At 48.6% G+C, this 72,089-nt stretch overlaps 1 long non-coding RNA gene and 1 pseudogene across 2 annotated transcripts in view; both read left to right on the top strand.

The window, feature by feature from the left end:
* LOC126526608 (uncharacterized) overlaps positions 1-1,648 on the top strand; it is an 11,032-nt gene extending 9,384 nt beyond the window's left edge. Inside the window, exon 4 of one of the 2 annotated variants that reach the window (XR_008611468.2) lies at positions 1,360-1,648. This is a non-coding gene — a long non-coding RNA (uncharacterized lncRNA). The remainder of the gene's footprint in view (positions 1-1,359) is intronic. The other variant, XR_011896238.1, reaches the window with a different exon arrangement.
* Positions 1,649-20,619: 18,971 nt separating this feature from the next.
* On the top strand, positions 20,620-41,133 carry LOC140212942 (uncharacterized; annotated as a pseudogene).
* The last annotated feature ends 30,956 nt before the right edge of the window (positions 41,134-72,089 follow it).

A 72,089-nucleotide genomic window follows, 5' to 3' on the forward strand; every position in this document is an offset into this window, starting at 1 on the left:
CTCCTTTGTTAGTTGGAATGTAGCATTTATGTAAAGCACATTTGATGTTCTAACAAAAAGCATTGTGCCCTCTTATCTTCTAATTCTCCTACTTGATGCCTAGTGCTATAATAGCATGGTTGACACCATGAGAGTCAGTGTGGTGTATAATTGTGTCTGGTGGGGTGGGGGGTGTACATTAACTTAAGCAACTTTTCCAGACGACTTGAATCAATATTGTGGAATGCTGGTTTTTTTTAATCACTGTTACCAAGTTTCACTTTGGTTGTGGCAACAAGTTTAATGTAGTTCGCTAGCACTCCTGCCAACACATATAATGTGCAGGCATCTGTGTTGAAAAAAAAGACCAGCTAATGGTTTGCGAGGAGCTAAGGTCCATTTAGACCATTAAATTTTGAGCTTACACCGGTGGAAATAACTGGTGAATGAAAGCACACCCAGGAGAACTGACCATAATATTTTCTTTCAATATAATAATGCTGAAGCTTTGAACTGCATATGAACTGACTCGTTTAAAAAAATGACCCATTTCCTTGTTCAAGTAAGACAGAGGTTCCACAGGAAGACAGAAACTTGAAGCTGCAACAGCAGCATGAATATAAACAGCGCTCGACGTTTTGCAATCTTGCACCTGGTTATCATATTGTCCATCCCATTTTTTTTACACAGGCTGTTCTTTACTGTTTTATGGTCATACCCAATTTAATTTTAATGTCCCTATTTTTTAATATTTCGTTAATATATCTTTTGTTCATCGGCTTTTAACAAAATATATATTCGTAATGTGCCTTCATTTACCATTTACAGTGATCTTAACCAGATGCATCTTGATACAAAATTTATTTTCCTTAATTCTTCATTTTCCTTTTCCAAAAGTGGAAACTGTTTATCTTGATACCTATTTTGTCTTCTCGGAAGATTAGGTCTACTGGATTAATGACTGCTTACATGTGTACATCATTTTCTGTTTTGGTCACCCCTACTCTTTGCAAGAACTGACAGTAGTGTTCATACCTGCTCCATCACAATCACCACTGCTAAGCACACCCTTCCTTCCTTTATTTTAACACTTTGGCTTCTCTTGTCCTATTATATGCACCAGTTTCTTCTCCCCCAATGAGGCTAGGGGCCTCTGAGCTATGCACAATCCAAAACAACACAGCCAAGAAAAACATTTGCTACCCTAATGACAAGCACCTATGCCGAAATGTTGGCTATAGCAACATCCCTTGTTCCAACAATGTTGGTCTACTTACATGTTTTTCTAACACAGAAGTTACTGCTTTGTCGTGTTCTGTGATTATACTTTTTTGCCGCTTTCTTTAGGATGGATATTCACGAATACTATTCTCCTAACAGCAGCAAGTTTATCCTTGCAAGCATTTTGGGTCAAGAACAACTTTCACCAGGAAGAAGTGCAAGACGAGTGATTGAAGAAATTGAAGTTGCTTCTGTGATCTAAGAACTTGAGGACTGAAATGTTGCACCTTTGTGTATATATGCTATGCAGTGCATTCATATCACAAAGTGCAAAGTGTTTTATCTCTGCAGCCATGTCAGTGTGTTGGCAAGACAATTTTCTCAATGGTGACCTGCTGCTTTGTCTATGAGCTGCCTTCATGACATTTGCATTAAAGGCGATGTACTATCGTGGGCAAAAGTACCCTGGAAGTGCGAGCGTTGACCAAATTGCATTTCTGTTCAAGACCGCTGAAAACAGTGGGTCACGCATGCACATTCCGAACGCAGATGGTAGCACGGCGGATCCCAGCAAATAGTGCACCATAAAATTCGGTCGACTCTCGCACGTCCTGGGCAATTTTGTCCCCGATGGCACATTCTTCGAACAATGGATATGCTCTGCAAGATGAAATACGGGAAGCACCTGTACTTTAATGAATATAGTACAGATTTAGCATACGGAGTCTTTCGTTTTCTGAATACGGCAAGCACCTGTATTTTAACGGTTATAGTACAAATTCAGCATACAGTGTGTTCCGTTTTCTGAATACGAGAAGCACCGTGCTTTAACGGTTATAGTACAGATTCAGAATACAGAGTCTTCCGTTTTCTAGATACAGAAGCACTTGTATCTTGTATTACGGTCTCTCTTTTACAGTTGTCCGTTCTACGGAAATGACCGTTCTTAATTTACGGAAGAGTGTTCGGTAACAAATTACCAGCAAATTTTCTGTAAAGTAAGGAAAATTTTTTTTTACAGTGTAGAGCGGCTGACTCTCACGGAAACGAGCCGCAGCATTCTAAACAAGCTTAATATCGCCTACCACCGTCAACATGGAGACAAACACCCAATACCACGCGACATTCAGCAATGGATACACGCCGGCCCTATTCCGAAAAACATGCACCCAGACTACAACAAAGAACGCAGGAAGGCACGAGCTACTTCCCTCATCAAAGCTTACGCCAACACCGCGGGCGTCACCTTCGTCGACGCAGCTGAGTACCAAGATGGACGGCGCTTTGCGGCGGTTACCAGAGCAGGCGGCTTGCTCCGACATGCTGCCAGCATCATTACCCAAAATGCCGAGAAGGCCGAGGAAGTGGCCATCGCCCTGGCCACTCTTGACCCAGCCTGTCACACCATACTGAGCGATTCTCGTTCAGCAGTTAACAACTACATCAAAGGTCGTATTTCTCATCAATCACTCCGTATCTTACGACAAGCCCCGCATTCGTCTGAAAATCAAATCGCCTTCGTCTGGATCCCAGCACACGCCGGATTGTCCACCCGCACCTCACGAACCTCTACGAGGTTACACACTCCGTAGCACGAGGACTAGTCAACCGTGCCGGAGACGGTGCAGGTGCACCCGCAGGACGCGACCGCCTTACAAGATACAACGACCTTGTAAAGTCATTTTACCTCGCAAGAAGAACCTTCCCCACCCCTCACCGCAAGTTAAACAGGGCACAGGCAACCACCCTTCGCCTGTTACAGACGAATACATACCCCTCCCTCACACGCTATCACACTATATACCCCGACATCTACCCGAGCCAGACGTGCAAGGTCTAGAAAACTGAATCGGCAACACCCCCCCACATGCTATGGGAGTGCAAACAACAATACCAAGACCTTAATCCCGTGACCCTCTCGTCGAGATGGCATGCCGCCCTGCGCAGCTCCTATCTCGACGACCAACTCTGGGCGACCCAGCAGGCCTACGAAGCGGCGAAGAGGCAAGACCTCGACGTCCCATCGTGGGAGGCCTAGGCCCAGCCGACTGAACTGCTGGTGCTCATTAAAGTTCACTTTCTCTCTCTCTCTCTGTATGGCTGCTGTTTATGTTGAGCATTGTGTTTCATTGGCCACTGTGCATCATTGGAGCAACCTGTTTAAAGAAGCACGTGAAAGTTGCAAAGACGATGCAAGACCCGGCAAAAGCCATCGTGCAATCACCACCGACACAATTGCAAGGGTTGATGAGCTGATTAGACAAGAACGGAGGATAAGCATTGGTGAATCGGCAGAGCTTGTGAACATCAGTTAGGATTCGGTTCACACCATATTTCATAAACATCTTGGTTACCGGCTCTTGTGTGGGCAATTAATTTCCAAAATGTTGAACCAGCGCCAGAAGACGGAGAGTTTCGGCCCTGCCTTGACTCATCTGATCCCGCATCCCAATTACAGTGACTACTTGTCTGTGTTTGTGACCGGGGAGGAATCATGGTGCCACTACTACGAGCCTAACACACTGCGACAAATCTTAAAGTGGAAACGTTGGAATTCATCACCCCAAAAGAAAGCAAACGCCGTCAGTTCGGCCGGAAAGGTGTTGTTGGCTTTTTTTGCGACCGTGATGGGCCATTACTGATCGAATTTGAAAAGCCTGGAGAGGCTGTCAATCGGTTCTAATTTTGTGAAAAGCCGAATCGGCTGTGTATAGCAATCAAGAACAAACGACGGCGAAAATTGACGAATGGGATCATCTTACTCCACGACAATGCCCGTCCCTACGTCGCTGGTGTGGCTAAGACAGAACTGACGAAGTTGTAGTTCAAAACGCTTAAATATCATCATACAGCCCAGATCTGTTACCTTGCGTCTTCCACATTTTGGTGCAATCGAAAAGACAACTCAACAGAAGCAGATCCGTGTCAGACGATGACGTGAAAGAGTCAGTTACACATTGTTTAAAGCAGCAACCCAATGAGTTTTACGAGACGGTAATCGAATGACTCGTTAGTCAGAGGGACGAATGTCTAATTGCTCATGGAGACTATTTCTCAGTAAAGTACCCCGGTTTTCATATATTTGCATTGGCTCACTTTCATTTGACTCGCCCTCGTATATCTTGCAGAACTCCTGGTTTTTATGTGTGCTCTCTGTTGCGAATATAATTTCAGTGGCATTACAATACAGGACCGATGACAGATGCTCTTTCGCAATAGATTGGAACAAAGGACAGTGTCATTGAGATTTTCCCCTGGCGGTTGCATATGTACAAAAATGCAAACAATGTTCGTGAATGACAGTTTCATTAAAATCTTTCTGCTCAACTTGTTCATTTCATGACCTTTTCATTTTTCATATCTGCGGCATCCACTGCTTTGCTGGTTTCAAACTAATATAATTATAAAACTCGTGTGATACTTTCTTTATTTTTTAAATAAGCAAAAACATGCAAGAATTGATATCAGTTATTTCGGGCACAATATTTGGGAACTACGGGCATATTATTTTATCCAATGATACATACTTTAGTTGGCTTGACAGTACGTAGCGTTCAAAAATTCGTGTGCAGCATCTTTTGCAATAGCAATGCAGACATTACTCATGTATTTCATTCCTCAACGAATTTTATAAGGAGGAGGCCGAGCGGCAACGTGAGCCTCCCCCCCCCCCCCCTTACAACCCGAACGAAATTTCTGGCAACGCCACCAGTCAGATGATATCAAGAGAAGTATTTGAAGCACAATATCTTAAGAAGGGCGACTTATGCATCAACCTGTCTCTCGTTTTGCTTCACAAGGGCGATCTTTAGTTGCTCGATATGACTGTACAATAGCGTCTCCGGCTGCGTACATGTATTGAATTTTTTTTCTGCTGTTTAATTGAAGTATGGTTTGTGTGGGTGCGTTTCCTCGGTATTGAAATAAGTTGGGAGACTGAAGCTTTCTTTCCGTTCCTTTTATTTCCTTTCCTAAACTTAAGGGCCACAAACTTAAACGACCGTTATTTGTTTCACTCGCCTTCCAATGTGCAACGAATTTCAGATTTTTTAAATAAAGTATGTCCAGTTGGCGGTTTTTGCTGGCCGGTTTATTTGAACTGACTGCCACGCAGCTGCACGTAGGGGCTAGATCACGGTAGACAAATTGTAAAGTCGCCTGTGTCATTCCCAATTACTTTTACATCAAGCAGTGGGGTATCGGGAACTCTCTTTTTCTCGCTTAAGCCTGAACTGCATACCATGTTGAATAGAGTTAGGTTGACTGAGAATAATTCCGAGTGCTGACGTTTTTGTGCAATGCAGAAGCACTAGACCTCATACCTGAGGAATACTTTTGCTTTAGGGTGAAACGTTGTGAGTCTTCTTCCTGCGATATTCAGCATAGTAGTTTTGGCCAGGGTGACTGTATTCGAGGACCCCAGGGCTGTTTCTTTTAGCTGCATATAGTACTGGTTTCTAAATGAGACGTATTTAACAAACAGAGATTCAGGAAGAAGCATATTTCACCTTCAGGGGGCTTCTTTTACGGATTATGTCACTGCTTGCTAGAGCGGTCTAAGCAGTTGTCCCGGCCAGCTGTGTAAGTGGCATAAGACTGATATCGCATAGGACCTAGGTGACTGTGGCATAGGACAGATATGAAGAATTGCTATAGGCCCATATACCACACGAGCCAAACAGTGGAAAAAAATTACTCTGCCGCCTGCGATAGCAGTAAGCCCGAACGAAAGGTTCCTAAGAATTATTTTTTTCAGTCAGATTTAAAATATGCCAGGCATTGCGCCCTAGATGGTTTTCTTTTCGGAGCAGCCGCACCTTGGGCTGCAGAGAATGCCGAAAACCGAAACAACGCGGGGGGGAACGCAGCTCTTCGGAGTACACAGGCGCTCACGCGCGGTCTGGAAGCGACCAAGCGGCAGCCATTACCAGCAAGTGCGCATTCTTCTACCGTCCTTGGCGTCTTTCGCAGATTTGAACTTCCGAGACTGAGTCTGAGTGACCTTTATGTGCTACGTATGTATACGTGTTCTACGTGAGCACAGGTGCTCATATGAGTTTTTGAAGATCTCGGTGCAACCGTTTGCGTCCAGAACCATTTTGCACGATCACCGTGTTGGTGCGAACTTTTTCTTATTCGAGATGAGTTGACTGCCTAGATAGATACTTAGAAATCATGATTTTAGATGATGAGAAATTTTGCCATGCTTGTGATGTCTGTTAATAGGATCGCTGTGAGACTTCAACATCTTCCTCAATGCGCAAGCCACGACCCGAGAAGTTACGTGCCTTGCAGAGCGAGCTAAGCTTCGCCACCTTTAATTTAAGCCAAACGTTAAAGCTAAACTTCGCCGCGGGTGTGTGTGTGTGTTTTTACAACAATCAGTTGATCGAGAACTGATGGAGTGTCTTTTTGCGCTTTCATCTACGTGGCAGGTACATGACGCCAATCGCGAATCCGTGCGATTGTGTGCAGTAGGTCGCTCACTAAGCGCACACTCTGTCGCTTGACTGGTACGGCTCTTCGCTAGTGTCTGTGTCTCCGCGCCCACGCCGCTCCTGCTTATGCAGGCAGAGCGCGATTGCGGCGCGTAGGCGCCTAAGCTTGCCGAGTCGGCGGGCGACAAATATTGGTGGCGCGTTTGGGTTGTTGAAGCGTGTTGTGTGTTTCCAACGACACTGCGCCACACTAGCTGCAGATCAGATTAATGGAGCTGTTTATGTTATGTCTTTAAGAAACTCTAATTGCGTACCTCTTGGCAGCAGCAGGTGTTTTGCTTGAGTTTAGACACGGCTAGGTCAGTTGGTATAAACATCGCATTTTCAGCGCTTTATTTCAGATCACGAAGTCTCGGATACAAAGGCAAAAGGCAAATGTGCTCTGCTGGACGGGACCCAAGCCCCGGAATGGGTACACTCAGAGCATGCAGCAAAGGAAACATGAACATATCGCACTTTCGTTACATAAATAACACAGTTGTATGCAAAATAAACAACGGAATAAGGTGCATACTTTTGCTATCATAAAAGAAATTACGTTAAAATAAGGAAACCTCAGGATCATAAGACATCTTATGTACACAACGCAGTAATCATTGGGGCAGGAAAAGATTTAAGCTTCAACATTCTTTTTCAAAGAGTTCAGGGACACCCATTTCCGAATATTTTCTATAGCCTGTGATATGACTGTTGAGAAGTCTGGGAATTAAGGAATTGAATATGAAAGCAATTTGGGTTCCGTAGTTGGTCTGCACAAGTGGAATTCTTCATTGGTCGTGCCTCAGTTTATACGGTACATTACTGCTAGAGTGCAATTCACGATAATTTAAAAGGAAAAGAGCTTGGTTTCGCTAAAACGTAAGACAGCAATTTCAGCTAATATGATCGATTCACTTTTAAAACCGAGTGTTCTATATAGTGCAAAACTGTACGATGATTGTACGGGAACTTTGGACATAACGTATCGGTTTTTTCTATAATTTTATAAACCCCATAAGATTCGTTTAGGTTGTAGACCTCCAAATAAATATACAATAGTTAAGATGCGAATGAAATATAGTGTAATATAACTGTCACTTAAGCCATTCGTTAACAAGGTTCCTAATCTTGTAGAGCGCACAGAGTGACCTTGATACGTTGGCGTGAATTTTATTATTATACGGCGACCAACTCAAGTGGTATTCGAAAAGGACATCTGAAGACTTGTAGAAACACCTTCACTTACACTGTCTTCAAATGCAAGTTGAAGTTCAGAATCATCAGGTTTGTTGCGTGCTTTTAGTACAATAAACTTTCTTTTATTATCACTCAATTTGCGTTTATTGATATTAATTGATAATGGGAATTATTTTAACCATGTACTATCCTCAACATGCATATTATGGAGATGCATACCAGCAAAATAATACACTGGTATAATTTTCATACAGAACTACTGCAGGACTTCTTGGAACGGCTAATTTATCGTCAATATAGAGAATAAAGAATATTGGACTTGGCATAGACCCTTGTGAAATACTATATATTGTTTCATTTGTGACTGAGGGCCCATAAAACATGTATACTGCTCACGAGGGGAAAGATAGATTTAAGGTAACTCCTAAGATGCCACAAAATGGTAGCTTGTAAAATAAAATGTCATGTTAAGTAAAATCAGATTCCTTTTTGAAATCTAACAAAAGTCCTACTGTTAATCGTTTCTAATCTATGATAAGAAAGTATATTTTCTTTTATACTAAGCAGCGCCATTTCAGTTGGCTTCCTCTTACGAAACACGAATGCTTCTTTCATAAAAAATTGTCTGGTGTTAAGAAACTTGCAAGACAATTTTTTTATCACATATTCCAGTATTTCGTAAAACATCAGAAAGACATATAAAGGGTTATATTTATTTATGTTGTCATACGGGCCACCTTTGAGCAAAACTCTTGCAATTTGCAAAACGTCTGGAAAAATACCTTGGTCTAAAAGATCATTATACGTTGTAGTGGCGAGCTGATTAGATCAGTAAAAGAAATAATTGATTCGGCACTAACTTCATCTGCTCCTGCCGGAGTGAATTTATCTAAGGTTTGGAGAAACGTGAAAACTTCATGTTCACTGCACGGCTTTAAGGATATAGAACACACAACTGGATAGGAAGTATATGAACTAACTTCATGCTTTCTATCTTCTTTCTCCACAATTCACTAGAGGATAAGAAATGTACAATAAATTTGTCTGCCAAAGCAGCGCCCCTCTAGCCGACATTATTGAATAATGATGTGCTAGGCAGATGACAAGTTCTTTCCCATAAAGTCACAAAGACAATTCCAGATGTTCTTAAAGCAGTTTGATACTGCGGCAGATTTATTCTTGTAATATATTTCCAGTGGGTTTTTATGTCGTAACCAACCTAACTTATTTCGTAATTTTTATATTCCTTAAGCATGACTGGATGGTTTATTCGGATGAATTTCTCAAAAAGTTTGTCACGTGCTAGAATTCGTTTGTACGACTTACCCGTTACCCATTGCTATGGAGACATATTGTAGTTTTTTTTTTTTACTAACAGAGAAAATGTGCTATCATATTTGCTTTTTACCAACTCAAGGAAGATATTGTACGCTATACAAGGACTTTTCTCTTTGTGTTGCTCCATCCACTGCTTTCTATCTTAGATCTAAACTAAGCCAAAATATCCTGATTGAAACTTCGGTATACTGTTTGTTGAGCTGATATTTTGTTTCCGTATTCGTAATAAGCGAGGAAAAAAGAAATAAAAAATCGCTAGGTGGTCGCCTAAATCAAGTCTGAGCACACCACATAGAACACCGAACAAGTCATTATTTGTGACGCACAGATATATTAAAGTGGCACTCTCTAATGTTGTTCTCGTTGGAGATTTGGTAACATTGGCGAAGTGAAATGTATCAATGGCCTCATAAAAAATGTCGTGGAGAGCTCTTTGTCAAAAGACCCATAATAAAAACTCCCACTAAAACAACAGAAACATTTAGGATACATGCGTGTTCAAGGACATCCCGTAGAAACTCAGCAAATTTGGCAATTTCTGTAGAGAGGGGTCGACAAGTGCAAGCAACGAGGGTTCCAAAACATTTCACAGCAAATTATTCGTAGTGCCTACAAAGAAGAGAAAAGTCTTACCAAACTTTGTAGTGAAGATTTTCTTTAACGTAAAATTATACGCCACTGACTGTACACTTTTCTGTGAACACCCCTTAAATTAGTACCTAGCAAAGGATACATCATGTTGACTCTCAAATCATCTTTCTCTCTATTCTAGTATACCATATCTATGATTCAAAGAACCCAAAGCCGTGTATACTTGAAACTGCTGAATCGCTTCGGCTCCCGTTTCTACAAACCTTTTGGACCAGATTTCTTGCCTCAACCCACAGGAACTGTGCATCAATCGACGCAGTTTACTCCAAGGAACAGGCGGCTACCGAAATCTTACCGGTGGGTGGATTTTTCGGACTTTTCCGCGAGTTTTCCACCGCATGCCACGTTGGCGCGCAGCCATGCCTAACGAGCCAAACCATACGGGGCGGTCGGGCAGGCGTCGAGCCTAGGCCCAACGCGTCGTCGAGCTAGAAAATGGCCTCCAACCCCAATACCTCGGTTGTAGAAGGCATGGAAATCAATCCGGATGAAGCGGACTGCTTAGACTGGATCGAAGTCGTGAGCAAGAAGAAACTTGCAGAGCGGTGTGATCCTAACGCCTCCACGTCAGCGAAAGGAAGCGGTAATGGTGGCGCCCGCACTGCCGCACCACAGAAGGTATTGAGACGAGTTGTGGAAGCTTCCAGAATCGCGAACCTTCCTAGGAATCACTTTAAGACCATTATAAGGCCTCGTGGAGGGCTGGATGTTAAGAAGACGGACCTTATTGTTTTCAAGCGCTCGCTCGCCAAGGCGGCTTCCCTAACAGCGGAGCAGGTGTTCGACGACACGTTGTGCACGAACCCCTTCCAGAACATTCTCGTGGTTGCCACGCCGTTCGAGACGAACGCGCGCGCCTACGCCAAGGTTCAGCAGATTTGTGTGGCAAGTGTCGTCATAGAAGTGGCGGCCTACGTGGCTGCGTCGGACGACACATGTAAAGGAGTGATCCGCGGAATCAACGTGGACATCAGTGACGCAGAACTGACGGAGATGATCGTCAACCGGAGAAACCCCAGCGCTCTGGGGGTTAGAAGAATCAAGAAGACAACAACAGTGATCGTATTGTTCGACTGACACAAGGTCCCCCTAAACGTCGTATGTGATGGCGTTCACTACCCTTGTTCCTTGTATCGCAGGCAAGTAGAAGTTTGTTATGCCTGTGGAGAATTGGGCCACAGGTCCGACGTTTGCCCGAAGGGAGAAGACCAGAAAAAATGCCGCGGATGTGGCATGCTCACACCATCAGAGGATCATCAATGTGATCCCAAGTGCGCCATCTGTGGTGGGGCACAGCAAACGGCAGACCGCAAGTGCAAACAGCGCTTCCAGGTGCCATAAATCGTGCGGCAAAGACGACGGCGCCGCAGGCGCACACAGCACGCGCAGCAGGCGGCAGGACCGCGTGGCTTCGACAGAGCTAGCGGCGGAGAAGCAATGGCGGGAGAGAAACCGTTCTACTCCCCCCACCACAACATATCGGCATCGAGAGGACGCACCCGCTCCCGATCCAGAAGGCGATCCAGCAGATCGCGCTCTCGCTCCAGAGGGCGCGACAATAGCAGCAGATGCTCCCGTTCGAGAGGACGATCGGGTTCCAGGGTCCGAATCCAGGAACCAATGTCCTGGGCAGACAAGGCCAGGATGAACATCTCATGCGGCAAAAAGGTAACACAGGGCATCTCGCCGGAGCATAAAAGAGAGCAATCTGAGATTTTAATGCTTAAGAAGGAAAATGCAGAGCTGAAAGAGACACTACGAACGCTGAGGGCTGAGTTCGAGCTCTTCCGTAACTCGCGTGAACCACGCGAAGTAGCCTTACCCATCCCAGTTCAAGCAGAAGGGTCGAATAAGCGCAAAGCTATTTCCGCCCCTCTCGCGACCACGGAAAGAGAGCCAATGCAAACTGACGAGTCCCCCGCTCAGGACCCTAAGCCAGAGCCAAACATACTCGCGTCTTTGAAGGTAATAGAGGAATCGCTCACGCAGCTGAGAGAGGCTTTAGCTATTCAATCTAGCACTATCGAGCATATGGACAGTAACATCTCCACCTAACACGTAGAGTTGGCATCCTCGAGTCTAAAATGAATATGATAGACTCTAGCAAAATCAAAAGCATCACCACTGGCACCACTGCAAAAGCTAAGAAAGTACAGCAGGATCCCGATACCACGAGTCCCCTGCAGGCTCTGCTATTCAATAGAAATCAAAATGGCGGGACAAACCGGAAACCTAATTATCTGGCAGTGGAATTGCGCCAGCTTCTTAAGGCACAAGGCTGCTCTATTGCAGCTCATCAAAGCACAAGCGATAATGCCGCACGTCCTGCTCTTGCAAGAAACACTTAGTGAGAAGGTAAATTTATCGGGCTACCGTTCGGTTAGCCAAAAAGGAGAAAATGACAGAGGTACCGCCACATTCGTCAGGAAAGACACCTCTTTTCAGGAGCACGAAGTCAAAATTTGTAACTCGGATAAGAAATCTGGTCCCGAGGGACAGTTAATTTAAATCATCCTCCACGGAAAAATCCGACGTAACATTTTCATTCTCAACTTGTACAGCTCTCCTTCCGCTCATAAGCATAATCTCCGCTCACTACTAAATAGGGTCGCAACCGCTGCGAAATCGCAGCCCTTAATAGTCGCACGAGATTTCAACGGTCCCCAGCCGGCTTGGGGTTATGTAACACGAACAAAGAAAGGGGCCAACCTAGTTGCAGCGAGTACAGACGTAAACCTGACGCTGGTCTCGGACCCACGTTTCCCCACGAGGCTGGGAAACTCGGTCGCCAGAGACACGACCCCTGATCTCAACTTCACTAGAAATGCTGTGGCCACGTGGTCCAACTTACAGGAGAACTTGGGGAGCGACCACTACATAATAGAACTCAGGATGGAAATAATAGCGGCTCCCCCCAAAACCTATAGGTACACAGACTGGGACCTCTTTAGGAAAATAAGAGGTGAAGATGAGGCCGTATACGACACGTTCAGTGAACTGCTTGTACAGATACAAATGGATGTCGAGAAGGCCACCAAGGAAATAGTTACAGATTTTGATGCCCCAAGGATGGACGCAAGGTTAGGGCATCTCCTGGAAGCCAAGCGCTCTCACCTCGAGAGATGGAAGACACAAAGACTCAATCGCAGGCTACGGAAAAAGATCGCGGAGCTCAATAAACTCATTGAGGAGCATTGCTCCGTACTTAATAAACAGCAATGGAGAGACGCCTGCTCGGCAGCGGATGGAAAAATGCGCAAAGGAGGCAAAAGGACCCTCTTTAAACATCTCTTAGACGATGGACAATCCAAATGTAATCAGAGACTAGTCATAGACCGATTAATTAATAAGGAAAAAATGGAAGGCATATCAGAGGCCTCCATATTTCGGAAACTAGTGAACAAATACCTTCCAATTGGCCAAAGCCCAGGTTCTCCCCTCCCTCAGTATGAGGGCACGCCTGCCCCAGAGCTGGACGTCCCCATCTCGGAAGCTGAGATCAGGGAAGTGCTGCACAATTTAAACGGAAGGTCTGCCCCAGGCCCCGACGGAGTTACAAACCGACTCTTAAGAAATTTGGACGACAAAGCAATTCAAGCTTTAGTGAAGGAAATAAATGAGGTATGGGAGGAGGGTGTTGTACCGGAGAGTTGGAAGAAGGCCACAGTGGTCTTCATCCCCAAGCTAGGTAAGTCACCCAGCTTGGAGAACCTCCGTCCTATCTCCCTTACTTCTTGCATTAGCAAAGTAGCGGAACATGCAGTGCATAACAGGATATCGAGACATATTGAGCGCAACAAACTATTGCCGTACAATATGGCTGGTTTCAGGCCCTTGCTTTCAACGCAGGATGTCAAGCTCCTGCTCAAAACACAGATAATCGACTCTCAAAGCAAAGATGTAAAAGGGGTTCTCGCACTGGATTTATCCAAGGCATTCGATACAATTGCACATGACTATATCCTTCAGGAGATATCGGCCTTGAACTTAGGAGTTAAATTCTTCTCCTTCGTTGCATCCTTCCTCGAGAGCAGGACGGCGGCCGTAAAGTTGAGCCAATCAGTCTCGGAATATTTCACACTCGGAAACAGGGGTACTCCCCAAGGGGCAGTTATCTCACCCCTTCTCTTTAATATAGCAATGCGCAAGTTGTCGGAAAGCCTTGCAGCAATTCCTTACGTAGGTCATGCATTATACGCTTACGATATTACAATCTGGTGTCCTGGAGGATCGGATGCTACGGTCGAACAAGCTCTACAGGAGGCTCTGGATGTTACAGAGTCTTTCTTGGAGGGTACGGGACTGGCACTCTCGCCTGGAAAGTCGGAACTCCTGCTGTACAGACAGGCTACACGAGGTGCTAGGGGACTCACCCCACTCGATCAGGTGCCCATTAGCGTTCGTACCAGAGATGGGCACACCATCCCGAGAGTAGACTCTATCAAAATACTAGGGCTTTCAATAAACTCAAAGGGATGCAACGCTAAGACTATCGCCCAACTCACCACGAAAACTGAGAACAATATTAGATTAATTATGAGAGTGTCGAACAAGAAAGGTGGCATAGGCGAGGATATACTCCTTAGGGCTCACCAGGCTTTCCTCATCAGCCATGTCATTTACATAGTCTCGGCACTCAATTGGACGAAAACGGAAATGGATAAATTAGACACGCTTATGCGCGAAAGTATCAAAAGGGTGATCGGCGTGCCAATCATGGCTAGCACAAAGAAACTCATGACATTTGGAGTACACAACACAACTTCGGAATTAATAGAAGCACGAAGATCGGCACAAATTATTAGATTATCAAACTCCAAAGCAGGCAGAAGACTTCTGGATGCGGCAGGCCTCCGTCCAAGCTTCAATCAAGGAAATATCCCGCAACTTGATATTCAGACAAGGAACTCCTTCATTGTAGACCCTTTTCCAAGAGATGTCCACCCCCAACACAATAAAGGTCGAAGGTTAGCGAGGGCTAGAACTTTCTTAAAGAACATATCCGGACCGGAGACCTTTGTTGATGCGGCGCGACATGCCAGTGCCAACGAGTTCTCCGTAGCCATAGTCAATGACAGGGGAGAAGTCCTCTCGGTAGCCTCGCTGAAAACCTCTTCGGTCGATGTGGCGGAACAGGCTGCTATAGCTCTCGGATTACTGGACTCAAAACGCACTACGGTGTACACGGACTACCGAGCAGCCGTTAGAGCGTTCGCATCGGGATTGATAGCCAAAGAAGCAGCCAGGATTCTAAACGGCAAACACCCCTTTGACATCGTTCACCAAGTAGCCTGGTTCCCAGCTCACATGGGACCAGACGTATTACCGGGTCACCTGAACCCCAATGAGACCGTGCGCGAGGTTTCGTATGCCGCGACGGGATGGTGTCTCGGGTAAGTTCGGGAGAGCTCGTCCACAGTGATCCACTGGTTACTTTTCATGAAATCACCTCTCATTACAGAGGGAATAGGCAGAGTTTTCCTTCCCCCATCATAAGCTCAACAGGCCACAAGCTAACACGCTTCGCATGCTCCAGAGGGGGCCCTACCCCTCTAGGGGCTTTTTGAACAAGCTCCACCCGGACATCGATCCACTCTGCCCAGATTGTGGCACAGAATTTCGCTCATTAAATCACATGCTCTGGCAGTGCCCTGGGTTACCGGCTTTTATTAAAGAAGAACACTGGATGAAGGCCATCACAGACCCAAGACAGGACGCCCAGCTCCTGGCTGTCCAGAGGGCCCGTGAATGAGCGGAGAGGCATGGCCTCTCTGTTCCGACATGGGACTAGCCAACGGCTGGGTAGGGACCTGCAGGCCCCCGCTTAGGTCCTCACGACCCCAATAAAGTCGCTTGCTGCTGCTGCTGTCATTTTCGTGAACAAGCGAACTGCGTCCATCAGAATTAACAGATAAAGCATCGCAGCAAGAAGGCCTCGTTTGTGATGCCATGTCTAAAAAAAGGAAGTTGATACAGATAAGCAAGGCACATGACAGCGGCTTCCGTTTTGATTATGATTTCCTGGTCGGCCGGTTCACCGATTCACTTGCGCACAAACAGCTTCCCATCACTATGCCATGCATACTGCTTTTCGGTTGCGTTTGCCTTCATCATGCACATGAGCTTTTTGTTCTGCGACGTTAAATTGTGAACAAATTAAACACTGGACATACCTTCCCTCATACTTAGCTCCTTTCCAATCTATTGATCTTTCTTACAAGCGAACAAGAACAAACGAGTACTGCCGTGGGTTTGCCACTCTTAGTTGGCAGTCTAAGAAAGCCTTCTACGTCCTGTTTAGCCAACTGAGCCAGACCTAAGTGCTGAGCAATTGTATTGATCTTTTCGAACCGATTTTCATTTTGAACTTGAGCGAGTCCATGTTTTCAAAATTATTCCTGCTACTATATTGTTAAGCCTGTTCATTTTTTGTTGCCATCCACGAATTCCCGATCAATGTTCACGACTCAATCTTTTCATCTCTTTTCTTTAAAGTAACAATCTCAGTTGAGTGAAACATCATTTGGACTAGTACTTGATGGTACTGATGTGAACGATGCTGCACAGATTTTTCCATTCATTCCACAGTTTCTTTTTCCTGGAAAACGGCACCTAGCTTCTGTTTGACATCTGGCAGTTCACAAACCTCTTTGTTGATTTCTATTAGAATATTTTCACTGGACGACTGGTGATTCTGTACCTGTTCATTGTTTTACTTTTGGGGGCCTTAAGCAGCTGAAATGACACATGTTTGGCATCTCCTGCTTTTCTTAGCAATGTCTGCATTGCCTTGTAGGCAGTCTTGTTAGTACGAGAAGTGGCGCCCAAGTGTTAACCATATCCGCATTCTGTACAGACAAGGCATCAGCCATTTTCTAGAAGTGACTGCTTACAAACCAGACATATATCGTAAGCAGAATTACCCGTTCCACCTGTGAAGAAAACACATGCAGCACTGAAGCAGCGGTACGGACTTAAGCAGAGGCAGACGTGGTGGTGTTTGAGTCAAAGGAAATCAGTGTTAGTATCACTGCATTCACTCAGCAGCAGTGGCATCTATCCTAAATAAAAAATAAAGGAGAAAAGGCGAAAAAACCAGCCTGCATAACAGATTTTCTTAGATGCTTGCAATATTCTGATTCTAGAAAAATGCAAACTCCCGCTATCAGCTTCATTTACTGCGCTTACTCATATTATACCAGTGTCTCTCCCTTAAAATCCCGAGCCTCCTTAGCAAATCTTGACTCATGACATAAAATGTCTCGATTGTGCCTCTTTCATAAATTTTATCATTCCCCTTTAGCAGCATCAGTGATAACACCAGCCCATTACCTCTCCAGTCAAATTTCCAGCATGAAGCTGAGCAGAAGATGAGCAGAAGTTCGAACAAGAACTTCTACTCGTCTTCGATCATCTTTTGTCGACTCATCCGGGACTGAAATAATCTACCACGGCAAGGTGAAAGCCTTATTATCCCCATTCAATTAAAAGAAGCATCAACATCATTATCTTGTAATTATCATACCCATCCTTTATTTAATACCCCATACCCGGGAACGTTGAGGTAATATGAATATATATAAATAAATAAAAAGGTCTCATCGGTGCCGCTGATACTGAGTGTGTGTCAATTCTTCGTTGTTAGAGGAGCCTTTTTGTCTTGTCGGTGACGCAGAGTCCATGCTGACATGAAGGTAATTACAGTCCCTCTTGGAGCTGGAGTGTGATGGCGGCAGTTTACAAAGGTTTTCAAGGTACCTGCGTAATAACTAATTTTCCTAGATGCTTGTACATGGTCTTATTGGAGCCACAGTCTGTAGCCCCCAGGTGAAGGAGAATTGCGCCGCGAACGCTAATTTCTCCCCTGGTTCTTGGTAGGTCAACGTGCGAGAGGAAATAACAAAGAAAAATGACGCCTACTTTAATAGTAACGACTTTGTTAACGTGCGAGGGGGAAACGCCATCCCTTGTCGTCTGCTATGCGCTCGACGAACACACGACTTTCTCTGCAGGCGACAACGGAAACCAACACCGTATACAATAATTTTTTGAGATTGTTTTCCTCTTTTAAAATTCGTTTTATACACCCTTCCGCCTCTCATATTCTTTTTTTCACTCACAGCAAATATGTACTGATCCTTGCGAAACCTTTTCTTTTTCTCTTCAGGATACGCTAGCCAGCATGCCATGCCACGTAGCTATTTTGTTTCGGCAAAACATAAGCAGGCAGAAAAATGTGGTTTCTTCAAAAATTTTCTTAGCAACCTATCCCAAAGCAAGCCATTCAATATACAGTACACTAATATAGAGCTGAGTATCTTATTAGTGACCACAAATGGGTGCACTCTGTACTATAATCTGACATACGTAAGACAGCTTTCTACAATTTCTGAAAAACATAAAATGGCTACAGAGGCAATCTTTGCTTTGAAGAACAAAACTGCACCAAAGCAAACGTTGTCGCAACAGTTATTTGTTAATAAAAAAAAAACACTAAGAGGAGCAGATCCACATGTTTTTCATATCAGTGAAAAAAATTTCATTTTTTTATTCTGTACAACGGGTATACTTGCTATTCCAAACAACATGGTATACCTAGTCAATTTCCTGCATTGTTTTCCTTGCGGTAGTTTGCCGTTAAATATCCCGCAAATTGTATTGAAAGTGTATCCTGTATATTTTCGTATGTGGTTTTGTTTCGCAATACAACACGTAAGATCACTAGAGCATCATTCAGATCTGTAACATTGAGAACACGGTATCAATACGAAATACTCCGTGAGCATATTGAATATATTTCTTAAAACCTGTGATGCGATTCATCTGTTCTCTCTCCATCTAGGCATAATTAAATAGTGCAGTTCAAAGAAATAACCACAAATGGCGCTAAGGTTTTTTTGTTTTTGTTGTCGTTGAGAAACAGTAAATACAGGAGAAGCATGTGTTCATCGGCGGTTGATTGTAAGTAGAGGTTGGACAAGGACAGAGTGATGCACAAAAGCATACTTGAACGCATAGGTAAGCAACATGGATATTTTTTTTCTAAAAGCAACGCAAGTCAGCTGCAATCTATACAGCAGGGCAACCTGCTCAGAACTACTCTCTTTTGAATGGTTTTTCAAGGCGATCCTCCCTATGAACATACATTACCCCCTTTACCAGAGCCTATAGTCTCAGTGCCGTGCTACTTGTCTGAAGCATAGGAGAGGTGTTAGAGCTATGTTAGGAGTTTCATCATTGGCTCGAGGTCATCCGTCGTGAGAATTTTGGTGTCAACACAATATGAAGCGCAAGCATTTTAAATTTTCTAGAACACTTGTTCCATGAGAAGGTTGAAGACTGTGAGTGCACATTATTTTGCGCTTTTGGACTTTGAAGTTCTCTGGGCTGGCACTGCCGTGTTAAGCCTCACGCCACCGTACGTGGCAGCGTGGTGGTATGCGAGGCGTTCCGGCGCCTTTGCGGCCGCTCGCTCGTTTGCTACGGTTTCTCGACGCTCACTATGGCGCACATTGCTGGATCCCAGCCGGCCGCTTCTACTTCTACAAGAGGGAGCGGAGAAGGAGTTGTTGCTACAGCCCCACTCACCAACGGTGCTATTGTTCAAGCTGCCGCCGGGCCTTCGTCACAAGAAACCACAGCCATGGACTTCCAAGACATCTCGGAAGATCACCATGACGACTCTGCCATTATGGAGGAGGACCGTTCCCAAGGGACGCCATCGGAATGTCCTTATGCCAATTGGTCTTTACACGTCAAGCGAAGAACAATGAAGAAGCTCGCCAGAGGCGAGCATGTGCGCGTGGCAGGCTGGGTGATCTCCCCGCTATCACTCTCCTCCACCACCGCGTTATCAACATCTTTCGCAGCTTCAGGCGCTGGGGCATCAAAGAAGCCTTTTTTTTTAAGAAGAGGCGACGACGCCCGCCCTCCTGCCACGTAGCGACTTCAAGATCATCATGTGACCCAAGAAAGGCCTTCAGGTGAAGAGTTTCACCAACCACCAAATCTCGAAAGCCGTCTCGGCCACCGGCGGAGGGAAAGTTGACAATTCGCATTTCCTCGGGCGCTTGAGACCTGGTTCCAACATAATCATTGTTAGTACCCCAGATTAGGAGGTCGCTGATATTGTGCGCAAGATCACGCGTATTGTGTTTGGTGGCAACATTTATGAAGTCAACTCTTACGTTGCGGCACCGGACGGAGTGGCCCAGGGCGTCATTCATGGAATCGACCCGGATACGCCGCCCGAGGAGCTTATGACTCACCTAAGGGTGAGGACCCAAGGCATGACAATCCTGCAGGTCCGCATACTGGGAAAGAGCAAGACGGCCGTGATCACGTCTAGCTCTCACGTACTTCCACGGTATGTCTACTACTACGGAGGGGAGACCGAGTGCCACCCCTATAAGCCCACAAAACAAATCTGCTCCGTGTGCCAACGCATGGGACGCCGATCGGACGTTTATCCTACCCCGAACATGAAGATCTGTCTCGGTTGCGGGACGCACGACCCGACGGACGACCATGAGTGCTCGCTCAACTGCGTCGTCTGCGGCGAAGCCCACGCCACGAGGTCTCGTGAGTGCAAGCAAAAGCTCAAATACAACAGCACTGCCACCAAAAAGCACCCTGCACCCACAAGGAGGAAGGAAGATGACGTCAATGATGGAGGAAGGCCAAGGCGAAGCCGCCTGCTGTGGTTCAGCTCGGAGTCTTAGGCGAGTCGCTCAAGGTCCCGCGCCCAGTCTAGGTCATGATCCCAGTCCCGGTCACGATCTCGGTCACAGTCCAGGTCCAGGTCCCGATTCCGCCCAGAGTGGCCAAAGCCAGGAGAGAAGGCAGGGCAGCGGCAGCCTTCTACCTTGACGTTAACATCGAAGCAGAAGAACCAATCCGGCAAGAAGAACCAAGCCAACAACAAGGTGAGCGGGAATCAGTCTATCGAGGGTCCCGTTGCAGTCATTGACTTTGGGACCCTCGTCTGCATACTATTTGTTGTTTACTTATTGTTTTTGGAATTACGAATAAAAAAACTGAAAACTGAAACTGAAAAACCTCATCCGTCCTAAATACCAGTGACAATAGTAAATGCTCCCCAGAATGTACGCGCATCAGGGAAGAAAGTAAAAATAACTCAAAGCTCAGGTTAACGACCTAAATCAACGCATGCAACGCTTATAAGCGTTGCTAAGCAAAACAAGCACCAATACACAAGCAGGGCCGCAAAGCGGAAGGACAGACCACCACCCCACCATTTCCATTCCTCCCCCCTCAAGAACCACTACGCCCTCCTCACTCCTCGGTGCGGTCTCGTCAGCGGCCGGCCAGTCAGATGTAGTCCTCGAAAGCATTTATGCTACGGTTCAACAGATGCTTTACCAGATGGGCGAATTAAATAATAAAGTTTAGGAGAAGACACTAAGCCTTGAAGACATTGAAAGAAGAATATGCAAGGTTGAGTTTGGCTCGCGCAAGCGGGTCGACGACGAGAGCAGCGATTCACGCATCAAGGCGTACAGGCGCATAAACAACACGGACGACTTCAGAGACGCCGACAAAAGTGACGGTGGTGGCATGAACGTCACCAATGGTTAGCACCACACGCAGCGCGCCCGAACACCTCGAGATCTGGCAGTGGAACTGTCGCTATTTCAACAAGAAGGCAAGTTCACTCCAGCTTTTCATTCAAACTCACCCATACTCACCTCCCGCACCTCCGCCCCGACGTCATCTGCCTTCAAGGGGTCGGGAACCAGCCGATCAAGCTACGGCGTTACTACGGAATTAAACGCGCGGGATCATCGAAGGTCGCGGTTTTAGTTCACAAAACGGTGACGGTCGTGAGACAACGTTATCAACATCATGACGTTAATCACATGCTAGTGCAAGTCCTCCCGCAGAAGAGGGGTAGACGTAGACGCACTTTCATCCTTAATTTGTATAGTCCGCCGAGGGCTCAGAAGGATGACTTCCGCAACATCATTTACGACAGCACGAGAGCCGCTGGCTTCAACCAGCTGGTAGTGGTGGGAGACATGAACGCTAGACACACGACTTGGGGCTACCAACAAAACACGCAATAGGGAAGGTCGCTCCTCGATGCGGTTGACCAAACAGGCCAACCTGCTCCAACCAACCATAGTAGGTAACAGTGTAAGTTGAGTCACGTTTTCCGACCTGTCATTTCTCAAAAACGCACGGGAAAACTCACGGACGCACTTGGGCGAAACACTGGGCAGCGATCACTACATCCTCAACATCTCGGTATCCACCCCGAAACTCAACAGAACAATTGGGGAAATTACGCTCACGGACTGGGAGGCGTTCAGGCAGTACCGCGCCCGCCCGAAGACGGTATAGCAGACATAGCGGAATGGATGCAGCACCTCCGGGACGCCCACATCCAAATCACTAAAACCATACAGCGCACGGTCGAGACGCCCGAATCCAACCACCGGCTTCCTTTGAGGGCCTCCTCAAACGGTGGAAGCGACAGCGGTTAAACCGGAAACTACGTCTACGAATCGAGCATATAAGAGATGAAGCCAGAAATTACGCGAACGAGCTGATGCACCAAAATTGTGTACAGTTTTGCACCTAGCTCAAGGGTACCCTGAGTACTGTGCAGACGTGGGCCTTCCTACGTTGCCTGATCGAGCCCGGCAAGGTGAAATTGACAACCAGTCGGACGCTTCTAGAAATCGCTCGCAAGTTCCCCGGAAACGGCCAGGATCTGATTGACACCCTAAAAACCAGATACCTGCGTAGTGACCCCATACGACCCTGCCTCCTGAAATACGAAGGAGAACCAAGACCAGAATTTGACGCTCCGATCACGAAGGAAGAGGTGTATGCCGCGGCACGAGCCTCACAGCGCAATACTGCTCCCGGGATTGACAAAATCACCAATGCCATGATTAGAAACCTGAGCCCGATACCCATCCTGGACTTGACTGAATACCTAAACGAGGAACTCTGGAGCATGGACCACGTACCGAAGGAGTGTAAACACGTAGAAATCGTGACCATTCGTAAACTCGGCAAGAAGCCCACGATCGACGCCCTGCGTCCCATCTCGCTGCCTTCGTGCCTCGGCAAGCTGTACGAGAGGGTCATCGAAACCCGCCTGCAACATTACATTGAGGACGGTGACCCCTTCCCGCACACCATGATTGGCTTCAGGCCGGGACTTTCTGCACACGATATTTTCCTAATCCCAAGGGAAGAAGTTCTCAAGGGCATCCCGAAGGGAGAACACCTCCTGCTCACACTCGACCTGAAAGGGGCCTTCGATAACATCTCTCACGAGGCCATTCTCTAGGGACTGAACATCAGCTGCAGGGAGCGCATCTTTACTTACGTCAAATCGGTCCTGACGGGCCGTACGGTAACCATCAGAATAGGCCACACTCGATCGGATACGATCGACGTGCCGAACGAAGGAAGACCGCAACGGGCGATAGTCTCCCCGATTCTCTTCAACGTCGCGATGCTAGCGCTGACCAAAGAGCTGCGGAAGATCCCGGACCTAGGTTACGCCCTGTACGCAAACGACATCACGCTCTGAGCCACTAAGGGCTCCGTAGCTCGAAAAGAGGCGACCCTTCAGAAGGCCGCGACGGCCATGGAGATATTTGCGGCAGGGAGCGGGATGCGTTGCGCGCCCGAAAAGTACGAGGTGATCCGGGTGCACGGAGGATGAATCTACAAGTCCCCCGGCCCAATCGGCCTCTATCTAGAGGGCAAGAAGATCACGGAAGACAATACGACTAGGATTCTGGGTTTATGGATCCAGAGCAACCTGAAAGCCTCCCACACCATCCAAACCCTAAGGTCTGCCACCAACCAGATCTCGCGGATTATCAAACGAATTACAAGAATCCGCAAGGGCATGTGAGAAGGACCCCTTTCGCCTCGTCCAGGCTCTGCTGATCAGCAGAGTAACGTATAACATGCCCTATCACTACCACTGGATAAATAAACGCGACCAAGAACAAGTCAATGCCTTCATCAGAGGCGCGTGAAAACGGCCTTGGGTCTCCCAGTCAACACCTCAAACGAGAAGTTAGCGGCCCTCGGAATTCCCAACACCTTCGCTGACCTGTCGGACGCAATTATGGCTTCGCAAAAAGCCAGACTACAGAACACGGCGGTGGGCAGAGCCATCCTCCACTGCACCGGAACGGCAACGAAGCTCCGTGCCCTCGATGGGCAACGATCACTCCCGCCTGAGGTCAGAGGCAAGATCAAGGCGAACCCCATGCCGAAGCAAATAAGTCATGAACTCCATGAAGGATGACGCAAGGCTCGCGCCGACAGACAGCGCCGACAATTCAAGGGCGACCCGTACGTAACGTACGTGGACGTGGCGGAGTACCCTGTAGGCGGCCTCTTCGCGGTACCCGCCGTGAACGGGAGACACAACTCATTCACCCTCGCGGCCTCCGTCAGGGCAGAGACCCAAGCTGCGGCTGAGACCATAGCTGCGGCGCTAGGATAAAAGCAAGAAGACAGGGTAGGCAGGGAAGTTCATGTCGTTACCAACTGGAAACAGGCCTCCGTGACTTCACCAACGCGCGAACACCACTGCTGGCGGCTCAGATTTGAGGCCCGAGGCTGCAAGAATCCCATCAAATCACGTGGACGCCGGGCCACGCGGGTTTGAAGGGGAAGGAAAGGGCGAACGCCTTAGCTCGAGCGCTAATCAACCAAGCGGGGAAAAACCAATCGTCTCATACATCCCCACCCTTTACGTTCGTGACCCTGGCATCCAATTACTGCGACAAACGCGAGATCCAGCGACTCAACCACATGATTTATCCTCCGTCTCACAGAAAGCTCCCCACTGAAGAGGCAGTAGCTCTCAGACTTATTCAGACCAACACATTCCCAAACCTACACAGATACAGCAAAATGTTCCCACATACATATCGCGGCATCTGCACCTGGTGCGGCGACACACGCCCTACACTCTTTCATATCTCGTGGGGGTGCGGGAGCAAACCTCAACACTTAAAGACGCCTAGCACGTCATTTGAGCGGTGGGAGGTACAGCTGACCGGCGATACCCTGGCGGGAAAAGAAGCTCTCGCCCAGCAAGTACGTCGAGCAGCCATGGCCAGTGGAGGCTTGGGATGAGGACACCATCCACTCTACCTCAAGAGCAACGACCTCGATGGGCCTAATAAATGTTTTTTTTTTCTCTCTCTCTCCTGGTACAGCTCGCTTTCCTTGCTTATTAAGCTTATTTGTGAGTTTGCCGAAGGGAGTACCCCTGCCACTTCTCCCATATTAATGAAACCACTGAAGTCAAGAGTGCCAGGCAACATTAGTACTTGGACAAAATTACTAAAGTGAGCTTAGGAAGATTCTAGCATCCCTAGATCCATGTATGCTAGCTACGTAATAATCTACGAAGAGGTGGGTGCAAGTGTGGGGAGCAATGACTGCCTGCCCAAAGCATACGTTGCACAATTTTTACGCAAATACTAAAATGGGCTGAAATATTTTCTAACGATAAGCTCACCAGGAGACTGCCCTAAGAGCTATCGGAATTACAAAAACAAAGCAAAAATTAATTATGGGGTTCTACGTGCCAAAACCACTTTCTGATTATGAGGCACGCCGTAGTGGAGGACTCCGGAAATTTCGACCACCTGGTGTTCTTTAACGTGCACTTAAATCTAAGCACAAGGGTGTTTTCGCATTTCGCCCCCATTGAAATGCTGCCGCCATGGCCGGGATTCGATCCCGGGACCTCGTGCTCAGCAGCCCAACACCATAGCCACGAATTACAAAAGGAATAAAGTGTCAGTATGACTATTTTTCCTAACTTTAAATTTTTGTAGCTGTGTTTTTGTAACGGGTTTTCTCTCACGCTGTTTTGAAAATCTAGATTGATGTCATTTATGCACAGCATAAACCACGCATAGCAGCACCACTCCTGCATGTCTGTACGAGGCTTCTTACAGCGACATTTTTTATAGTAGACTGCTGCTTAGCTCACCTTTCAGTAAAGAGGACACACCGCACAACCAACCTGCCCCGAAGAAAATTTTCCCGCATTGTTCGCTTCCTCTTGCGATAGTGGAGTGTCACCTGGCACTGCAAGAGTTTGCTAACTGTGTGCGCTCAACTGGCACACGAACTTCTCTAGTGCTTCCCCCGTGGTAATCTTTCGGCAGCTCTGCAGTGTCGCTGACTTGCGATACGTTTATGTATCATCTCTCAGTGGGTTGATGCCGCCTGCGGTCTCTGGTGAGTATGCTTTCCGCTTTTGGTCTCACTGCGGTGGTGTAGAGCCTGTAAAGACAGACACATCATCAGAACATCTTGTCAGCTAGGCTAGTTGACAAATTTTCGCCGAAGTTGCAAGTTGTGTCAAGGAACACTGCACATAAGCAGACAGGACAAGCCCAGTGCCCTGGCTATACTTGAGTGCCATGTTGGACACTAAAGCGAATTCCATTGGCAACACATGCGTCTCATATTGACACGTACACTTGTATATCTTTTGGGGTAAGCGCTTTTCGCCATCTAAAAAATTATATTTCTCTTCGCGGGACGCGCCCAACTTACCGGAAGTTTCTCGAAGGTTATCGACGGTTCTTGCTGCTATTTGTTGCCACCGAAGCTTGTGTAATCTGATCAAATGTGCGACGTGAATTGTGTAGAACTTTCTAGAAGACATGCGGGCACCAGCGATTACTCTGAAACCTACGATAGCTCATGTATAAAAGCTGACGCGCATGCCTCACAGATAAGATTTTTGACAATCGCCGACTGTGTTCGCCGTTAACATTGTGCTCTAAGTGTAGCCTGTTATTGTGGGCACATGGTCGCCCAATATTAGTTAGTTTCATATTACACAGTATTCCTACTGTGTCCTTTACCGTCACTACCACGTGGCATCTTGTGGAGGTGCATTGCGTTTATTCTAGACGCCCCAACAAAGCCCTGACCGAAGCCCGAGCGCGGAAGACAACACCAACGTAGCCAAGAACCACCAAGGTAGCCGCAGGCTGCAAGGACTGCCCCCGGAGCACGGACTTTTGCCTGAGACGAGAAGCAAGATTGTCGTCAAGTTAAACCGAATGGCAGCCCCAGCGTCCCCCGTCGTGCTGCAACAGCCCAGGAAGCCACCGACCTTCCGAAGATCATCGTCTGAAGATTCAGAAACTGTGACTCCGAGGAGAAACGTCGGCATGTATACTTCGCCTTAAAATAAACCGCAAGAACCTGGTTTAAAAACCGGGAGTCGACCCTTGATAACATGGGGCCTGTTCTGTAGCGGCTTCTTGCGGACATTTACGAGCTTCGTGCGCAAAGAAAGGGCCGATGCTCTGCTGGAAGCCCGAATTGAACTATCCAACGAGACCATAGTGATCTTCACCGAGGAGATGACGCGCCTTTTCCGCCACGCTGACCCGGATATGGCTGAGGAGAGGAAAATTGGGCTCCTGATGCGTGGGTTAAAGTAAGAGCTCTTCGCCCGATTGATACGCAGCCCACCCAAGACGGTTGCCAAATATATTTCCGAGGCCACAACTGTTGAAAAGAGGCTCCATATGCGGACAAGGAAATATAGTCATCGACCACTGAACGCAAACCGTCGATACCGTCGTTCAAGCACTCGGCAGCTACGACCTGCGGGAGACGATCAGAGTGGTCGTTCGCCAGGGACTTCAGAAGCTCTTTCCAAGGTGACAGCCTCAAGTGGCCTCAATGGCGGACATCGTCAAAGAGGTTCAGCGATCGCTTGGAGTTCCTGAGGAGGAACCACAATCAGCGCAGTCCCAGCCAGAAGCGATGACCTGCGTCGCCGTCGCCCGCCGTCAAGGTCCCCCTTCGTGCCCACGTCAGGGCCCTGTAACGCCGCAATTCCGTCGTTCACCGCCGCTGCTGCAGCACGCTCGCCCGTCACATAGCGCAGCTACTCGAGGGGGACGGAAACTTGGCCAACCCCCGATCACCGTCCGCTATGCTATCGCTGCAGAGGAGCCGGTCACATCTACCCCCGATGTCCTTACCGCGAGATGGGACTGCGAGGGTTCGACGTATACGCACCGCACCCATAGGAATGTCAACGCCCTCGTGATATCGCCGACTGCCTCGCTGCTACTTATTACAGCCCTCGACCACCGTCGTGTTCGACGTCACCAGGCCGCTAGGTGACGCCACAGTGCCGTCCACACACTGGCCTAGCGCGAGGCCGGCCCTTGAGACTACATCCGGAAAACTAAAAGCAGCAACCGACTTAGGTGCGATTGCTGTTTGTGGAACTGACGAGGATCCCCCGCCGCCGACGAAAATGATGAAGAGACACGACGAGAGCATAACGACACGCCGCTATCCCGACGAAGCCTGGAAGCAAACAACGCACCAAGCAAAGACCTGACGTCGCGACGTACCAGCCCCTCGTCAGCACGGTGTAGCCCTGGTCTGACGTCAAGACCTAACTGTAACGCAAGACAAAGAACCACCGACCTGGATGTGCTCTCGATGGCCCCGCAGTCACCGCCTTAGTGGCACAAGAGCCGACTGCTGCGTGATGAGCGGACTCCTTACAATCCAGTTGAAGAAAGTTAAGACTACATGCGTAGGCCATAAAATCCGTACAACAGGAGGACACCTAATAACACCAACGGGAATCTGCACGGCAAAAATTAAGGCTAATGGACGGACCTACCCTGCCACCTTCGTTATCCTACAACAGTGTTCACGAGACGTCCTCCTCGGCATGGCCTTCCTGAACCAACACAGTGCAATCATCTATCTGAAGTTGAAGGCGATAACGCTGTCGGAAGATAAAGTGATAGCGCCAGAAAGCGGTCGTAGCCACCATGCTTTGAGCTTCCCCGAAGATCAAGTGATAATCGCCCTCGCTCCAGCATAGTTATTTCCTTTGGCACCGAAACACCCGCAGACGTAGAAGGTGTCATCGAGGGCGACCATCGAGACCTACTGCTCAACAGTGAAATTTTGCGTCGAACGAGGGATCGCTCAACAGCACGGACGGAAAACGAAAGTGATGTTGACATACTTTAGCCACGAGTTTATGCACATCAAGAAGGGCACCACGATCGTGTACATCGAGGAAATTGTGGGAACTAGCAAAGCTTTTGTCCTCTCGGATTCTGCCTCATCTACCCCGATGACCATAATTCCTGATCCAGACTTCGATATAAATCCAAGCCTCCCCATGATTAAGCAGGAACACTTGAGATGTATGCTCCGATGATACAGACTGCTTTTTAACGTCATTGAGGATTCGACAAACACCAGTCGCAAAGTATCGCATTATAACCGAAGAGTGAGCTCGACCACTCCGTCAGAGCCCTTACCAAGTTTCCACCCGAGAACGGAAAGATAGACAAGTCGATGAAATGCTGCGCGAAATCATCCAGCAGTCAAAAAACCAGTGGGCATTCCTTTTGTCTTGGTGAAGAAAAAGGACGACAGCATACGTTTCTGCGTCGATTATCGTCGACTGAACAAAATCACTAACCGGGACGTTACCCCCTACCACACACAGAAGACGCATTGGATCGGTTCTGCAACGCTAAATACTTCCCGTCGATGGATCTCAAGTCTGGCTACTGGCACGTAGAAGTCGACGAGAGAGATCGCGAAAAGACCGCCTTTATCACGCCAGACGGCCTCTACGAGTACCAGGTCAGGTCATTCGGACTGTGCAAGGTTCTGGGAACTTTCCAGCGCGTCATGGACATGCTTTTAGCAGGGTTCAAGTGGCAGACCTGTCTTGTTTACTTGGATGACGTCGTCGTCCTCGCCGGAAATTTCGACGATTACCTTAGGTGGCTTGCGATAGTACTAGAGGCAATCAAGTCATAAGGGCTCACTCTCAATCCGGAAAACCACCACTTCGCTGATGGTGAGCTTCTGTTCCTGGGCCACGCCATCAGCAAATCTGGAGTCTGCCCCAACCCGCAGAAGACAGCGGCCATCGCAAAGTTCCCGCTGCCCATCTACAAGAAGGCAGTGCGTAAATTCCTTCGCTTGTGCGCCTACTACAGGCGCTTTGTCAAGGATTTTCGTTCGTCGCTGAGCCGCTGACACATCTAACAATTTGTGACGTCGAGCTCAAATGGGAAATGCCGCAGGCGGACGCATTTAAAGAACTCAAACGACGCATGCAGTCGACGCCAGTGCTTGCGCACTTCGACGAGGACACCGATACCGAAATCCACATTGACGCCAGTACCCTAGGCATCGGCGCCGTTCTAGTCCAGAGGAAAGACGGACTTGAACGGATGATACCTTACGCATGCTGGTGGCTGTCAAAAGCGGAAGGCAAATATTCTAGGACTGAAAAGGAATGCCTCGCCATCATCTGGGCTGCAGCGAAATTCTGCATTTACCTATACGGCAGGCCATCCAAAGTCGTCAGCGACCATCACTCGTTATGTAGGCTAGCTAATTTAAAGGACCCTTGAGGATGGCTGGCGCGGTGGCGCCTCAGACTACAACAATGCTGCATCAGTGTAAGTCCGGACGGAAACACTCTGATGACGACTGCCTATCATGCGCCCCCATAGACCCGCCGCTGCAAGATGACGCGCATTCCTTCGCCTTCCTTCGAATAGGCGCGGAAGACTTCGTTGAAAAGCAACGAGCAGACCCGGGGCTAGAAGACCTCGTCGGTTATTGAGGAGGGAATACCGATGTTTTCCCTAGGGCATTTAGGCGCGGATACTCTTCGTTCATGCTTCAAAACAACCTACTCGTGGAGAAGAACTTCTCACCAGTCCGCGCCAACTACCTTCTTCTTGATGCGTCAGCACTGCGTCCAGAAATACTGGACACTCTAAATGACGATCCGACCCCTGGACACCTCGGATTCTCCCATAAGCTATCGAGGATACAGCAAAGGTACTACTGGCCGCGCCTGACCGCCGACGTCGCCCGTTACGTCAAGACATGCCGAGACTGTCAGCGACGCAAGACACCACCCACTAGGCCAGCGGATTACTATAACTGGTCAAGCCTCCTTGGCGACCTTTCAAGCAGATCGGGATGGATTTCTCGGGACCGTTTCAAAGGTCAACATTCGGAAATAAGTGGATCGTCGTGTAGACTGGACTACCTCACCGGCTTCGCTGAAACTAAAGCTCTGCCTAAAAGTAGTGCAGCCGAAGTGGCGGAATTTTTCATCGCGAACATGTTGCTGCCACATGATGCCCCAGAAGTCCTCATCACCGACAGAGGAACGATCTTTACAGCAGAGCTCACCCAACCAATTCTGCAATGCAGCCCGACATGCCTCACTATAGATAGGACAAATGCCTACCACCCGCAGTGGAATGATATCACGGAGCGCCTGAACAAGACCTCACCGACATGATCACCGTTACTAGATTACCTCTTTCAGATTGCAAACTCCAGTGCCGCGGGTGTCACCCTTCGACGTTCCGCCGAGCGAGGGCGCGCTCGTCGCTGTTTGACCTAGAGTCACTGGAAAAAATTTCAGAGTACCGCAAAGGTCTGGATTTGACTGGCAACACTGAGCGGCCACCGCCATATACCTTCCAAGCCGACTGCGTCGCGGGAAGGCCGCCGTGTAGGAAGAGCTTGATATTCGGTGACACATCGGGCTGAGTGTTTACTGAAGTACAAATACTTTGTGCCCAGAGATAACGGCTGCTAAGAACGAAAATAATAGGTTATTTTGTGCGAAGTAATGCAGGCGGTGGTTGTTTTGCACACCGATCGTGTTTACTGCTGGAACTGTGCTACAATTGTGGGCAGCAGCTTAGCCCTGCTATCGGGAGCTTATACACGTGTTTTTTTCCCTTCCGCGGAGCGAGCTACGAAGGAAACATTTCGTCACTTCACGCCGGAATGAGACATGCTTGTGCTTTTGGGCATGAACATCGTGGACCGCCGTCGGCTTTTATTGAATGTTTCCAATCAGGACGAAACTAACACTTGACACTGTCACAGGCACGTACGTTCATTGCATAATTTCACAAGCTCAACCAGATACATTTAATTTAGTTCGTAAACGGATACCGCGCGTTCTCGATTCTGCCGGGCGACTTCGTCCGCCGTATACGCACGACACACTGCGACTGCCGTGTGCGCACAGGCGTTTGCGCCGTGATCCTAACACGATCTGTGCACAGCAGGCGTAAAAACCAACTTCGATGACCATTTTGCGCACTAAATCTTGGGGATGGCCAATATGAGCCATTTGTGTGATTGCAGCAACGTATATGTACTTGTGTACAATGATAATGAGCGATAGTTTGCTACATTGTGATTTATGAGCGCGGCTGTCTAGTGCGTTTATGAGCGGCTACTTTTCTCAACATATTTATGACTGTTTTCTTAGACTGCCAAGATTTGCTGCCTGTGTAAAAAAAAAAAAAGCAGGAACGCCCGCTGGTGACGCAGCACTTCTTTTTTCTATGTTACATAGGCCAGGAGCACGGAATAACCGCGTGTGTTGAGCAACAAGCGCGTACCCGTGTGCCCGCGTCAAACGTGCAAGACGCGAACGATCCCTGCAATGAACTCCTATTTTCGTAGCATCGCTAACACCGCGTGCACTTCGCTTAAATATCTTCTAAAACAGTGCCGAAAAGCACAAGCAAGGTGTACTTATACCTCGCACATGCGGGTGTTTTTTGTAGGCTTGAAGTTCTCCCGGCCGATTTTGTGTAACTACGCAGAACGAAGCCCTCGGTCATTTTTCGCAGTCAAAATCTAGAAAAAAAGTCTTTCCAGACTCAGTTCAGTTGCTGCATCCGATGGCGCAGCAGCCAGGCATGATTTCCTTGCAGTCAAACGCAAGCGCGACAATCGGAACACCAAAAAACGTAGGGAACCTGCGCTGCATGCGCTCTAACTCAGCCGGCCCGCCCGGCGCTTGGAAGGTATATGGCACTCCAAGATCACGTGGTACGGTTGGGCCAATGAACGCGCCGGCGGCGCGGGGAAAACGAATGCGGTTCTCTTAAATTTTTTCCAGTGACTATGTTTGACCAGTCTCGTTGGGTCTGACGGTGGCGACGGCTGTTTTGGCGAGTGTTGGCGGTGCGTCTGCTTTTTGCAACTTCTCTGGCGAAGTCAACGCAGGCTTGGCCCCGTGCCAAGTGTTTCTTCGTTACCTTCAACTGTGTTGTGCAGTGATCACTATCCTTTTGAGTGCGAACGAGATCTGTCGACGCAGCTCGTGCGGCGTGCGCTCCCGCTGCAACTTGTCAAATTCGCGACCACGTCCGGCGTCCTTGCGCCCGAGCTGTGCGTCTTGCGGATCATGCGACGTAGCTTGACTTGCTCGCTACAAATCAACGCAAGAACATCTTCTCAACGTAATGTGCGACTACGGTTGATCCCCGTTAATTATCGCAAGTGCATAAATATCGTGTATGGCTGTGACGTGTCCCGAATCTGAGAAAATATGCCTGGTTGCTTTGTGACTAGTTCCACGGCTGATGAACCACAGCTGAAGAAAGACATTTTTTTAAGCCACCTGCTGACGAGGTCCGGCTTCAACAGTGGCGACAGGCTATACCCACATCGCATAAGGAGCTGTCCAGCTCATGCGCCGTTTGCGACTGTGTTGACCCACTTATGGGGCAAAGGTTCGTGTACTCAATGGTTCGGTTGGTTCTCTTAGAAGGAGCCTCCGAGAACCCAATTGAGGACAAAGCCGTTGGTTTGAACACACACACAAAGACTTTTAATCAAACTAAAAGGAGGCATAAAGCAAATAGAAATAGAAAGCATGCCTAAAATAAACACTCAAGCAGACATTGCGGCACGGAACACACATAGGGCTTGCATGAGGTTAACGGGTGCGCGAGTCCGGGCTTGCCACGAAGGCGGGGATGCGTCACAGTCTCGACGCGGCGACGCGGCGACAAGCTGACGAAAGAAGTGGTGCCAGTCTCACCATAGGTCGAGGTGTAAGCTGACCGACCGGGCGACCGTAGCGCACCCGCTCTGGCTAGGCGAAGACAAGCAGGCGGCTTGGTGGCGTGAGTAGATGGCGTCGGCGTTCTGGCCGGGCAGTTGGCGTAGAACTCGGGCCCGAAGCCCGACTGTCCTCGTATCGCCCACGGGCGCAGAAGCTCGAACGCCGGCCTCGGGCAGCAGGCGGCACGACAGACGGGGGCGGCGTTCTGGCCGGGCAGCTGGCGTAGAACTCGGGCCCGTAGCCCGACTGTTGTCGTCCTGCCCACTGGCGCAGAAGCTCACCGGCGTTGACGAGCTCACGGCACGCTCGGGTAGACGGGCGACGCACAGGGACAGGCTGGCAGGAGGCCCCGGTCGGGTGAAGTCCTGGTGGGCTCGGGTCCGGCACCCGACGGCCCGTTTTCAACGCCCGCTCCGGTGGTTGACCTCCTCCTGCCGTCGCTTCCTGGGACGCTCCTGGCGTCTCCCCGGCGTCTCACTGCGTGCCCTCTTGCGTGTCCCCCCGTTCGGCCAGCGCACCACGCTTTTTCTTCTGGTCTGGCCGATTTGGCATTCTCGGATTGGCTGCCCGACGCCCCGTGGTCTTTTCTAATTGGTTGCTTTTCTTTTTGTTGTCTTTCATGCGCCGCGCATTCTCGTGCCGGACACTCTTCGGCGTCGTTGTTTTCCTTCAACCTCGGCGCGCGTGCACTCAGCGTCGTCTGCTCCTGACCGTCCCGATCACCGCACCATGTCGCGCACCACACATCACAGCGACCTCCACTTTCTCGAGGAAGATATTGTGAAGGACTTCATTCACAAAGTTCATTGTGACGTAGTCGTCATACCGCGTGACAAGTGGACTCTTAAGGAAGATGCTGTGCCGCGCATTTTTCCCAATTGCCCTAAATACTTGTAGAAGCCAGCGTGAAAACGCAAGGCTCCAGCCGTGCGTGCACCGCCTCGGCCTTAGCGTTAGAAAGGGCAAAAAAAGAGCGACAAAGAGGCTGCGACATCGAACTTCTGCGTTTCTAGGGAAAACAGTGGTGACATTGACAGCAATGTTGTGCAGGAGAACAACATACAGCTTTTCAATGAGTTATGTGGCATGGCAGCAGCAGGCCAACGGTTGCAGGGTTGGTTACTTGAGGTGGTTGGCATTACAATCGTGGTGTACAAGCTGGTAATGAGAGAAGATCTTCGAGCAATCGACAGGGCTGTGGTAGTGTCGAGAGATGGTGGTGGTGATAACTTTATTGCACACAGGGGAGTTACGGACTCCCAGGTCCTTGGGCCCCCGCACGGCCCCACAGCACTCAAACGTTCATGTCCCGGATGCTCATGACGCTGGCAGCCCGGCCAGTGGCGATACGTTGCTTGGCCGGGTCCTCGGAGCGCAGTAGGGTCTCCCAAGCCTCCCAAGTAGTAAGGTGCTCGAGGCCCCGCGGGGGAGGATCCGCCGGGCAGAGGAAAAGAATGTGATCGAGAGTGGCTTTTGGGTGGTGGCAGAGGGTACAGGAGGGGTCGGTGTGGACGTGGTGATAGCGCGAGCGTATATAAGGGGAGGGTAAGGTGCGTGTTTGGAGCCGCCTCCAAAGTGTCTGGTGATAATTGTCGAGGGAGGGATGGGGGGGGGGGGGTAGAGCCGACGCTCGGCTTTGCAGGCTTGCGTCAGTTCAGTGAATGAATGCATGCGCTCCCGTGAGAACCCTGGATCGGAGGCCGCCGGTGCCCGGTTGAGAAAACCTCGGGCTAAAGCGTTGGCAGCCTCGTTTCCAGGATTCCCAGAGTGGGCAGGCACCCATATGAGCTCCATGTGGCGGGGCGGGTGTGCAGCGAGAGAGTTCAGTATGCGAAATGCCGGGACGTGAACTCTGCCGCGAGCAAAATTTAGTATCGCAGTTTTAGAGCCCGATAATATATACCGGGCCTCCGTGCGCGTAATAGCTAGGGCAATGGCGGCCTCTTCAGCCTCCTCCGAAGTGGCAGTTGGGGATATGTGAAGGGTGGTAATCGGTTGTAGGGAGGGGTTCGTGATGGCAACAACCTTGCGCACCTCACCTGTGCATGCGGCATCCACCCACACTGCATCCGGTTCCGTGCCATAGTGTTTGTGGAGCGCCCGTGCGCGAGCTCTGCGGCGGGGTTCGTGGTAGGTGAGGTGCATGTTTTTAGGGAGACGTTTAATAAGAAGTTCGCGGTGAATGTGGTGGGGGACCTGGAGCTGTGTGGGATCCGTGGCTGGTATCCTGATACCGAGGGTGTGTAGGATGTGTTTGCCGGTGGTGGTTCTCGCGAGACGTATGTATTGTGTCTGTCTGTGGGCCTCATTAAGCTCACCTATCGTGTTATCTAGGCCTAGCTGGAGGAGTTTTTCGGTGGAGGTATTTAGGGTAGGTGTAGTGCTGTCTTAAGTTCGGATCACGGCATCCAGGGTGGAGATTTCTCTGCCCTGGAGTTTAAGGTAGGGGAGCGTGAAGAGAGAGCGGCTGAGGACGAAGGCATGAATGAGACAACATAAGTCATGCTCCTTCATACCCCGGTGGTGCGCAGAAACTCGGCCGGTTAGGTGTGATATCGACACCGCCATCCGCTTGAGTTTGTGGATGGTGAGAGTTTTTCCCGTCATTTTGGATGTGGAGGCCCAGTACCCGGAGAGTGTGTACCTCAGGGATGTAACGGTTTTCCAGTGTCACGGTTATAGGGGTGGTGGGGCAGTTTCGGGTTGTGGGGCGGAGTATGAGGAGCTCCGACTTCTCCGGAGAGCATGAGAGTCCCATACTCCGCGCATATGTTTGGGTGAGGGTAGCTGCCGACTGCAGAGTATTCTCTATGTCTCCATCACTACCATGGGTGGTCCATAGAGTGATATCATCAGCATAGAGTGTGTGCCGAAGGTGAGGGATGGTTTGTAGTTTGCGGGCAAGGGGAATGAGAGTGACATTGAAGAGAAAAGGGAAGAGGACAGATCTCTGAGGGGTGCCAATCCCACTAAGGGTGTATGGGCGGGATGTGTGGGGACCGAAGTGAATTTCGGCTGTGCGGTTAGTAAGGAATGCTTGAATATAGGTGTACATACGTTCACCTATGTTCAAGGGGGAGAGCACCGCCATTATCGCTCGATGGTCTAGGCGATCAAAGGCCTTGGAGAGATCCAAGGCGAGGACGGCTTTTGTGTGGCCCGGTATGAGGGGGTCGAAAATATCCTGTGTGAGCTGGAGCATGGCGTCCTGTGCCGACAGGTGGGGACGGAAGCCCACCATGCTGTGCGGGTAGAGGTCTTGCTCCGCCATGTGTTGGGTGAGTCGGGCGAGTGCGACATGCTCCAAAAGCTTGCCCAGGTATGAGGTTAGGGAGATGGGGCGAAGATTTGCAGGTGTAAGGGGTTTGTGGGGCTTGGGTATGAATAAGATTTTGGCGTGACGCCAGGATTGCGGAAGGGTGCCCTCCTGCCAGCATGTGTTGAAGTACTCTGTGAGCTGGGCAATCGACTGATCGTCCAAATTGCGGAGCATGTTATTGGAGATACCGTCAACTCCTGGACTGGAATTAGAGCGGAGAGTCAGGAGGGCCGCTCTGACTTCTGCTTCCGTAATATCCGCGTCGAGATTGGCATTCGGAGTGCCTGCATAGGGGGGCAGGGGTTTTGACGTACCGGGAGTTGTGTGTGTGTTCCTAAGTATGTCGATGAGTGCGTCGGGAGAAAGGTTTGTCTTAGACATGACCGCCTCGGTCAGTGCCAAGGGGCAACGTGTGCCATCCGTGGTGTATGCTTCTGATGCGGGCATTGAACTGAAATCATGTGATGACCTAAAGTTGCTACTTTTATGTCTTGAAAGGCTGAGTTTTTGTGAAGGTTGCCCTGCTGATAATTACCCCTGTGTCTTGTCATCAGCTGTGGCCATTAAAAATGGTGGAACATGGCATCGCAAATCATGCACAATTCTGTCTCTAACTGCAACATGCCACGAATGCCGGAGTTTGCACAAGCTCTTTTCACGGCGTCGCAACACAAGCAACATGTTGAAATATAGGAGCACTAAAGTGAAGTCCCTGCGTCGAAAGGCATTAAGAGCAACTATGCAGAGAGAAAAGATGAAGGAAGAAGTAACCACGATGAAAAAAAAACTTCAGAATGTTACAGAAGAGAGGGTGGAACGTGTACTTGACATTCGTCCAGATAAACAGCAGCTCGTTTTCATGACTGCTTTTCAGGCAAAAAAGGCAAAATCGAAAAATGGGAGGCGGTACAAAGAAGAGTGGTTAATGACATGCCTTCTGCTGCAGATTTCAAGCCCGAAAGCTTACAAACTGTTACCTGATATGCAGCTTCTGCAATTTCCTACAAGAACACGCCTTCGTCAGATTATTAGTGGCATTCCCTGCAGGTACGGTTTCAATGAGGCATCGCTAAAGAGTAACCGAGAGCACTTTCATGAGAAGAGCCGCCTCAGAAGCGGCGGTGTTCTATTGCTCGATGAGGTAAAGCTCAAGCAATCTGTTGTCTTCAGCAAAACTTCATACAAGATGGATGGCTTTGTTGATTATGGCGATGTGACAAATGCCACCACAGACCAGCTTGCTGACCAGGGACTGGTGTTGATGTTTGTTCCACTTTTTGGGAACTGGGTTCAACCCATAGCATGTTTTGCCACAAGACGTGCGACACCTGGACGGATCCTTGCACAGCTCCTGTTAAGTGCTGTGCTGCAGCTTCACAAGCATAATGCTTCTGTGCTTGTTGTCGTAAGTGATGGAGCAGGTAATAACCACTCAATGTGGACGAACCTAGGAATATGGGGAGACATGATATCGCCATGCAACAGCATTGAGCACCCTTGGGAGCCTTCACAAAAGATCTTCTTTATCTGTGACGTTCCACACAGTCAAATGCATCAGAAATCATTTGAAAAAGCACACCTATAGAATGGTAAGAAGAAATATGTGCACTTAGTTGCAATGGAGCTCAGAAAACTTTGGTTCTTTCAGGATGGAGATCATCAGATCAACTTTGCACATTATGTTGCGCTGTATGAATCCGAAAAAAGCAAACATACAAGAGTTGTGCCAAAACTGACTAGAGCACATGTTGCCCCGGACAACCTCCAGAAGATGAGCGTGCGACTTGCTACACAGGTACCGTGAAAGACAACGCTTAGTATTTTTGGTTATTTTTTAACTAATTTATAAATGCACTTTTTTGCAGCTATTCAGCCGTGGCGCAGCTATTGGCATCTGCATATACAGAGAAGCCGGCACTGTAGGCGCGATGGCTTCTGAGGGAGCAGAAGCATTCATCAAATTGCTAAATGACCTGTTTGATGCTTTGAACATAAAGCTACCTGAAAGAGGCATTAAAAGGCGCTCAAAGGAAATACAGGCAAGCCAAAGTACCTTTTCATGCATGTAGATGCTTATTTACTGCCATTTTACCTCATTCTTTCAGGTCATCAAACACTTCTTAGAAATGTTGAATGTCACAGAAAAGAACGCCGTGGAGAAAGGTCTCTAGCTCTTTGCGTCTCAACTGACCACGGAGTCCTTGCGTGTTACTTTGTTGTCAACGCTTGACATCATCGAGTTCTTACTGGATCAGGGTGCACACTATGTTTTGAAGGCAAAGTTGAACCAGGACCCTTTTGAGGTGATAATGTGTTCAGTGCTGATTTATGAGTGTTGAAGCGATGAAGTTGCTTGTGGCCTAACAAACCACGTGTCTTTTCCTGCGCCACTGCGCCATAGAAAAAAGAATCCCTTAAGTTTTACATATCGCATAGCCAACAAACCTCTTTTAGTCGTAAATACCTTTAAATACTTAGGAATTCACATAACCTCTGATCTTCGATGGAATGCACATATCTCGTATATAAAAAAAAAGCCCTAAGACAACTGCATTACTTGAGGAGAACACTAGCTCAATCTACTCAAGAAATACAGCTTTTAGCCTATAAAACCTATGTACGACCGCTATTAGAATATGCTGCGGCAGTATGAGATCCCTGGACTGAAAGTAACAAAGTGAAACTAGAAAATGTCCAACGCAAGGCAGTCAGGTTTATACTTAATTGTTACAGCTGGAATATAAGCCCAACAGCCCTGCTGAACACCGCAGGACTCGAACAGTTGGACATCCGACGTCACCGCGAACGGCTAAAATTATTTTACTTATATTATCATAATAAAATAAAACTAGAGGAAGGCATTCTAGCTGAGCCCCTTACCCACCACCCTACGCGTTCCTATCATTCCAAAAAAGTCGGCGCAATCTTGTGCAAACAAATGTTTTTAAATACTCATTTTTTCCCCACACCATTGTTCAATGGAATGATCTGCCTGGAAACGTGGTCAGTTCCGAAACGGTGAACTTGTTCTTACAAGCCCTGAATCAACAATAGGGCACACATGCAATTTGTTTTGAGTCGAGTGTTTTGTTTTTTGATTCAACTGTGTTTTGCACTCCAGCCGAGTCTCGTTGTTTGCTTCTTTTGTTGCAATTTACGTTTTCTTTGTTCCTGTTATCTCTGTACCCCACTCCTGCCTAAGGCTTGTAATACAGGCCGGCAGTATTTGCTAAATAAAAAATAAAAACTTCGCACTTGTCCTTTCCTTCGGAGGGGATGAATCGCACCCTACTGTGGCAAATTTCACTCAAATATTCCGCCTTCTGAGTTTGTCCACACCGATAAAAACTTCTTTGGGTGGAAGTGTGCAAGGTGTGCCGGGGAATGTGCTGGTCAGCGTACAGGACACACTGAGGAGCACGAGAGAGTTTTACCGCGCCAAACATGCTTCCTTGCGTGAACGCATAGAAGAAAAGCTACTGGAGATGACGTCAGAAACAGGCAGGAACCCTGGAGACCAGCACGACGATCACTCCTACTTGAATGGGGAAGTGGACGATGCTATTGTCTACTACTTGTGTGGATATGTTGTGCAAAAATTTGAAAAGCACACATCATGCCTTCTGTGCTTAGAAGACATAATCAGTCCAGTGCCCGTTGTTTGCCGCGATGCATATCTGACGGCTTATAGAAGTTTCAAGAAAGGCTGCATGAAACATCCTACAACTAAGTTGTTGAGTGTGATGAAACTTGTAAATGATGTAGTTTCTGTCACATTAGATGAGGCTGGTGCCTGCGAAAACATTTTCTGGAAGGTACTAGAACAGCTCGATAAGTGCAGCCTTGCTCGTTTGGGCTTTGCAGATCACATGCCAGCCATCACATGCAAGATATTGAACTTTGTCATTGTGACAAGGATGCACTTTTTCTCCAGAGATTTTAACCATTGGTTACAAAGCAAGGACAAGGTGGCTATAGCAAACAAAAAAGCGCGTATCTTGTAACTCTGGCTCTTGGAAAGTGGTTCCCAGTTGATTTTTATTGCATTGATTCAATAATTTTTTTTCAATTTGGCTTTTGTTCTCGTCATTTTTTTGGGGCTTCATGGCCTTTAGAACGGTGAGCGTTCACTAAAGTAGTTCACTATCTTGCATTTAATAAACGCGTATCCTAGCATGAAGTGTACTGGAACAGAAGGGTGGTTCTGAGCTTTAGGTTTCAGTATTTTTGGCGGCATCAGATACCTATTTTACGTGGCTAACCACCAACATGTGATTTTATGCAAAACTGAATTAAAAAGAACAGGAAACCGATGAATCCTCACAGCTCAACGGATAGGAGTGCCGCGTAGCAGTAGCTAGATTCAGGAATCTCAGTCGCACCTCTGGCGGGTGGCATCGCTCTAATGCCTCAAAGGATATTCTAGTAGGAAAGTGGAAATAACGTTTGCTCACTGCCTCGAAAATAACTCCCATTACACATTACTAACTGCGCAAATTGCGTTGAACGCAGCGCGCAGGCTCCGTAACGATGATGCGACCGAGCCTATGGTGTCACAAGCGCCATCTCGCGAGCGGGAACCGAAGGGGGCCACATTTGCCGCCGCATCCCGGCGGAGTTTGCAAACTGAAAGTGGTAATCTAGTAACGTTGGACATGATAGCAATGCACGTCGATGTCGATCAGACGTGGGACGCGGTCCTGCCGTATGTAACCTTCGCTTACAACACGGCTGTGGAAGAAACAACACAGAGCACGCCGTTCAAGTTGGTTTACCGCAGGAACCCGACAAGATTAAAATGTCATCTCCATCAGGCCACCCTCTGTGTCACGTTAACGCGACACAGAGGGTGGCCTGATGGAGATGACCTTTTAATCTTGCAATTACAAAAAAAATTTTTTGGCCATGCATGGTCGTTTTTCATCGTCGATATCACACTGCACGTGTCTCGTTGCTGTCTCATCTTACTAAAAATCAGTACATACGCGCATGCGTACGGTGGTGTCTGTTCCCTAAATATATGTGTACCACTTCGTGGAATAAAACAATTGTTGGAAGTTAGCGCTGTGTCCGCGTCTTGCCACTGTCCTTCGTCCCTTTTCGTGCGCTAAAAACCTCAGTTATGAACCAACACGCCCTAACCTACGCTCTTTCAAGACACATATATCAATAGCGTAGATTACACATACATAGCATAGATTACAAGCATACGTGCATTGAATACAAGAATCATATTACAACTTCCTAAGTATTGAAGGCCCCTCGCCTTCGCTAGGGGTGCGCGAGCCGCGAACAGCACGACAAAGGGGCAGTGGCGCAAAGAACAGAAATCGCTTAAATTTGCGATTAATGAAGCACTCAAACAATTACCGCAGTCTCGAGGCCAATAGCAGAAAAGGACAAGGCAAGGAAGCAAGCAGCAGACCAGCCAGGCAACAAATTGTACCAGCCAAAGGGAGCGACGAAAGTACGGCCGTTACAAACCATCAACCAACACAATCTTTCCGTCGGTAACAGAATGCATAAAGCGCAGAAAACAGCAAGCACCAAACCAGGCTCGCAGACACGGTCCCAAAAGCGAACAACAAGAGCACTCTCTCACACGGACACAATGAAAAAACCTTCCCCCCCTCCCCGCTCTGCAGCACGCTCGACAAACAACCTAGATGGGCCACGCCCCACCAGCGCTTCCCCAGGCCCGCACCCCAAAAAGCCCCCCCGAGTGCCGTCTCCACTGCCTTCTTATCGGGCAGCCGCCTTCCCGGCAGTCCCTGCGCGAGTTCTTCCGATAACGCGATCGGTGCGCATGCTCCATGCGACGAGTGCTTTTGTGGCGCGCGTTTTAAAGGCTTCCCCCATGTGCGCTGCAGAGGAGGGCTCAAGGGCCCGACACTCCCCCCTCCCCGTACAAGACCGGACACCCCCCTGGTGTCCAACAACACTACGTATGTCCAACACTATGTAACAACACTATGTCACAACACTACGTTACAACACTACGTTACAACACCATGTCACAACACCATGTCACAAGACCATGTCCAACGCTATGTCCAACGCTATGTTACAACACTATGTCCAACGCTATGTCCAACGCTATGTCCAACGCTATGTCCAACAGCACCATGAATCGTCCAAGTCTAGTACATCACGGGTGTCGCTCACGGGTAGCGCTCGTCCTGTAGTCCTCTCTGTTTGTGTCCCTATTATTTGCGCTAGTATTTTGATTAATGATGAGACACCAACTAGTCCAGCTTTCTGCCTTGATTGCCTTGGTCGCGAGGCAAAAGGTTCGGGGCAGTTGGCACGCGATGGTCTAGCATTGTGTCTGGCGTCGTTCGGAGCTCCGTGTGGCTGCTCCAATTGGCATGCGCTCAAGGCGTGCGCTCTTTCAAAGACAATGCACTTTTCACCCAACCGACGCCAGCGCACATCGGTCGTTTCGGTGAGAGGCCGACGACGAAGGTGATGTTTCGCCGTGGTAGCCAGGCTGGTCACGCCCGTTGGAATGGTAGCGTGGCAGTCTGCGTAAGGGGAGGATATCCTAGGACAGCATATGTAGAACATCCCGATTAACAGATAATGGATGTAGCCACGTTAACTTCTGAACTCGAATAGTGACTGAAGCACGGTTAGCTGTCTGATAGACGCTCGTAGTTCGCTTTGAGGTCATGGAAGTTTACGGGCCCTATTACTCTCCCTTTGTGTTTTTCCCGCAGACGCTACACCAAGCTAGAAATGCGTTTCGCGATCATGTAAGCGCCATCCCATCTAGGCGCGAGGCAAGCAGCAAACCTTTTGCAGCATCGCTGAGTGGGTGCGTACGGTGGAGCACTTCGTCGCCGATCGCGAACTCCAGGGGCCGCCTGCCTTTGTTGTAGTGTTCCCATGTTCCAGGTGGGCAAGGTCCAAGCTTTCCCTGGCCTCATTCTGAGTGTGGGCCAGGCGGCTGCAAAGATTTTGTGACCACGTAGAGTAATTACAAGTTGGTAACTCAGAGCCGTTGGTGAATGCATGCTCAACAGGAAAACGGAGCTCGCAACCGAGAAGGATAGCCGCTGGCGTAAACCCTGTCGACCGGTTTACCGTGGTCCTTGTGGGCAAAGCCATCTCCTGGATACGAGCGTCCCAGTCCTTGTGCCGCTTGGTGAAAGCCACCAGCATTGTCTCAGGTTTCTGTTGACACGCTCTGTGATGTTGGCTTGAGGGTGATAGGGTGTCGTCCTTTTGTGCTACACGCCAAGAGCTTTGCAAGTGTCAACGAATATCCTGCCTGTGAAATATGTGGCGTTGTCGGTGATAAGAAACGTCGGAAACCGAAACGGGTGAATGCTTCCAACAGCCTATCTCTGATTATCTTAGAATCCAGCCGGCGTAGCGGGTACAGTTCTACCCATTTGGAGAAGTGGTCAGTGACCACTAACAAGTACCCATTCCCTTTAGCTGACCCGGGGTATGAGCCCATAACATCACATGGCACAATTTTCCATGGGTATCGGCTCTCAACTGGTTGCATGAGCTTCCCTCCCCTCGGTTTCATGGTCTGGCAGGTAGGACATGTGTGAACGTATCTGGAGACATGCTTTCTCATGTGCGGCCATGTCGTGACGCGACACAACTTCTAAAAGGTTTTCTTGCCACCGCTATGACCGGCCATGTCATGAAAATACTATAGAAAAGGCCTGCGCGGCTTCCTAGGCACAACGACACGGAATGGGGGCTCACCGCAATCCATATCAGCCGAAGCTATATACCGCAAGATCAGGCCATCGTGCGCTTGCATGTAGCAGTAGTAGTTGCCGCTACCGGCAGGGTTGGCGCCGTCCAGTGCCTTGCGTATCAAGTTGCACTGGTCGTCGCTTAGCTGGGCGTCAAGTAGCTGCTGGCGGAAGATCAGTGTTCCTCAGGGGTTCTCAGGTACTGCCACAGCCAGGACTTCGGGTGCCGGCTCGCCATGCCCGGAGAGTGGTGCTCGGGACAGAGCGTCATCTACCTTGTTGAAGGTGCCTTTCCTGTATTCTACTCTGTAATTATACTTCTGAAGAGCGAGGGCCCAATGGGCTAAAAGGCCGGCTGGGTTTTGAAGCTTTGACAGCCACGTCAGCGCATGGTGGTCAGTCTGAATAGTAAACTCAGCCCCATCCAGATACATGTCAAATTTCTTTAGTGCAAATACAATTGCTAGGCACTCTTTCGATGTTGCGGTGTAGATCCGCTCTGCTCCTGTACGAGTGTGACTCGCAAAATCCAGAGGGTGAAGCTTTCCTCGGTGCTTCTGAAGCAATACTGCGCCGATGCCGTACTTACTTGCATCAGTCTGCACGGTGAATTGCAGTTTGAGGTCGGGAAGCCGCAGACGTGCGGTATCGTTGATAGCCGATGACAGAGCCCGAAGCGATCCCTGCTCCACGTCAGTCCAGTACCAACGGGCCCCATTTACGTAGATGCTGGTGGAGGGGCCTTGCCTGGTCAGCCCAGTTGGGGATAGAGTGGCGGTAGAAGCCCACCATGCCCAAATACTGCTGCAGGCTCTTGACGTCCGATCGTGGTGAAAGCTGCAGTATGGCCTGGAGTTTCTACTCGTCAGGCCACAATGTGCCTTGCTCGGCAATGAAACCTAGGAGGCTGATTCTGGTCGAAACCAATTGAACCTTCCGGGAGTTAATGGTGATGCCTGTGCCTAGCATTCGTTCTAAAACGGTGGTTAGGTGAAGGAGATGCTCCTCTATTTCCAGAACACTACCACTTCATCCATGTAAGCCATCGCATAATTGAATTTGGCGTCCTGAAGCACAATATCTATTACACGCTGAAAGGTCGCAGGTGAATCGGACAAACCGAATGGCAATCGGGCAAATTCTAAGAGTCCCCGATGGTAGGTGAATGCGGTCGCTGCAGTATTGCAGGGGGCGATCGGAATTTGCAGGAAGCCCCTGCTGCAGTCTAAAGTAGTAAAGAACTTTGCGGACCCAAAAGAATGCATCAATGAATCGATTGATGGAAAGGGGTACGAGTCTCAAACTGTGACAGCGTTCAACTGACAGTAGTCGATACATAACCGCGCGGAGCCATCTTGCTTAGGTGCTAGTACAACTGGGAACGCCCAGCGGTTTTTAGACGGTCTTACTGCTCCGGTAGCGATCATTTCATCTTGGGCCCTATCAAGAAGTACTCGGTTGTGGATGCTCAGGGGCCGCGGGTTGAAACGGATCGGGCGGGCGCATCCGTTGTCGATCCTATGAGTCACAACAATAACGCTGCCAGGAACTTCCGTGAACATTTCGGGAAATGGTTTAAGCACTGTCTCGATTTTGGTCTTCTCCGCCGGAGCTCCTCGGAAAGACTTCAGAACAGTCAGAATACTACTACCAGTCTCGGAGACCACATAGATATTGGTGGTAAACAGATTTGACTGTGGCTCTCCTGGCTTAGCCATGAGCATGAGTGGATGTGCATGCATGCCGTACTGGTAGGTGCCTTTAGAGAGATCGACCACTATTCGTGCTTCGGCTATGAAGTTACGGCCCAAAATCACAGGGCGGAAAAGTCGTAGAAAGTGTTAGAAGCGTTGCCGGAATTTTTTATTATTGGTGGTTACCGTTAACCGGGCTGCCGACGTAGCATACGCAGCGTGAGCGGACACCATGCGAAGGGTCGTGTTTACACTTCGTAACTGTAGACGTTTCGTTTCGCAGGGTTTTGACAAAATCGCCGAAAACGGAAACAGCCGAGCCGGTGTCTAAAAGAGCAGGTACTTCTATTCCGGCCATTGTGACCACCACCAATGATGTTTTCTCAAGGTGGGCGTCAAGAACACTGAACGTGGACGGTAAAGCCCTCACTATTTGTCCGAGTACCTGGGCCTTCGAGCTGGGGGGGGGGGGGGGGGGTGACACCTTACCGATACAGCTACTACCGTTGATGCCAGTGGCGATTCCGAGTGTGAGGAGCCGTTTCATTCCACCTCTCCGCTGCCGATGTCCGCGGCTCAGCGCCGTGGCAGCAGGATGGTGACACGACCAAAACACCCGGCGTTTCATAGTCTTCGAAACGCTTGCCCCCGCTCGGTGCCTGACGGCCACTGCAAGAGGCGTCGATGTGGCGAGTGCCACGGCGTGAGTGTCGCCTGCCGCCGGAGAGGCCATTCTGGAGCCTGTATGTTGCAAGCTGACCTCGGGGCGTGGTATGTCGTTGGCCGGCGATTGGTAGCTGCTCACCATCGCCGGTCCTCGTCGTTTCCCTGCTGGCGGGAGACAAGGGGGCTTGTAGTGGCCTCGTCCTACACACCGGAAGCAGACTGGAATGCTCCTGCGCGTATATTCTGCGCCTGATTGGGTGGCAGCCGCTACAGGCCTGCTGCGGCCCTGAGTGACACCCAGCGTTGTTGCAGGTTCCCGGACCGGAGGCCGGAAAGGTACCTGGGTGGCGAAGATGCGGTGAATGAATGGATCCAGCGCCCTTGGAAGCGGTACCATATTCGCCGGGCTTGCAATTAGAGAACCGCGCCACACGCAAGACGGCTCGAGGGTGGTTTGAGGCGGGGGTGGAGGGTGGTAAGTGAGCTCTGCCAACATCACCGCCTGAATATCGGGCGCCGCTTTATCGAGATCTTCAAGCGAAGAGAAGGTAAACGTACGGCTCCTTAGATAAGCGTGGAAGCGTGGGTGAGATTGCCGGATGCCCGGGTGACTCTTTCAGTTTCGGGTGCTGAAGGGTCTGCGGGCTCGTAAAGCTCCTGAGCTTTACTCTTCCATGTATTTTTGGAGGCTTTCCCCCTCCGCCTGACAACGGGCGCGAAGCTCGTCTTTCATGCGGACTACGTAGTCGGGTGGGGGGGGGAGGAATTCAGTTCGCAGTAGCTGCTCAAAGTGCGTCTAACTTTGGAATTACTGGTGACGACGCCAGCGGGCGTCAGAACCAGTCAGGGTGACGGCGAAAACGCGCTGAAGAAGAATGTCATCCGTAATGGCTTCCACATTGCGGTAATCTTGCATTTCCTGAAGGAAGTCCTCCACTGATTTCCTATCTGTATGGCCTTCATGTGTAGGCACCGCGAGCTGCAAACGGAAACCGGCTGCTGGCGTTATGTTTGTCTGATGCTTGAGCAGCGCCGTCAGCTGGGCAGTAATGCTGGACATATCTTGTACGGGCGCGTCCCGGTCCTTTTTATCAGGCATCGTACTGAGTGGTTTCGCGAGTCCGATTTTCAACCGCCCTCTTCTTGACTTTACCCAAACGTAGGTGCATTAAAATGCCGGCGGTGCATATTTGGCGTTGAAATTTGACGGGCAAAGCGGTCCGACGGAATGGTCAAGTAGTGTCAAGCGGCTCCGCGGAGGAAGCATGGCGCGGAATAGCGGGGCGCAAGGAGAGCGAGAAGTGGAATAAAAACGTTGAGTGAGCTTACGCGGGTCAGAGCGGTCGGGTACAGATGCGCGAGCTGTGGGACCCGATGTCGGAGCAAAACAAGTAGGCCTAGAGGGATTGCCAGCTGCCTCGAGATGGGGGTGGTTCCCTTGTTCCCGTGCTCGTGGTCCCTGCGGTGCGGAAGCGTACTCCAGAACAATCAGAAAAAAATGAGAAAGAAGAAAACCGCGTTGTGCGCCGGATGAAGGCCCCTCGCCTTCGCTCACGGCGTCCGCGAGCCACGACCTGCACGACAAAGGACCAGTAGCGCAAAAAACAGAAACCGCTTTAATTTGCGATATAATGAAGCACTCAAACAATTACCACAGTCTCGCGGCCAATAGCAGAAAAGAACAGGCAAGGAAGCAAGCAGCAGAACAGCGACGCAACAAAATGTACAGGCGCCCAAATCTTTAACTGGCGTGCGTGAGCGGCGACTTTTCCGTACCTCAGCGCCGTATGACGGAGCGAGGCTGGAAACAGCCTAGCAGACGATGGGCCCAGCTGAGCGCGCTTTGTCCGCATGCGCTTAGCCTCTGACTGTTTCGAGCCTCGCTCCGTCAGACGGTGCTGACGCACGGAAAAGTCGCCGCTCACGCACGCCAGTAAAAGATTTGGGCGCCTGTACAAGCCAAAGCGAGCGAGAAAGAACGCCATTACAAACCATCAACCAACACAATCTTTCGGTCGATAACGGAATGCATAAAGCGCAGAAAGCAGCAAGCACCGAACCAGGCGTGCAAACACAGTCCCAAAAGCGAACAACAAGAGCACTCTCTCACATGGACACAATGCAAAAACGCTTCCCCAATCCCCCGCTCTGCAACACGCTCGAAAAAAGAAAAAAGCTAGACAGGCCACGTCCCATCAGGGCCTCCCCAGGCCCACGCCCCCAAAAAGGCCCCGAGTGCCGTCTCCGCTGCCTTCTTATCGGGCAGCCGCCTTCCCGGCTGTCCCCGTGGGAGTTCTTAGGATAACGCGTTTGGTGCGCATGCTCCATGCGACGAGTGATATTGTGGCGCGCGTTTCAAAGGCTTCGGCCGTGCGCGCTGCAGAGGAGGGCACAAGGGCCCACAGTAGAAACAGTTTAGGTCCAACAGAGTAATGTGAACACGAAAACAGTTTTGTATATATGCAAGCACAATATTAAACCGACTTAAAATAATACATAAAACACACAAGAAACCAATTAGCACAATGTCAATCAGAAAAGGAAAGCAAATATTTTTTTCATAGCACTTCTAATGCAGTTTAATGATCTGAAGTTTTGCGCAACAGTGATCGTGCTAGGATGTGCATTTACGAAGTATGGGACTAGGTATGCTAGTTATTTTCTACTGTAGTTTGTCTCGCAAAATGGAACTCTAGTATACTCATGCCTGAAATTGTATTGGGTGTACTGAAGACGTAGTTTTGATAAAAATGAGTGAAATTTTCTCGAGTTCGCCTGCTATGTATATAGCGTATATGTATACGTATATGTTTGTATATGGAATCCCCTTGCTGTGCGATAGGTTGCTAATAAAAACAGTGAATCAACCAGATTTTTCTGCCTACTTATGTTTTGACGAAACAATATAGCCGTGCGGTATGGCATGCTTGCTCGCCCATCTTCAACAGGAAAAATATTCTCACACAGATGCATTGCAGATATATTGTGAGCAAGAAAATAATATTTGAAGCCTAAAGGTGTTTAAAACAGAATCTGAAAGAGGAAAAGGTCCTGACAAAATTAGTGCAAGCTGTGTTGCTTTCCGTTGGCACCTGCAGATGAAGTCGTGCGCTCATCGAGCGCATAGCCGACGACAAGTCGGATGGCGTTTACCCATCGCAGATCAACAAATCCTTTGCCATGGAAGCGGGTTTCATTTTCAATTTTGAAGCAGCAGGGTAGAAACTGGCATTCGCGACGCATTTCTCGTTTACTTGGGTGGTATTAGCCCAGAGGACGATCTACAGAGGCGCTGCGAGCGCCGCTTGCGTGGCGTCAGGGCACGGACTCGCGCCTGTCGTCTGCTGCAGTTCGGGTGGTGTCCGGGAGCCTTCCTCAACGTTTACGTTTGTTCGTCCAAGTTCTCTATGCTTGCATACTGGTGACGGTGGTCCCAAATATATTTTACGACGTCTTCGTTCTCGAAAATTAATTTAAAGAGCTTATTTCCTTGACGACAATATATTTCTAAGAGGTAATGCTATAGTGCCAGCCGAACAAGCTCAGACCAGCCCACTGCGAGTTTTTCATACGAGGATCTACACTTTGTAGTGGTAGCTCACGTGAATAATAAAAGCACAGACGCAAAAAAACTCACATAAGAATCCAGTTAGGATATCATACCTGCCGTAATGCAACAAGCATTGGCAACAACCGTAAGGCAACAAGCGTTGGCTCACAAACGTTGGCTATATACGACTTCCACAGCATTTACCTTGATTTTTATTCGCTATAACTTCGTTGCTCACGACGAGTAAATCGTGGTATAATATCGAATTTTCGCATTTCTTCACAGTAACGCTCGGCAGTAAAACGAGAACTTAACACTTCAGTTTTGGTTCTAGCAGCACCACTTGCGTCTTTAACTGTTTCTGTAAATTAGGGTGTTCTTCAGCGTTTATTTTAGGCAGCGGTAATTTGAAGTAAAGCTAATTGAGGCTTACAGCTGTTTGCAGCATACGGAAAGGAATGTACCAATATTTATTCCGTTTTTCGAACTACACGTTCTACTCACTTGAGCAATTTACTGCTGATCTCTATTTGAGCAACAAACTTGACGAATCTGTTTGGTGAACAGAAACAGGATGCTCGACCCAAATAGTGGAGCGAAATATGCCTTTTTGATCGTATGAATGCAGCCAGAAAGAAGCCTAAGCCTCATTTATTAGTAGTATGGGACATATTGAAGATGCCATTATTCCGCCGTGGAAGTCAACAATCAATAAATTCGCGTGAGGCTTGTGGTGTCTTGCTTATAAGGCGGGTATGCGAGGTTTTCTTTTACGTACTGACGAAGCGAACAGTTCTCAGTTTGTATAATTAAACAACGCGGTATCGAGGCGTGGTGAGGCAGAAAATGTTTGAATTTTCATTATCAAGGCAGCTTCAGCTGCACTGTAGAGCCTCAAGTATAATTTAAGCATTGCAATTGGCACTGTAAGAAACTGCATCACAGTTTCAATCCGAAGTTGAAGTGAACGGATCGGTTTCCAGAACAATGCGTGCCTCGCTAGAACGACAGTCGGTTAGTTCCGTAACTTCCGTTGCGTGAGGGATATGCCATATTGTGGATAAAGGCTACTGAGGACTTCTGCGTCGATTATCGTCGACTGAACAAGGTCACGAAGAAGGACGTATACCCCCTTCCACGGATAGACGATGCATTGGATCGGCTCTGCAACGCTAAATACTTCTCGTCGATGGGTCTCAAGTCTGGCCACTGGCAAATAGAAGTCGACGAGAGAGATCGCGAAAAGACCGCCTTCATCACGCCAGACGGCCTCTACGAATTCAAGGCCATGCCATTCGGACTGTGCTCAGCGCCTGCAACGTTTCAGCGCGTCATGGACACAGTGTTAGCAGGATTAAAGTGGCAGACGTGTCTTGTTTACTTGAATGACGTCGTTGTCTTGGACGATTTTTTCGACGATCAGCTTAGGCGGCTTGCGACAGTATTAGAGGCCATCAAATCATCAGGGCTCACTCTGAAGCAGGAAAAGCGCCGCTTCGCTTACGATGAGCTTCTGTTCTTAGGCCACGTTATCAGCAAATCTGGAGTACGCCCCGACCGGCAGAAGACAGCTGCCATCGCAGAGTTCCCGCAGCCAATCGACAAGAAGGCAGTGCGCAGATTCCTTGGCATGCGCACCTACTATAGGCGCTTTGTCAAGGACTTTTCACGCATCGCGGAGCCGCTAACCCATCTAACCAAATACACGACGATCCAACCGCTGGGCACCTCGGATAGAACGTGGACGTCGCTACCTTTCTCCAGCATGCCGAAGAAGCCCGACAGCTCGCCCGCCTACGGATCAAGAACCAGCACCGTACCGACAGCCGACACTACAACCTCCGACGACGCTACGTCGAGTACCAGCCCGGTGACCGTGTTTGGGTTCGGACCCCGATACGCCGACGAGGACTCAGTGAGAAACTATTACGACGCTATTTCGGACCCTACAAGGTCATCCGACGTATTGGCGCACTAGACTATGAGGTCTTGCCAGACAGCATTCCGCATTCAAAGCGGCGCCGCGCACGATCTGAAATGGTCCACGTAGTGAGTCTTAAGCGCTTTTACGCACGCTGACGAACTTCCTTAGTTTGTTGTTTCTTTGCCACGGGTGTGTTGTTTATTACTTTCGTTTGTTCGCAGCATCGGGTCGATGCTTTTTAAGAGGGAGGTATTGACACGTGTACATGTTTGTCTATATCGGGCGACACTTCTCACCGCCTAACAAATGCTATCACCCAAAGCAAGACGCGCCTGCATGTATCGGACGTTTCTGGAATGTTATCGATCTTTCATCCAAGAAGAAGGACTGTGCTCGGACTACCTGTGACCAAACGTTGTGTAATCTGATCGCATGTGTACGCGACGCGAATGATGTAGAACCTTGTGGAAGACACGCGGGTCCCTGCGATTGCTCTGGAACATTCGATGACTGATGTATAAAAGCCGATGTGTTTGAGCCGCTGAACTGATTGTCGACGATCACCGACCGTGTTCGCCTTTATCGTTGTGCTATTAGTGCAGCCTGTTTTCGTGGGCACAGGTTCGCCCAATAAAAGTTAGTTTTGTCTTTCACAGTATTGCTACTGTGTTCTTCAACGTCACCACCAGTGCCCTATAAAAGCGATTCGCATTCGCATTTCGTAGAGTGCAAAACAAAATTGCGACAAGTAGCCTTGCTTTATGAGCTGTTATACCTCAGAACCTACTACTAAACTAGGGACTATTCTGTCCAATGTATTACATCCTTAGGAAAATGAAATGTGTTAAACTACGCTACGTACACAAGGAACAAACTTTAACCATTGTGTAGTTGTAAACAGTGTTTGTGCAGGGATAGGCAAATGACTATTTTTTTTTACTTATTTGCGAATACCGCAGGCCCTATTCGGGCCTAAGCAGGATTGGTTACATGAATGGTATTAAACAAAAATAGAAAATAGAAAAATAGAAAAAGACCGAGAAATGTAAAGCGAAATTACAGAGACATCAGCTTGTTGTTGTAGTTCGGAACTCAAAAACAAAGCAGTAATTTACCATGCACAGACCAGTTCGCTGCAATAAGATTTCTACCTAATTTTAATGCAACAGACGCTCGATAATAATTTAATTTTTTTCCTTGACTGCAGTACAAAATTAATCAAAAGAAAAATTATTCACAAGGTAAAAGCGCGATTGTGTCATATTAGCGTTAACTAATTCTTTTGCTAATGTATTCCATAATTAAATAGCATGAGGAAACAGGGAATGTTGATGCATGTTTAAATAAGTAAATGGTTGCCTAACTGTTTTGTAGTGAGTGTGGAGAAAGCGCATGGACGGCTCCATTATGTGACGTTCACGGAGTATTTTAACGTTACCATGGTGATGAATAAATTTTAATCTGGACACCATTCTACGATGATCAAGTGTTTTCATCCTTGCCATATCGCGAATGGCAGATGCTCTCCAGAAACACGAAAAGGTAGAATAAAAAAACCTCATGGCTAAGTTCTGCATGCATTCCAATTTTGTAATTAAATATATTAGATGTGGACTCCAGATTATGTCCGAATATTGTAATTTTGACCTCGTGAGAGCATGGTATGCTGTTAACTTTACAGTGAGTGACACATGACGTAGTGTCCGCTTTAAAAATGCCAGCTTTTTCAGCGCATTACTATAAGGGTCACGTAAATGCGCTTCCCAACTAAATTTACTCGTGAATGTTACACCCAAATACTTCATTTGCCGAGATTTTTCAACATAAGCTGTTCTAAAGCTTACAGCAAGTTCTAAAGGCTCTGTCGCGTTGTGTTATGCTCGCGATTTTTGTAGTATTGAGCTTGAAGCTCCATTCGAGCCACCATGCGCTGACTGAATGCAATGCTTCATTTAGTGTGGCAAGAGCAATGTGGGTGCAGCACTGGTGTAGAGGTAGAACATCCCCCTCGCTTGCAAGAGGACCGTGGTTCGAATCCCGGTACCGCGCAATTTTCCACCGGATTAAAAACAATCCGCGTGTTGATAAAATTGCATAAAAACGCCTGGAGTGTGGCCTAATCCCGGTGACCAGAACCGGTAACATACTCCCTCACCAGAGCAGGACTGGCCACCCTGGTGCAGTACTTGGCCACATCCTCCCATATGAACACAACAATCAAACCCCGGCCCTGAGTCCCCAGCAGCTGCGAAGCAACTCACCACGGCGGCGGTCATACATGCGACGCAGCAGAGGGTGATAAGAATCCCTGGTTCCGGGCAGGCCGCCAATGGAATCGGAACCAGGGAACGTTTCATGCTATAACGTTATCTAGTGAGGCGTGTTTGGCAAGTGCTATTGAATGAATTAAAGGGCAGCAAATAGGATATCATAGGGCTCAGGAAAGATAGGAGAACGAAAGAAGCATATGAAGTGTTAAAAGGGGGTACGTCCTGTGCTACCGGGGCTTAATGGAGAGACGAGAACAAGGAGTCGGATTCCTGATTAATGAGGAACATACAGGTATTATATAGCATTAACGAGAGAGTGGCAGGTCTTGTTGTGAAAATTAATAAGAGGTACAAAATCAAGGTCATACAGGTCTACGCCCCTACATCCAGGCATGATGACCAGAAAGTCGAAAGCTTCTATGAAGACGTGGAATCGGCGATGGGTAAAGTCAAAACAAAATGCACTATACTGATGGGCGACTTCAATGCAAGCGTAGGCAAGAAGCAGGCTGGAGACAAGTCAGTGGGGCAATATGGCATAGGTTCTAGGAATTGCAGGGGCGAGGTGTTAGTAGAATTTGCACAACAGAATAATATACGGATAATGAATACCTTTTTCCGCAAGCGGGATAGCCGAAAGTGGACGTGGAGAAGCCCAAATGGTGAGACTAGAAATGGAATAGACTTTATACTCTGCGCTGACCGTAGCATCATACAAGATGTGGACGTGCTCGGCGAGGAGCGCTGCAGTGACCATAGGGTACAGTTCCGTCCTTTTTCTTCCCCAGGACTACAGGAGATGCCCACGAGCTTTTCGACGGTTGGATGATGTCATCGCGCAGCATTTCGTCTACTTGTTGCCTAATAGCTTCACGTTCTCGCGTCGAAACCCGGTAAGGGTTCTGGGGGAATGGTCGAGCGCACGCTTCGGTTATTAGGCGAGGCTTTGCAACTGGTGTTTGTCGAAGCCTCGATGACGTCGAAAAGCAGTCTTTGTTTCGTCGGAGAAGACTTCTGATCTGTTGCTGCTTACTCATAGGAAGACTTGGATTCACGTCGAAGCCTGGTTCGGGGACTATGCTCATCGGGGGAGATGCGGCAGAATCCGAGAGGACAAAGGCATTGCTAGATACCACAATTTCTTCGATGTACGCGATTGTCGTGCCCTGGTCGTTGTGCTTGCACTCTTGGCTGAAGTTGGTTAGCATAATTTCCGCTTTCCCCCCGGGGAGTGGAGCGATCCCTCTTGAGACGCCAATTTCACGGTCAAGCAGTAGATGTTGGTCGCCCTCGATGACGCCTTTTACGTCAGCGGGTGTTTCGCTGCCGACGGAAATAATAAGGCTGGAGCGCGGGGGCATGCTCACTTCATCTTCGAGCGCACTCATGGCGTGGTGACAACGAGAGCTCTCCGGCGGTATCGCTTGATCTTCTGACAGCGTTATCGATTCTGACTTCAGGTCTATGATTGCACTGCGTTGGTTCAGGAAGTCCATGCCGAGAATCACGTCTCGTGAGCACTGTCCAAGGATAACGAAGTGGCAGGGTAAGTCCCGTCATGAACGGTAATTCTTGCCGTGCAGATTCCCGTAGGCCTAAATAGGTGTCCTCCAGCGGTTCGAATTTGGGGGCCTTCCCATACAGTCTTAACTTTCTTTAACAGGGCGGCGATGTGTCCACTCATGACGGAGTAATCGACCCCTGTATCGACTAAGGCAGTGACGGCGTGGCCGTCAAGAAGCACGTCGAGGTCGGTGGTTCTTTGTCCTGCATTACAGTTCGATCTTGGCGTCGGATCACGGCTGCGTCGCGTTGACCTGTGGGTGGTATGTAACGTCGTCAGGTCGTCTTTCGTCGTCGTGTTCTTTGTTTCCAGACTTCGTCGGAAGAGCGGCGTGTCGTTATGTTGTCGAGGTAGTTTCTTCGGCGTCTTCGTCGGCGGCGGAGGATCTCCGTCTGTTCGACGAACAGCAACCGCACCTCCATTGGTTGCTGCTTTTAGTTTTCCGGATATGGGCGCGCAGAGCGGCCCCGGGCTGGGCCGGTGTATGGTCGGCGCTGCGGCGACAGGTAGCGGCCTGGTGACGGCGAACAGGACGGTTCTCGAGGGTTCCACTGAGTGGCGGCGAAGTAGTTGGCGATATCACGCAGTCGTTCGCCAATCTGTGGTCGCGGGGCGTTAAAGGCGAACCCTCGGAGTCCCATCTCCCGGTATGGGCATCGGCGGTAGACGTGCCCGGGTTCTCCGTAGCGATAGCAAAGCGGACGGTGGTCAGGGGCTCGCCAAACGTCAGTCTTCCTTGGAACGCCGCATGAGGTGACGGGTTGGCGTGCTGGCGGCGGGGCTGGTGGTGGATGACGGAACTGTGTGATCACTGGGCCTTGCCGTGGCCCCGGAGGGGGAACGTGACCGCGGGCTACAGCGGCGTATGTCATCGCTTGCAGCTGAGGCAGCGGCGATTCGGGGGCAACTCCGAGTTGTTGTTGGAGCTCCTCACGTACGGCGTCGGCAATCGAAGCCATTTGAGGCTGCAATGACAGGAACAGCTTCTGTAGCTCCTCCCGCACGACCGCTCGGATAGTCTCACGCACGTCGTCGGTGGCCAGTGACTGAACTCCGGCGAAGCTTGTCGAGTTCGTGCGGCGGTTGAGTTGCCGGTTCCGCATTTCCAGTGTCTTCTGGGTCCTAGTGGCCTCGCGAAGAAACTCGTCGACATTCTTCTGTAGGCTTCATACCATTCCGGCGAAAAGTTCCTCCTTTACACCACGCATCAGTAGGCGGACTTTCTTCTCCTCGGACATATCCGTGTCGGCATCGCGGAATAGACGGCTCATTTCTTCCGTAAATATGGCAACGTTCTCTTTAGGTAGCTGCACTCGGGCGTTAAGCATAGCTTCGGCCCTTTCCTTAGGCACGACCCTCGTAAAGGTGCGCAGGAAGCCGCTACGGAACAGGTGCCATGTTCTCATGGTCGACTCCGGTTTCTCAAACCACGTTCTGGCGACGGCTTCTAATGAGAAGTATACACGCCGCAGCTTGTCGTCGGAGTCCCAGTTGTTGAAACTCGCGATTCGTTCGTAGGTCTTCAGCCAGGATTCCGGGTCTTTAGTAGCTGCTCCATGAAAGGTCGGTGGGTCCCGAGGTTGTTGCAGGATAACGGGGGACGCTGAGGCAGCCATTGGGGTTGTCTTGGCCACGATCTTCTTTGTCGTCTCAGGCAGAAGTCTATGCTCTGGGGCCAGTCCTTGCAGTCGGCGGCTGTCACGCTGGTCTTGGGCGATGTTGGTTTTGTAATCGGGCTTCGGGCTCGGATCGCGGCATTGCGGGGGCGTTCGGTACATGAACGAAAAAGCACCTCCACCAGATGTCACGATGTGGTAACGTTGAAGAACACAGTAGCAATACTGTGAAAGACAAAACTAAGTTTTATTGGGCGAACCTGTGTCCACAAAAACAGGTTACACTTATAGCACAACGATAGCGGCGGACACGGTCAGCGATCGTCGAAAATCATATCAGCGGGCCATGCGCGTCGGGTTTTATACATCACTCGTCGAATGTTACAGAGTAATTGCTGGGACCCACGTGCCTTCCACAAAGTTTTACACCTTTCGCGTGGCGCACACATGCGATCAGGTTACACAACGTTCGGTCACAGACAGCGGATGGAAACATCGACAACATTCCAGAAACTTCCGATGCATGCAGGCGCGTCCTGCGCTGTGCGATAACATTTGTTAGGCGGTGAAACGTGTCGCCCGATGTAGACAAACATGTACACGTGTCAATATCTATAGCAGCTCCACTGCCACCGTAATCCTCCATAAAGAAAGCAACAAAATCCCAATAAAGTAAGGCGTCAGGCAGGGAGATACGATCTCTCCAATGCTATTCCTAACGTGTTTACCGCAGGTATTCAGAGACCTGGACTCGGAAGAATTGGGGATAAGAGTTAATGGAGAATATCTTAGTAACTTGCGATTTGCTGATGATATTGGCTTGCTTAGTAACTCAGGGGACCAACTGCAATGCATGCTCAATTTCCTGGAGAGGCAAAGCAGAAGGGTGAATCTAAAAATAAATCTACCGCAAACTAAAGTAATGTTTAACAGTCTCGGAAGAGAAGAGCAGTTCACAATAGGTAGCGAGGCATTGGAATTGGTAAGGGAATACATCTACTTAGGTGAGGTGGTGACCGCGGATCCGGATCATGAGACTGAAATAATCAGAAGAATAAGAATGGGCTGGGGTGCGTTTGGCAGGCATTCTCAGATCATGAACAGCAAGTTGCCATTATCCCTCAAGAGAAAAGTGTATAATAGCTGTGTCTTACCAGTACTCACCTACGGGGCAAAAACCTGGAGGCTTACGAAAAGGGTTCTGCTGAAGTAGAGGACGACGCAGCGAGCTATGGAAAGAAGAATGATAGGTGTAACGTTAAGGGATAAGAAAAGAGCAGATTGGGTGAGGGGAACAAATGCGGGTAAATGACATCTTAGTTGAAATCAAGAAAAAGAAATGGGCATGGGCCCGACATGTAATGAGGAGGGAAGATAACCGATGGTCATTAAGGGTTACGGACTGGATTCCAAGGGAAGGGAAGCGTAGCAGGGGGCGGCAGAAAGGAGGGCGGATGAGATTAAGTAGTTTGCAGGGAGGACATGGCCACAATTAGTACATGACCGGGGTAGTTGGAGAAGTATAGGAGAGGCCCTTGCACTGCAGTGGGCGTATCCAGGCTGACGATGATGATGAGCAAAGTGTTGATTTAGGCTTATATAAACAACACAATGAACCGAAAAAAGTTGCATCATTACAGGTGGTTTGGCTGCTAAATAGATATCATTGACACAAATAAAGAAAACCGTGGAACTAGCACCGACCCTTCTTGAGTGCACATCTATTGTTTTAGAAATGCAAACATTAACAACTTCGTATTGTTTCCGTGAAGCTAAGCACCATGCTATCCAGCAAACAGTGCTGTATTGAATACCAATAACGTGCAGTTCAGCTACTAAATAGTCATGCGTAAGAACAAACGTTTTAGAAAAGTTTAAAAAGACAGCGTCAATTTGACTGAATTTACGAAATGATCGTTTATTTCGGTCAGAGGAGTTGCATTGAGCAGAATGTCTTGAGCAGCTGGTTATTTTCTCGGTGTATCATATTCGCCTTAAATATAATATTCTGGTGGAGGTCAGCGATCCTCGTCCTCACCACGGAACTCAGAAGTGGTCGGCACACCGAGCTTGTCACCATGCCTCCCGGTGACGCGCCCACCTCTGCAACGGCTTCGGCATGTCCCACTGCTCCAATCGTCACGGTCGCCCCACATCGCGACCCAGGTGTGTTCTCTGGCCTGGAGGGCCAGGATGTTGACGACTGGATCAAACTCTATGAACACGCCAGTGCTAATAACAGGTGGGACCCAACGATTATGCTCGCCAATGTCATCTTTTATCTCAGCGGCACCCCACGCGTGTGGCACCAAACGCATGACGACGAGATAACCAGTTGGGACAATTTCAAAGAGAAGCTACGGGAACTGTTCGGCGACCCCATTGGGCGCAAGGCTGCAGCGAGAAAGGCTCTTGCGTCTCGTGTACAGTCATCTACGGAGCCGTACGTTTCCTACATCCTCGACGTCTTAGCTCTATGCCGCAAAGCTGACGATGGTATGTCCGAAGCCGATAAAGTGTCACACATATTTAAAGGCATCGCCGACGACGCTTTCAATTTGCTTGTTTTCGGCAACGTCTCGACTATCGACGCCATCATCAAAGAATGCCGTCGCCTTGAGCAAGCTAAGAGCCGCCGTATTACACACCACATCACACGGCTACCCAACACTGCTGCTACGTCGACATGTGAGGGTCGACCACGTCAGACCACCACCTCTGACGACGTCACCAGTATTGTTCGCCGCGAACTCGAGGCCACCTGTTCGCCAGCTTTCTCCACGCCGCCTCCCGATCCGCCAGCAACCACCATTGCGATGATCCAGGCCGTCGTCCGACAGGAATTTCAGAACATGGGTCCGAACTCTGTGTGTTCCACGTCTCAACCCAACGTTTCCCGGTTCTCTAGCGGCCCTCTTCGTCCTCGGCAGTCTTTTTCCGCGACATCTCGCCGCAACTCGTCCGATTGGCGTACCCCTGATGACCGGCCGATCTGCTTCCACTGCTGTCGCATCGGCCACGTCGCTCGTCACTGCCGCAACCGATGGCCACCAACTCCTCGGACATACACCGCCGCTTATTCCCGCACCGTTGGACCTTCCGTTCGCTATACCAGCCGCCATGAATCCACTGCCGCTGATGCTCCTGCTCCGAACCTTCGGTACAGCCGCTCGCCCTCCCCTCGACGACATCAGTCTCGTTCGCCCCAACCCCGTCGCTTCTCTTCGCCGCCTATCGCCTCCCGGATCCAGCCGGAAAACTAGGCACTGCAGCTTCTGGAGGTGAAGCTGCATTATCAACCCTGCCCTCAAATCCTCTGCTCACGTTACCCACGAACCGAAACCTTCTTCACGTTGACGTTGACGGCTATCCTGTCACGGCACTCATCGATACAGGAGCACATCTTTCAATTATGAGTGCTGCCTTCCGACGACGACTCAAAAAGCTCCTCACCCCAGCGTCGGCCCGCGTCGTACGCGTTGCGGATGGCGCTACTGTGCCTATCATCGGCATGTGTACAGCACGCGTCAGCATTGCCGGCCGCCACACTCCTGTCCTCTTCACCGTAATTTCTCATTGCCCCCACGACCTCATTCTCGGCCTCGATTTTCTCTCCGCACATTCTGCTCTTATTGACTGCTCTTCCGGTACCCTTCGCCTTGAGTTGCCGATGCTCGCAGACCCTTCTGACGCACCCCACTGCCGCTTACGTCCCACCGGTTTTCTTCGCCGGCAGCCAAAGTCAATAGCCTACATTGAACTGTTGTCTTTCCCACCAGTTCCTGATGGCGAGTACCTCGTTACTCCTCTGCCCGACATTCCAATAAGGTATGACGTTACAGTGCCTCACAGTATACTTAATATTACTGGGAACCGCACTCGAATGCCTGTCTGTAACTTTGGATTGGCAAAGCAAATTCTACCGCAAGGTATTTGCCTTGCCACCGTTGATTGTCTCGACGACCAATACGTGGCAGCGTTATCGGCCGATGATTCTCGCGAGCTTAGCAGGCCCCTCGCGCCAGCCTCGGGTGCCGATCCCAATATAAAGAAAATGGTTGCAATGGACCTGTCCTCGGCGCAGGCTGAAGAGCTTTGCCAAGTATTATCGTCCTACCGAGATATTTTCGACATCGACGATCGCCCTTTAGGCCAGACGCTCGCGGTCAAGCATCGTATTCTTACTGGCGATGCTACGCCTATTCACCGACGACCGTATCGAGTTTCTGCGTCGGAACGCGGAGTAACTCAAGATGAAGTCAACAAAATGATCGATAAAACATCATTGAGCCTTTTTCGAGTCCCTGGGCGTCACCTGTGGTGTTGGTTAAGAAGAAGGACGGCACGTGGCGCTTCTGTGTAGATTACCGTCACCTGAACAGCATTACAAAAAAGGACGTCTACCCGCTCCCACGTATAGACGACGCCCTTGACTGCCTGCACGGTTCCAGCTATTTCTCGTCTATTGATCTTCGTTCGGGATACTGGCAGATTGCTGTTGACGATATGGACCGCGAAAAAACCGCGTTTATCACACCTGACGACCTATACCAATTTAAAGTAATGCCGTTTGGATTATGCAACGCCCCTGCCACCTTCGAGCGTATGATGGACTCCTTGCTCCAAGGTTTCAAATGGTCCAACATGCCTCTGCTACCTCGACGACGTCATCGTCTTCTCGCCAACGTTCGACCCTCACCTTGAACGTCTCACAACTATGCTTGATGTATTTCGAAAGGCGAAGCTACAACTTAACTCGTCCAAATGTCGTTTTGGCCACCGGCAAATTACTCTTCTGGGCCATCTCGTTGATGCTTCCGGAGTACAGCGTGATCCCGACAAAACTCGCGCTGTCAGAGAGTTTCCGGTTCCGAAGACAGCCGCAGATGTTCGAAGTTTTGTAGGGCTATGCTCGTACTTTCGTCGTTTTATTCAAGATTTTGCGGCAATTGCTAGACCCCTCACTAATCTTTTGAAGAAAGGCGTACAATTCTCGTGGGGTACTGCAGAAGCCGCCGCCTTCTCTCGTCTCGTTACTCTTCTCTCCTCACCACCCATTCTCGCCCACTTCGACCCTGATGCCCCTACAGAATTGCGTACAGATGCCAGCGGTCATGGCGTAGGTGCCGTCTTAGCCCAGCGTCAGCGTGGCCAGGATCGCGTAATTGCTTATGCGAGCCGCCTCCTCACACCATCGGAGCGCAACTATTTCATTACGGAACGAGAATGCCTTGCTGTAGTCTGGGCGGTTGCGAAGTTCCGTCCTTACCTTTACGGTCGCCCTTTTTCCGTAGTAACTGACCATCATGCTCTCTGCTGGCCCTCTTCGCTAAAAGATCCTACAGGTCGGCTTGGTCGCTGGGCTTTGAGGCTACAAGAATTTTCATATTCCGTGGTGTACAAGAGTGGCCGCCTGCACCAAGACGCTGACAGCTTGTCGCGTTACCCTGTTGACGACTCTGACTCATCTAATATTGCCAGTGCTTCTTGCGTATTCTCTGTATCACAACTGCTTCATTTCGCCGACGAGCAACGCCGTGACGCCTACATCAGAGCAGTCATCGACCATTTTGAGCACTCTCCGGCCGATGCTACTCTACGCCTCTTCGTCCTCCGCGACGGTACTCTGTACCGTCGTAAGCTTCATCCGGACGGCTCTGAGTTCCTACTTGTGATACCTAAACACCTCCGCTCCATCGTTATAGAAGAGCTCCACGACGCACCAACGGCAGGACATCTCGGCGTATCTCGAAACTATGCTAGAATAGCAGCTTGGGCTTGTTGGTTTTCCATCCTGCTAGTAACAGCGCAAAATGTAGACAAGGGACGAGACAAGAAGACACCACAAGCGCTGCGACAGCGCTTGTGGTGTCTTCTTGTCTCGTCCCTTGTCTACATTTTGCGCTGTTACTAGCAGGATGGAAAACCAACAAGCCCAAGCTGCTATTCTAGCGAAATACATTTCTAGTACCTCGGGCCCTTTTCGCAGCGCTTGTGGTGTCTTCTTGTCTCGTCCCTTGTCTACATTTTGCGCTGTTACTAGCAGGATCGAAACTATGACCGTGTACGTCGCCGTTTTTTCTGGCCTGGTCTTGCCCGTTCCGTACGACGTTACGTCGCCGCTTGTTAAGTTTGCCAACGACGCAAGAAGCCTTCCCAGCTCCCCGCTGGTTACCTGCAGCCGCTCGACATTCCAGCCGAGCCCTTTCATCGTGTCGGCTTAGACCTTCTCGGCCCATTTCCGGAATCTACATCAGGAAACAAGTGGGTTGCAGTCGCGGTGGACTACGCGACCCGCTACGCCGTAACCCGTGCTCTTCCGACCAGTTGCGCAACTGATGTTGCGGACTTCCTCCTACATGATATTATTTTGATGCATGGTGCTCCGCGTCAATTGCTAACAGACCGTGGCCGTACGTTTTTGGCCAAAGTCATCGACGACATCATGCGTGCCTGCTCAATACGTCACAAATTTACCACCTCCTACCATCCCCAAACGAACGGCCTCACTGAGCGCTTGAACCGCACCCTTACAGACATGCTATCCAAATACGTTTCCGACGACCACCGTGACTGGGACCTGGCTCTACCTTACATTACCTTTGCATATAACTCTTCCCGTCTCGAAACTGCTGGCTTTTCCCCGTTTTACCTCTTGTATGGCCGCGAACCAACCCTACCACTGGACACTGTGCTTCCGTCCGCCACAGCTTCAACTAGCGCTTATGCCCGTGATGCAATCGCCCATGCTGACCACACTCGCCAACTTGCGCGCAGTCGTCTACAAGTGTCTCAAGACAAGCAGAAACAACGCTGCGACCTCTGTCACCGTGATGTCCATTTTGTGCTCGGCCGCCTCGTGTTGCTTTGGTCACCTTCGCGTAAAGTTGGCCTATGTGAAAAACTCCTTTCTTGTTACACAGGCCCATATCGCGTGCTCCGCAAAGTGACCGATGTCACCTATAAAATCGTTTTAGCCACGCCCACTACGTCCTCCGCTGTGCCAACCAGGGACATTGTCCACGTCGCCCGACTCAAGCCCTCCAACTCTCCACGCGCCTTGGATATTTAACACCACCGTGACGGTGCTTTTGCCACCGGGGGGTAGTATTACGATATGCTCAAGCGATGCTCAAGAAATGAGCCGCCGCGAGAACGACGACGAAGTTGGTCGGTGCGCTTGGCGCGAGCAAGTGTCAGCCTGGCTGCCTGGCTCCAGTGTAAATAGCCTGTAAATAGCCTCTTCTGTCTGTGTCTTGCCACACGCAACAATATCTTCTAATAAAATACAAATTGTGGATGTTAGGGAAACTGCTCTGTAGTTATTTAATTCTAATAAAGATCCGGACTCGTGAATTGGATCTATCCTCGTGATGCGCCAATTATCGGGTATCCCACACGAGTCTAAGAGGTTGCGCATGTTTTATAGAAATACTCTTGCACCCAGGTCGCATAGCTGTTGAGAAATACGTCTTATATTTCGTCAGCACCGGATGATTCCTTTATATAAAGTTTGTGCAAAAGGTGCAGAATGCGGTGTTTGCTTAAGTCTACTGCAGGTTTCGGTTCAAGGACCGCATAAGATGGAATGTGTGCGTCCGACGCCGTGAGCGTAAAAACGGAATATAAGAAATGCGCTGAATATTTGAGAAATTATAGAGAGATCATTAGAGCTTGCGTCCGATGCTTTTATCTGTGTGTTGTAGTTTTTATCTTTAGACAAATAGCGCCAGAACGTTTCGGGTTGTTCTTACATGAAAGCTGACAGAGTACAGGAAAAGAATTGGTTTCTTGCTGCGTTCATTTCTTCCTGAAAATTGAGTACTAGACATGGAAGCTGTTTATTATCACCTTGTCTACAACAGCATTTAATCTTGCGTTTTACATGAATCAGACCACGATTCACCCACGAGTATTCTGTTTGACACGCTTCCTTTTTAGAGATACATAACGCCTTTTATCTTTAGCACTGCATTATCATCCGCAGGCGCATATTCCGTGATAAAAGTGTAAGAGCTTTGACTACGGATTGCGAGCCAGAAATATGACATGCTAAAAGCGGAAACATAAATACCCAAAAACGTGGATGGGCAAATGGTACCATGGTAGCTTTAATTGGTAGAGCATCGCAAGCGCAATGCGAAGGTTGTGAGATCGTTCTTCACCTGCGGCAAGTAGTTTTTTCATCCACTTTCATTTCTAATATATCATAGTTTGTTTATTTCCTTTAATAAACACAAGTAATTTCCCCTATGTTGTCCTTGGTGTCAATGGTTGTTGGCTTCTTATGATATGAATACTATAAATCGGGCCACCAGGTTAACCCCCTTTCTTCTCGTTTACTATATAACGAGGGTCTCGAATCCGGCAACATTGATGCCTTCAGGTAGCATGTGTGGGTTTATTGACCAGTTGGCTTCACCCAAAAAGATCACGTTCTCGTGACGCCTGCGGCAGAAAGGATGGTCCACATCCGCCGCCAAAGTCTGTGAGTGGTGGCGCTTGCTAACGCTCCCAGGGTTCTATTAGGCAACATAAATACCCAAGAAAGCGGCTGGAGAAACAGCGCCGAGGTAGCTCAATTGGTAAACTGTCGCACACGAAATTCGAAGGTTGTGGGATCATTCCCCACCTGCGGCAAATTTTTTTTCACCCACTTTCATTTTCATTCATTTATCGTTTCTTTATTTCATTTATTAAGCACAAGTAATTTCTACTATGTTGTCGTTGGTGTCAGTGTTTGCTGGCTTTTTATGCTTTAGACGATAGGTAACACGAAATGTACCGGAAACGTCCTACATCCTGACTAAAATTTTCTTAGGACGTACTCGGGAATATGCAGTAAGAATAATTCATATTTACACATATCTTGGACGTCCTAATATCCCATTAGGATGTTCGTGAGACATTTCTATGAACGTCATTTCGCTTGCGTAGGACGATCCCATGGACATGCAAGAATGATCCACAGGCTCGTTACATATGTCCTAGGGACGTTCGAATGTCCCGATTCGGAATTATGCTCGGAATCTGTAGGACGTTGGTGGTGCAATGCGTATGGGGTACGTGATAGCGCCGCGAAGCCGTCCAAATTATCGGGAGTACGGAGTGTCCGTCACTCACTGTACACTGGCAACTCCTCCAATCGATGACCTCGAAACCTTTATCTCGGCTCATTGGCCACATCGTGTCGTTAGCAGCCAGAAGGGCTATTTGTACGTGACTTCAAGTACAGGCACCTCTGGCACCGCACACACCACGGTCTGCACCTGAGGGAACAGCTCCCGCAAGTCGTCTACCCCCTTCGTCAGGCACTGAGCTAGTTCAGCTCCTCTTCGGTACAGGACGCCATTTAGCCCGACCGCCACTATGACGAGTTTGCGTCTGTGAGAATTTCGCGCGAGCTTTGCTTTTGCTCGCTCCATGACACCGTCCAATGTACGTCCTTGAACTTTCCCTGCCGCTACTCTTGTATCACTATTCACCCTCTCCACAATTGCAAATCAGCACCTAGCCAGGCTTGAGTCAGCGGCGATAATCACCCTTTCGCTCTATGCTAGTGCCGAGGCCTCCGCCTGCTTCCCTTTCCCATACTTTTCTGTGTGCTTTGGATGATTTGGACTTGACAAGGGGCATTCACTCCTGTGTTCCTGCTTTCCCTTTGTGGTGTCATCAATGTAAGTGCGGCTCTTTCTTGTTACTCCCTCTACACGTTGAGCGCATTACACGTACTTTGCTTATACTCCCTCTTTTGTGACGTCGGAAGACTGTTCCATTTTCACGACCATTCTTGTTCACAATGGCCGCCCTTTTCAACTTTTCCTCGGCTCCCTGAAATCTTTTTTCTACAGCCTTTCGTGCATCTCCCTCTATATCGCTCTCATTCTTGAGCTCTTTGACCTGTTTGAAAAGCTCATCCTGTAAATCCTCCATTTTCATTACTCTAGCATCGAAATCGCAGTGTCTGCCGATTGATTTGATTTCCTCTCCGTTCTCATCCACCCCCTCGTCTACTTTGAAAGATCCTCCACACTGGAAGCTTTACCGTCTTACTTGCCATGTCTTGCACTTGGCTTTTTCTAATACAAAAACCGAAGCTTTCAGAGCACGTGCCTTCTAAGAAAGACCGACACGCACGGAATCTAAATCATTAAGATGCTGCAAAGTAATTATCAGCAATGTTTTAGAAGCAATCAATGCCCTACAAACTTAAGGTACGACACGTGTTCACACGCGTTTAAACACGCAGCCGCGCTCTTACTCTACTAGCAAACATATATTCCGGATACTAATGCACACACACTACTACCACTAATAGCTAACGGTTTCGCAAATTCTAAAGTGCTTTTTAAAGTTTATAAAAACTTAATGTCCCACACGGTTTCATAGGAAACAGCTTTCCTCGCGTCCCTGTAATCTTAACATGAGACTTCAACTACCCGGGACTCGATAGAGCAATAATTCGGTTTTCAGCTCTACCTCGAACAAACAGGAATGTAATAATTTTCTTTACACTGTGAACCTGTTCTCATTACACCAGATCGTGAAAGAACACACACGCGACACCGCCATTCTTGATCTTGCATGTACCACCCATCCAGACGCTATTTCTTCTAATGTTCTGGAAGAAATGAGCGATCACAAGTAAATACACTTAATTATCAATTTAGCACTAATTACCACAAGAACGTAATCCAGCGAAAATATATCTATGACTATTCTAAAGCAAATATCTCCGCAATCAGTAGGTTTCTTAACGATTCCTCGTCACCATTAGAGCATAACTTTAGAGGCCATATTGTTGAAGAAAACTGGTCACTATTTAGGCGCATAATTTTTCGCGTAAACGATATGTTTATCCTAAAACATTGCATTTCTCCCATCCTGAAATGTCCTTGGTTTACCCGGCATTTGACACGCTTAATAGGAAGAAAGAACGGACTTACCGAACTGCTATGCATACTAAAAAGGCTGATGCCTGGGGTAAGGATACACATATTGCACATCTGTGTAAAACTGAAATAAAAACGCCTAAGGATTCATTCTTCAATACCACACTACCAGGAATTCTATAAACTAACCCCAAGCACTTCTGGAATATAATTAGCCCTGGAAAGTCTAGAGCTTAGCCAAACTTACAGGACGCAGGCCAGCAGTTCTCCTCCGTCAAGACCGCTAACCAACTTAATAAGACATTAGTTACCGTGTTTACTACTGAAAGGAACGTGCTCCCATCATGTATCCTACCTCATTCTCAATGTGTTCGTATGCCGAATGTGGGTGTGACTCCGGAAGAAGCTTTAAAACCCATACACCGTCTCCTAATAAATGAAGTCCTGGCTCTGATGGTATATGCTTTAAATCACTAAAAATTTCTGCTGCCCACTCATTCGATTTTCTGTGTATGCTTTTTCAGAAATCTATAGATCACGGTACCGTGCCATATGACTGGAAACTCGCGCACATCATTTCCATCTACAAATCCAGCAATCGCGACAAATGCGGTAACCACAGACCGATATCGTGAACCTCAATACCATGTAAAACCCTTGAGCACATTGTTTACAGTAACATTATGCAACATTTTGTAAATACCAATCTGCTTTTTCCGAACCAGCATGGCTTTCAGTGAGGAAAATCCTGTGAAACGCAGCTTTTCGAACTCACATTGATATCAACTCGGTTATTCACTGATTAGGCCCGATTCACCACCTACATGTAAAGCTTCAAACTTTTAATCTTAATGAAGGTATGTTATGTTCGATTCATAATTTTTTAACCGATAGGTCGCAGGCTGTCCTTCTTGATAACATTGTACACCTACTGCTGTTAAATCTGGAGTTCCTTAGGGGTCCGTCGTAGTGCTAATATTCCTTTTGTACATTATTGAGCTCCCAAATAATATCTCGTTGCAACTTTGTCTTTATGCAGACGACTGTATCGTCTATCATCAGAATATGGAACCTAGCGATTATTTTCTTCTGCAGGCTGATTTGACTACATTATCAGCATGGTGTGACATGTGCTAATGCAGAATATTGTTAATAAAACCAAGTTAATGATATTCACTACAAGTCGTTCGAAATTATCCTTTTCTCATAATATAAACAATGCTGCCATTGAGCCGGTAAATCAGTTGAAATAACTCGGTGTCATCATGTCAACTAACATGGAATCAGAACATAGGATACATCGCCAGCAAGGTGAGTAAAACACTATAACTAATAAGTAAAACACTCTACCATGGCTACGCCTGACACAATACTTCTGGTGCACAACGCTCTAGGCAGACCGCTGCTAGAAAATACCTTTATTATTTGGAATCCTCATCACTCATGCTTAACGCAGTCATTGCAATTATTCTAGAATCGTGCGATTTGTTTTATAACAAGGAAGTACATACACGCCAGTATTTGACACCTTCAAAACACCTTGAATCTTCAAACACTTCACCAACAAAGACGCATTTCTTTACTTCATTACTTCTTCGAACTCTACCACAGCACTTTTACTTTCCGACTAGAACATATTCGCCCTGCTTCACACATCTACCAACGCACTGATCATCCATTCAAAGTATACCTACTCAATTGCAGGACTAACCTGTTCAAATTTTTTTCTTTGCTTTTAGCAATTAAACTTGGGAATGAACTGCCAAACGACCTTGCGTCAATAAAAAAAGTCTGACGCAGTTTGTTCCGCTGTATCTTCTGCGTAAGCCTGCACTTTTTTGCTTTTGTGTTATCTGTGAGTGTGCAATACTGTTCCCCTCCCCCTTATGTAATGACCCTTTGGTGTCTATGAGGGCACTGTAAATAAATAAAAAATAAATAAATTCAGAAATACTAAAAGTCGTGATTTCTTCTTACCACGACGCACGCAATGTAGTATTGTAAACAATATGCGAAATGACACAGGGACCTGTTAGTATAACCTGTCATATAAAAAGAGGGAACAATTGCAACTGCAGACCCTTTTTGAGTTATTCCCGCTAAGTTACGGAAGAAGAACTTGGCCTCGGCTGCAATCACAACAGACGCAATATCATTCTTCTGTTCAGTTCTTAACTCACTCTATATCTGAGTCATGTTGCACACTGTCATATAACCACTGGTGCAATTCTCCCGTTATTTTGTGAGAATATTCTTCTAGCCTAAATTTAATGTGTTTGAACAATTGGAGAAGCATGAGGGAGCATAGCGAGGGTTTGTTAAAAATGTTCTCTTAGAATCGTTTACGACCCATATCGATAGGGTTCTTTGGTTATGAAAACGCAAGTGCCTAATAAGCACCACGTAAAAATTTTCCAACTGCCTGTAAATAAAATTCAAAAGTAGTGTTTGTTGTGCATGAGTAGCACTATGGCAGCTGAATCTTTAATGCGGTCCCACTAATGCACATATGCCCTTTGCAGCCATGTTGCCTCAAGACATGTCAATTTCGCCATAGGATTTCGCCCTTTTAGTTTCCCAGAAAGGATACCCAGGAAATATTCAGACATCGTTCAGGTTCATTTTTGCACGAGCCCATGGCGTATCGATCTTAAAAATGTCCAAAATCTCGCCATTACATATGCTATGACGCACATATAAAGAAAACACAATAAAAAGAAGCACACCCTCAGACTGTCGCTTCCCCGCGGTACGTGGAAACGAGTGCGCTTATTTGTTAGCGTTATCTCGAAGACGATCAACTGCTAGCTCTACTGGCAGTGAATGATGATTTTGCTTGAGACAGCCCAGACAGCTGTTCGTCATTCCGGAGAGATGTCTGGCTGAGATGACGGCTCCCGCTAAGCATCGGTTGAATGTTTTCCCAGGGCGATCGTTTTTATTTCTCTGCCACTGTGGCCACGGACTTGTGGATACGAGAAGCTCCTGTTTCATGGTTTTGCGATATAGCCAGCGTGACCCATTGCTTAAAAATAAGCTTTACGTCGGGCCTTTTTCCGACGCTGG

This window comes from Dermacentor andersoni, chromosome 8 (assembly GCF_023375885.2).
Source record: "Dermacentor andersoni chromosome 8, qqDerAnde1_hic_scaffold, whole genome shotgun sequence".
Lineage (NCBI taxonomy): Eukaryota > Metazoa > Arthropoda > Arachnida > Ixodida > Ixodidae > Dermacentor > Dermacentor andersoni.